General features: G+C 33.4%; 6 protein-coding genes and 1 pseudogene across 8 annotated transcripts; 1 reads left to right on the top strand and 6 right to left on the bottom strand.

Moving 5' to 3' along the window:
• Positions 1-17,094: 17,094 nt before the first annotated feature.
• On the bottom strand, positions 17,095-20,492 carry LOC111998876 (G-type lectin S-receptor-like serine/threonine-protein kinase At1g11300). The gene is made up of 7 exons (XM_024030995.2): positions 19,115-20,492; positions 18,815-18,925; positions 18,572-18,732; positions 18,288-18,498; positions 17,836-18,073; positions 17,601-17,751; positions 17,095-17,440 (listed from the first exon to the last, which is right to left on the bottom strand). Exons 1-7 carry the CDS (start codon positions 20,439-20,441, stop codon positions 17,141-17,143), a joined length of 2,499 nt encoding a protein of 832 aa, XP_023886763.2. The 5' UTR covers positions 20,442-20,492; the 3' UTR covers positions 17,095-17,140.
• A 1,167-nt stretch (positions 20,493-21,659) lies between these two features.
• Positions 21,660-27,246, bottom strand: LOC111998885 (small ribosomal subunit protein uS3y). The gene is made up of 6 exons (XM_065761856.1): positions 27,116-27,246; positions 26,864-27,011; positions 25,863-26,034; positions 22,501-22,555; positions 22,259-22,390; positions 21,660-22,133 (listed from the first exon to the last, which is right to left on the bottom strand). Exons 1-6 carry the CDS (start codon positions 27,143-27,145, stop codon positions 21,963-21,965), a joined length of 708 nt encoding a protein of 235 aa, XP_065617928.1. The 5' UTR covers positions 27,146-27,246; the 3' UTR covers positions 21,660-21,962.
• A 1,579-nt stretch (positions 27,247-28,825) lies between these two features.
• Positions 28,826-33,611, top strand: LOC111998920 (uncharacterized). 3 transcript variants are annotated; one of them, XM_065761865.1, is made up of 10 exons: positions 28,826-29,048; positions 29,869-29,952; positions 30,049-30,107; positions 30,466-30,561; positions 30,686-30,763; positions 31,646-31,708; positions 31,804-31,977; positions 32,934-33,029; positions 33,265-33,319; positions 33,522-33,572. In XM_065761865.1, the coding sequence occupies exons 1-9, from the start codon at positions 28,871-28,873 to the stop codon at positions 33,271-33,273; spliced, it is 837 nt and encodes a 278-aa protein (XP_065617937.1). In that variant the 5' UTR covers positions 28,826-28,870; the 3' UTR covers positions 33,274-33,319; positions 33,522-33,572. The 3 variants fall into 3 exon arrangements, with proteins under 3 accessions (XP_065617937.1, XP_065617936.1, XP_065617938.1); XM_065761864.1 differs by lacking the exon at positions 33,265-33,319 and having other exon boundaries at positions 33,522-33,611; XM_065761866.1 differs by lacking the exons at positions 30,466-30,561; positions 30,686-30,763; positions 33,265-33,319 and having other exon boundaries at positions 33,522-33,611.
• A 2,376-nt stretch (positions 33,612-35,987) lies between these two features.
• Positions 35,988-40,602, bottom strand: LOC111998901 (uncharacterized). The gene is given in 6 exon segments (XM_065761874.1): positions 35,988-36,393; positions 36,396-36,529; positions 38,058-38,156; positions 38,618-38,714; positions 38,717-39,023; positions 39,807-40,602. Coding segments are annotated over 6 exon segments (936 nt in total). The 5' UTR covers positions 40,029-40,602; the 3' UTR covers positions 35,988-36,316.
• A 2,100-nt stretch (positions 40,603-42,702) lies between these two features.
• On the bottom strand, positions 42,703-51,181 carry LOC111998900 (putative calcium-transporting ATPase 13, plasma membrane-type). Its single transcript, XM_065761855.1, has 2 exons — positions 51,069-51,181; positions 42,703-45,799 (listed from the first exon to the last, which is right to left on the bottom strand). Exons 1-2 carry the CDS (start codon positions 51,179-51,181, stop codon positions 42,703-42,705), a joined length of 3,210 nt encoding a protein of 1,069 aa, XP_065617927.1.
• A 2,558-nt stretch (positions 51,182-53,739) lies between these two features.
• Positions 53,740-65,522, bottom strand: LOC111984319 (putative calcium-transporting ATPase 13, plasma membrane-type; annotated as a pseudogene).
• Positions 65,523-67,767: 2,245 nt separating this feature from the next.
• LOC136062613 (putative calcium-transporting ATPase 13, plasma membrane-type) lies at positions 67,768-68,247 on the bottom strand. Its single transcript, XM_065761854.1, has one exon. It carries the CDS (start codon positions 68,245-68,247, stop codon positions 67,768-67,770), a length of 480 nt encoding a protein of 159 aa, XP_065617926.1.
• Positions 68,248-71,840: the final 3,593 nt, after the last annotated feature.

The raw sequence follows: 71,840 nt of genomic DNA, 5'->3' as shown, positions 1-71,840 counted from the left end.
AAACACAAATATTTATGTGGAAAACCATTTCTCTTTGAAGAGAAAAAAAAATTACGGGATAAACTTCGAATAATTTTACTATTATCAAATCAATTATAATAATTCTTGTGTATGTCTCACTGCTAAAGAAAAAAAAAACTCTCTTATTTTTCTTTGCTCTCACATACACAAATTATCTTTCGCAAAGGCCACAATCATTTTTCTCTATTATTCTTTTTTCACTATGCGTCACCCCTTTCTTTTTCTTATCACTATGCGGCACCTCATTTTTCTTCTTATTTGTGTTCTTCTTTTTAGCACACCTCTATGCGGCAACCGCTCCTTACTTTATATAACAAGTCTGCTGCCTCACATCTTTTCCTAGGAATTTTTGGATTCCTAATTGAACTAGGAGAGTTCAACTTCACGTGGCTTGAAAGTCACGTAGACATAAGCTCATTAAATGAGCACTACTTTGGTGTGGGACATTGTTGTCCACATGCACCCAACAATCTCCCCCTCTAGCCCATTGATGGGAGGAAATCTTCATTCTATCTCTTCAATTTAATTTCGTGCTAGTCAAGCTAACACAAGGCTTGACCTTTTTCATTATCTTCACAAATACTGAGAACATCTCATTAACATCAATCCCTTTCATTCCCAAATAATTAATCTCATCTTGGATTTCTTTAATCCAATCCCTTGGCTCCCCTTCATCAGTAGCCTAATTATCCTTGAACCTAACGTATGATGTTTTCTAGTAGTCCTCTTCTCAAGAGGCACCTCATTTTTCTTCTTGTTTGTGTTCTTCTTTTTAGCACACCTCTATGCGGCAACCGCTCCTTACTTTATATAACAAGTCTGCTGCTCACATCTTTTCCTAGAATTTTTGGATCACTCCCTCTTCTGAAGCACTATTAGGCAATGAGAATTTCACCCTTTTGGTTTCAACACCATTAATCCCAACACTCATCTTTGGAGTCTTCTCAAAATAGTTAATCTCATTGAACTTCTTCTTATAGGTCTTCACATGATTCCTGTACAAACCGCAACATGCATGTCCTCTTGCAACAACCAATGGCCCCTTAGTAAGTTTCCATCTTCCATTACCAAGGTAGTTACAATAACCTGCTCGATCCATAGCCAATGTAGAAAACACATTCATCCTTAAATCTGGAACATGTCGCATATCCTTCAACATCTTAGTGCTACCAACATTGGTTTCAATGCACACTTCACCAATTTCCACAATTTTTGAATTACTAGAATTACCCATCTTCATTGTATCAAAGTCTTCTGCTTTGTACGTGGTAACCACTTCGTAGGGATTATATGGTGGGGGGATGTAGAATCAACAACCCACTCAACATCATTATTAACAATATGCTCATACTTTTGCTCTTCAATAGAGAGCACCACAACATCCTCATCAATCACAGTAGCTGTAGTATTTTTCTCACTATCATTCTTTTCATATTTTCCTTTATTTTGTTCCTTATTCCATGCCAACAATCTCTTCTTAAATGACCATTTTTCCCACAATGGAAGCATTCTCTAGCGTCCTTGAACTGAGATCTATCTCTTGATTGTGACCTATTATTGAATTCCTGATCATTAGGTCCTCTGCTTCTACCTCTACTCTTGTTCTCTGTGACAAAAACTTGATCTTGTGCATTATCTATATTTGCATCTCTCTTGCGAACCTCTTCACTTAAAATTAAATCACAAATATCATCATATTTGAGTTTGCTTTTCCCTGCAGAATTACTCACCGCCATTCTCATAGCTTCTTAACTGTTTGGTAAAGAAGCCAAAAGTATCAATGCACAAACCTCATCATCAAATTCAATTCCCACCGTGGATAATTGATTTGTGATTGTATTGAACTCATTTAGATGCTACACTATAGGAGTGCCTTCTGCCTTCTTCAGATTAAATAACTTATTCATTAGATACATCTTGTTGTTAACCGACGGCTTTTCATACATGCTAGACAAAGCTTTCATTAAATCCACTGTAGTCTTTTCTTTCATAACATTGTGTGCAACTGATCTTGATAGAGTTAATTGAATAACTCCCAATACCTGTTTATCAAGAAGATTCCAGTCTTCATCTTTCATAGATTTAAGTTTCGTCCCCAAAAGAGGCAGATGCAATTTCTTCCTATAGAGATAGTCTTCAATCTAAATCCTCCAATACGTAAAGTTTGTTCCATCAAATTTCTCAATTCTTGAACCCTTGCCTTCTTCTCCGGCCATCACTTCCACTTTAACCTGGCTCTGATACCACTTGTTGGGTCCCAAATAATATTATCACAAATATTAGTAATCCAAAATAGCAATCATACACAAGAACGCAAATATTTATGTGGAAAACCTTTTCTTTTTGAAGGAAAAAAAACTACGGGACAAGCTTCAAATAATTTCACTATTATCAAATCACTTATAATAATTCTTGGGTATTCCTCACGACTAAAGAAAAAAAACATCTCTTATTTATTTTTTTTTGCTCTCATACACAAAAATTATATTTCTCAAAGCCGACAGTCATTTTTCTCTATTCTTCTTTTTGCACTATGCAACACCCCTTTCTTTTTCTTATCACTGTATGGCACCTCCTTTTTCTTCTTGTTTGCGTTCTTTTTTTTAGCACACCTCTATGTGGCACCCATTCCTTACTTTATATGATAAGTCTGCTGCCTCACATATTTTCCTAGGAATATTTGGATTCCTAATTGAACTAGGAGAGTTCAACTTCACGTGGCTTGAAAGTCACATAAACATAAGCTCATTAAATGAGCACTACTTCGGTGTGGGCTGGACATTGGTATCCACATGCACCCAACACTAAACCCAAGTAATGAAAGTTTTTATTTTATTATTATTATTATTATTTTTTTTTGACAATCGACAATATAACCCCACTTCATTCCACTCCGAGACCACTCAAATTTGGGTTCATAAACCCTTTAAAGCTTGAGAAAGTACCACCTCGCAGCAGTGGTGATGGAAGTTGAAACTTGAAACACACACTAGGGTTGCAAATCAATCTGTGTCCCCATATATAACTAACTAGTCAAGGGGTAGAATGCACAAACAGTGAGAGAGTTGGAGACCCCTCAACAACTCTAGCTTTAGTTTGGCAGACTGATTGAAGAATGTTGGTAATCAATATATATCATTACTTCCTGACGTAAAAAGATGCATGTCTTCTGCTTAAAAGGCTACTTTGTAGCCCCATCCATTTCCCACCACTCTCTCCTCAAACTGACAACACATCTTTAAGCCCCACCGTCTCCTCCGTTCCTTTTTTTTTCCGTACACCTAGTCATTCAGTCAAAAACCAAATAGTCTCAAACTATGTATTGGTTCAGTCCACAGACCTTTAAAACTTTTGTTCAAATAGTGAGAAAGGCCCTTTGTGATCGGACCACATTCACATCTAGAAAGGATTATAAATATTATTAGACTTGCACCAGTGGTTCAATTTCGATCGCAAATAAAGTTCTGTTCAAAATAATAAAGGGGTTGAGATCAAAATAATAATAATAATAAAAGGGTTATATAATATGTAATATCTGCAAAGCGAAATACCTTTGTAATTAGGCACCGCTGCAATGATTAAAAACAAAAGCAAAGGGCACTGTTGCAAGATTGATATAATTTTGTTTGTTTGTTTGTTTTTTTTTCTTTTTTTAATATTTTGTATAGAGTTTCAAATTATAGGGTCGTGATGATTGTTCTCTTTATTATCAGATTAAAACATCGAAATTTTTTATTCAATTGTTAAAGAGTTTATCAGTTGAGTTAACTGAAACCTATATATTTTTTTTTATGTATTTGTTTTCATAATTTTTTTGGGTAAAATATCATTTTCGTCCCTAAACTATCACAAAAGTTCGGTTTTCGTCCCTAAACTTTCAAAAGTTCTATTTTCGTCCCTAAACTTTCAAAAGTTCTATTTTCGTCTTTAAACTATCACAAAAGTTCGTTTTTCGTCCTTAAACTTTCAAAAGTTCTATTTTCGTCCATAAACTTTGCCAAACGTATTGATTTTCGTCCCTCCCACATCAGCAATCTGTCAAGCCACGTCAGCACTCCGTCAGAACTTTTTAAAGTTTAGGGACGAAAATAGAACTTTTGAAAGTTTAAGGACGAAAAACCAACTTTTGTGATAGTTTAGGGACGAAAATAGAACTTTTGAAAGTTTAGGGACGAAAAACGAACTTTTGTGATAGTTTAGGGACGAAAATGATATTTTACCCATTTTTTTTTTAAGCCTAACTAATTGAGATTGATATATAGATTAGAGAGTGGATTTTTTTATTATTTATAATGAAAATCTAGATTGTGACTTACCTAGACTCTTTTGTACAGTTGTTTAAATTTATAATGTCCTTTTGTAAAAAATAAATAAATAAATAAATAAATAAAGAAGAAGAAGAAGAAGAAGAAGAAGAAGAAGAAGAAGAAGAAGAAGAAGAGGAGGAAGAAGAAGAAGAAAGAATTGAAGAGAGTAGAATGAATAGAAAGAAAGGAAATAAAATCTATATTCCACGTTTTTTCCCTTATGAGAGAAGTAGTGGTTCTTTTAATTAATGGAATTAGGTGCAACATCAATCTAGAGAGTGTGGCTTTTTTATTATTCATAATGAAAATATAGATTGTGACTTACCTAGACTCTTTTGTGCACTTGTTTAAATTTATAACGTCCTTTTGCAATTAAAAAAAATAAAAAATAAATAAAAAGAAGAAAAAGAAGAAAGAATTGAAGAGAGTAGAATGAATAGAAAGAAAGGAAATAAAATCTATATTTCACGTTTTTTCCCCTTTTGGACATGAGAGAAGTAGTGGTTCTTTTAATTAATGGAATTAGGTGCAATATCAATTTATTCACTGATCCTTTTAATGTGGGGACAATTTTTACTTCAAGGCCAAGGATTAGATCATGTTGAAACCTTAGACAATTTTGTTGTTGCACATGGAAAAGAGCTCCTCCCTCTTCATGCCATATAAGGGATGAACCAATAGTGATAGAGAGAGGAGCTCTTTCCCATGTGGGACAACAAAATTGCCTAAGGTTCTAATATGGTCTAGCCCTTGGCTTTGAAGCAAAAATTGTCTCTACATTCACATTTTAGAAAATAGAATTAAAGTAAAAAACAAATATATATATATATATATATATGAATACTCTTCCATTATGTAATTCTTTTATAAATTCACAACACACAATAGATACCACATTCACTCTCATTCCATTTCATTATAATTCATAAACTTTATTTTATCAAGAACCTTATATCTCAATAATATTTTTTTACCTTCTTAACTTTACAAGAAGCATCAGGTTCAATTCTCCCCCACCCACTTGTTTTGATAATTGATTATATTAAAAAATTATATATTTCTTCTTTTTAATACTAAATTGCGAATTATGCTGTATAAATTTGATTAAATTTTTATTTTTACCTCTTAAGATTTTGAAATTTTAAAGAGAAAAATCAAAATTACTTCAAATTTTAAGGGTGTAAATTACTATTTAGTATTTTAATTTATTTACAAAGATAATAGTATGATTATCCTATGGTGATTGGTGAGTAATATATATCAACGAAATTTAAATACAAAAAACATGAGTTTTTCTTTTGAAAAAAAAAAAAAAAAACCCTTTATGTTACACTTTTTTTTTTTTGAATTTTTAGGGTTATAATTGAGTTAAGCAAACTGAATTTTTAATGTTTAAGATTGCTCATTTAAAAACACAAGAGTTTATTACCAAACTAGATTCCATGCTCAACCTTGATTCATTTTATTGTTGAATGAATTCGATCTTGTTTATGAACTACTTGATCAACTTATTCTTTTATTTTTCTTTGTTCATTATTCAAATTATCAAAAAATGTTTTTTTTTTTTTTTTTTGCTTTTTTATCTTTTTTTTTTTTTTCAACTTCAATTACCTCAATCAATATTACTCATTGAAGTATTGAACCACTGCATCTTTACTCTAAAAATTGAATATAATAGTGATATTTATCGTTTACATTTTACATTTAGCAGATGTGAAGCTAAAGAGAGTGCTGGTTCTGTATGACAATCAGAAGGAGATGTCAGCAATGCAGAAGAACAAGACGAAGATGATGAAAGAGACCAAGAAGGAGAAAGAGATTTCACCACAAGAAAATCCTTTGTTTTTTCCGTCGACAATCAGTTGACTCTGAAGGATTGGCATGAGCCCATGTCCTTTGGGCCGAAGGATCAGGCCCACCCAACCACATTTTGGACTTAAAAAAAAAGTAAATGTTAATTTTATATATTCTTGACAATTTGAATCACAGTGACTTAAATTTCAAGATTGGCACAAAATTGTAGTAAAAATAAGGGTAACATTGTGGAAGCTTTTTGTTTTAGTTTTTATTATTATTATTATTCATTTATATTATAACTAGCAAACCCCAAGTGATGCATGGAAAATGTAATGTAATTATATTTTTTGTAAGTTTTATGTAATGGAACATATAATGTATTTAACAATAGTGTGTGTATATATATATACATGAAAAAAAAAATTTAAAAAAATATTAAGATTACATAATTATAATATTGTTGGATATAAATGGAGGAGAAAAAAAAAGTACACCCTCGTTATAACATTAAGTTAAAATTTTATATATGTTTAAAATCTAACATATTTTTCCCTTTCCAAATATAAGTATAATACCTATATTATTTAAACTTGAATTTTAAGGTAATATTTTGAATATTTATCATTTTTATTGTTTCTTAAGGGCCTATATTTCTAATTTCTAATGTTTATTTTTTTTAATTTTTAACTCAAAACTAAAGAATTTGATCCAAATAGAATAAAATTTCATACTTTTCAAGCCAAAAATTAAGAAAAAAAAAAAAAGAATTTTTGCGCCCAAAATTGATAGTCAATTTACAAAAGAATGATTTAAAGCTCAATTAGACGAAATTGGATTAAACAGGACCAAATAAACTGAATTGGTGCAAATGCACCAAATGGACCGAAGTAGACTGCTTTAGCTTTTGGATATTTTATATATAGATATAGATGACCCGTGCTTCATTAAAAAACTATAAGGATAAAAAAGAAAAGGCTGCTATATACAATTAGAGTAACAAATATAACTCAAACAAAAGCCGAGTTGTTGGTTAAATCGTAAGCCAGTCCACATATAGGCTAGGGTTCAAACACTGGTGCTAATCTGTATTAACTTGGGTGAATGTAAACGGTTGGTTCTGATCAAACCAATAGCAGGTTCAATTTGGTGTTAAATGAAGTTTGATAAATTAAAATAGATCTAATGGGATAAACAGCATGAGTTTTAAACCATCCTATGATCTCACCAGAACATGGTTTTAACTTCTTATTGTTAACATTTATTTATAAAGTATTAAGTTGTCAACAACACAGATTCTTATCTGTTCATGAATATATATATATATATATATAGATGGGTTCAAGTTACACCCGGTGTAACTTGACAAGAGTTACACCATTTGTAGACCGTAGATTTGCAATTGATGTAATGGTTAAAAAAATAGCATTAAATGCTAATTGACTTATATCTTATTCACTTAATTAATAGCAATTTTGTTCCTCTCTTCTTATTTATTATTTAAAACCTTTTACATATATTCCTTTTTTTGCCAATGACTTTACAAATATATTTGCAATACTTTTTTGTTTTTGTTTTTTGTTGAGTTCATACTAGTCTTTTTTTTTTCCTTCTTTTAAGTCAGTCATACTCTTATAATCCTATCAATTATGAATATATATCCTGTCTCCTTAAAAATAAATAAATGGCTTTAGTGTTGTTTAATGAGGTTTTAAATAATAAGTTTCTCAAATAATAATTAACACATATATTTTTTTTTTTTTGAATGACTTTACAATTATACTTGCAATTCTCTTCTTCTTTTTTGGGTGTGCCTAAGTCTGTAATACTCATGTCATTTTCTTTGTTTGGTTTCTGGATCCCAAGTTTATTGTTTGATTATAGAAGCCAAATGCTTGAATAAATTGATTCGGTGTAAATTTATAATTGAATTAACAATTGGACCTGATCATATATATATATATATATATCCGATCAATTTTTTTTTTTTGTTTTTTTGAGAAGGATATATCCGATCAGTTGACAACGTTAACAATTAAAAATAGTAATAATCTATTTATTGCTATATGATCTTTGGATAATTCAAATCCTATGTATACGTGTTTTTTATTTTATTTTGAATTCATTCAATACCCAAAAAAAAGTAACATGATGGATATATATATATATATACACACACGGAATGGGCAAATATATTTGTAAAGTCATTGGCAAAAAAGGAAATATATGTACAAGGTTTTAAATAATAAATAAAGAGAGAGAAACAAAATTGCTATTAATTAAGTGAATGAGGTGTAAGTCAATTAGTATTTAATGCTATTTTTTTAACCATTAGATTAATCACAAATCTAGGGTCTACAAATAGTGTAACTCTTGTCAAGTTACACCAGGTGTAACTTGAACCCATCTCATATATATATAAAGGCATTTTTCTTTGGCTAGCTTTGATAACTTTTAAATTTATTTGCAGGGCAAGAAGGGCCTCAGGCCATTAGACTTGTAAATTTTGTTGAACCTGCAGTCATATATGGTAATTAAGGCCTAGAAGTATCACCTTGATTGGCTCATGGTTTTGGGAGACTTACTCTTGACTCTTGAGTACTCTTGTTGACACTATTATTTTTAAAATTAAAGATATAAAATTTGAACATAATTCTTTTCTCTATTTCTTTTTTCCAATATTAAGCAGTTCTCTATTGTTTAAAAATCTATCCATAATAGTGTTAGGTAGGGATGGAACAATAAGATCAGGTAAGGTTAGATCATGGGTGTCCATTCTTGTTTTGCTATCTTTCAAGATAGTAAAAAGATGTATGAATTATGAATGGGATAGATTGGGGAAGGGTAATGCAAAGAAATTTTGTCATTTCTAATGAGGTAATATGGGCACTAATAAGAGTAAGAGAGGCCATATTGTACGGGTAGGGTAGGAGAGAGAGAGAGAGAGACTTGTTTTTGGAGGTAGTAATTGGATATGAATAAAAAAAAATTAATTTTAGTATAAATAATTCCACTATAATTTTCATATAAAAATTAGGTATGTATGGGGAAATATCCTTGCGGGATGAGGAAGACGTTTTGCCATCCCTAGTGTTGTTTAGTAACTAGGGTGTTTCATTCTCTGTTTTTTTGAGATGTTTATTCTAGTACTTGGTTAGCATTCAATTTGGAATTTTGTTTGCTGCCTATTTTCTACTTTATCTTTGAAATGAAATTCACTTGTTCATAACAAAAAGTACTGCACCATCCAATAATTCTTGATTTATTTTCTCCTATAAGAATCCATTACATGTTGACATTGTTTGACATGAACCACAAATGTGACACACCTTTTGAATTAGTGTTTAGTGTAAATAAGATTATTTTAAATTAGTTCAACTTGCTTTAACACGATCAATAAATTGGCCAATTTTGTATTGACCTACTTAACCTACAATCAATATGAAATAGTTCGATTATTATTCATGTCTAGGCAAGTTGACTCATGTTGACCTAATACATTTAACACATATAAGTTAATGTCATTTTATCCAAAATAAATTTGAACTTTAAAAAAACATTGAGTAACTAAAATAATTGTAATGGTTATTCTGATAAATTTATTTATTTATTAAAATTAACTTTAACATCTTTAGTCATTTTCCTTATATTGTGTATTTCCTAAATTTGGATGGATATTTTTTTTGGGGGGTTGAAATAATAACTTTTAGATTATATGCTATTAATGTTTAAATTAATATTAGTGCGAATAAAAATTTGTATATAATTATTATAATTTATGTGATACAAGATATAATGATACCTAGATCATTTTGTATTCTAATTCTTTTTAAATAGATGAAACAAGTTGTGTCCATGTCAACCAAAGTATAACTTGTTTATTAAATAGTTTAAAATGGATTACGTATTTGTAAATTTGTTTATTAAGCATGTTATTTGTGTCACGTTGTGTTTACTTGCTTAATAAACAAATCATATTAGGGGTTTCAAAGATTTTGATACAATCATTAAATAGATCATGTTTGAGTTGACTAATTGAAAATTCCTACCTCAATGCGGCACAAACATGAACAAAAACTGTTGGATAACCTATCATGTCAGTGGGCTGTGGTGCAGCCCTCGTCCAATGGGTTTAGGTTCATTTATCAAACCCAACCAGAAGTCCAACAAGTTTTGAGCAGGCCTGCCTCGTTTTCAGTTTACACCAGGCCCAAATATGAACAATACAGTACTTCAAAATTCTCGATTTTCTTGAGAGCATAGTTACACACTTACGTATTTTAGGCACAGTCAAGTGTCAAGACACTTTTGGTTCAAACTTCAATCTAAAAATGTCATTTGCTTATCTTAGCTTAATTTGCTCTTTGATTTTTGTAAACGAAGACTTTTTTTTTTTTTTTTTTTTTTTTAAAAAAAAACTAGTAAAGACTCCCCATAAAAATGAAGAAAAAAAAAACTCATATTATCAAATAAGAGATCTGAGGTTATATTATATCCCCACTTACACAAAAAATCAATTGATGTCTTAATCAAATGATAAAAAAGCAATTATTAAAAGCAAATATTATTGAAACATAAAATAAAATAATAACTCTATTTATGATCATAGTTTTGAAAGTAAAGGTTCACTCACATTGGTTTTATTTTGCCATTAATTATTATGGAAACAATAAATATTGACACTACTATATGGGTAAGCACATGATTTTTTCTAAACCATTTGTGGGCAGAATGCTAATTTCTAAACTATAAGTTAAGTGTCAAGTTGGTAAAATGTTGAAGAGTAATAGTGTCATATTTTTCTCAAGCATGTGATGAATGTCCACATTTTGACAAGTTAAGGATGTGTTTGGATACCACTTATTTTACTGAAATTGAAAAACTATTGCTGAAAGTACTGTAGATAAATGTAAAAGTTAATTAAAATAGTAGAGTGGGGCCTATAAATAGTTCCAAAAAGTGCAGTGAGACTCATGAATAATAACAAAAATAAGCTAAATAATGAAATAATTTTAATTTTTCATTCTTATCCAAATGCACGCTAAGTGTCAAGTGTAATAGGGTCGAAGTCTATATTTTGACAACAAAGTTTGATGAACATCCACATCAGTAGGTCTCGCGTGGGTAAAATGTATTTTTGTCAAAATCACAATTAAATAAAGAAAAGTGTAGTTTCTCCTAATTTTTCATTCTTTCTATGAGTCACGTTTAATTATTTTATTTTATTTTATTTTTTTGATGGGTTATTTTATTTTATATTTTCTTTAATCCAATCATGATGTACCCAATGAAGTCTCACAGCAAATAGGAATCCACAAACCAAGGAACACAGTTGTGAGGCACCTATTGCATTCAACAAATGCATTAGATTCCTTATTATAATGATGGGGCATGGATAAGTAACTTACGTACTTTTTGTAGGAGAAAAAAAAATAATTGTAACTTATATGATGGTATGAAATAATAGTTTTTATAGCAAGAGTCTTGTTGTTCAATTAATATTTTTTGATGTTTCTAACAGAAATATTCAAGATTCAAATAATCTCTTCCCATTATTGTAACTATCATATTATGAAAAATAAAAAATAAATAAATTGTGGTTCAAATTAAATTAACATAAATCCTCAAAGTTTTTAAATTTAACTCATATATCCATTTGTTCAACCACAAAATTTTCTTGAATATGAATATGACATCATAAAGAGAGTACACTAAAATTATATTAACCAAAAATTAAAAAAAAAAAAATGTCACATGTCAATTGACATCAGTTCTACTTTATTGATTAAGATGATGGAAAAGTTGAAAGATAAAAAATGATAGATTTTTATTTTTTATTTTTCCACCATTTGTGTTTGGTAATAGTGATGGAAAAGCAAAAGGATAAACATTAAATTATTATTATTATAATTATGCACTTATTTTAGTTTGAAAACTAGAAAACAAGTACTACATATTAATAAAAGATTTGATTCAAAAATTTATTTTCCACGTTTACATCATTGTAGAGCATTTGATGATTCAAAAAAAAAAAAAAAAACCAATTATTGAGATTTTAAGGTGTCATTTGTCACCTTATTGTAATAGATTATAGCCTTATATCTAAGCACCCCCCAAACTACCCATATCAAGCACCCCCCCCCCAAAAAAAAAAAAAACTTATCGTTTGTGAGTTCATAATGGAATGATCATAAAGGAATGAAATGGACTTAAACTCCTAAACAAGCGAATGAATTTCATTGATTAAAACTCTCAAATAAGGGAAGAAAAAAAATTCTAAAATTATTATTTTTATTCATTTCCATTTCATTATTTTTTTTGCTTCCAAATGAGTTGTAAGTCATCAAAGCAACTGTAGGCTGAGAACTACTACTATAATAGTATGACAATCATGTGTAAACTGGCACCTTTTTTTGGATTCATATTGTGTAACCACAAAATTGTCACCAATTAACTGGATAATCAAATTATTCAAATCACATATATTATTAAAAAAAATAAATTACACCAATTTGTTTTCTACTACTTCTTAGTGTAAAAGAAGCAGCAGGAGCCTTATCTTATGGTGCACACCAACACATATTCTGTCTCTCTCCTTGGCGGCTTTCCTCTTAAAATCCACAATTGGAGCTTGCTAATGCTGACATCCTAACCAACATATTTTATATCTCATTTTCCATTTCAAAAAAAAAATTATGATGGGTGATAAGAATAGCCATTGTGGGATGTGATGACTGATTAGAAAGAATAAGGAAAAATAATTTTGATGGCCTTGTTTGAATAGGTAATCTAATTACTAACTGGGTGTTTTAATCTTTCAATTTTGTACAAACCGATTTGCAATCTGTGGTTGCATTGTAAACACCAACTCCAAATCTTCAACACCACAGCATAAACCAAGGAGTTGTGGGCGCATATATTAGAACCCTGACAACTAAAAATTAGGCAGTCAAACTTGAAAAGTAGATTAGTACCACCTATTTGGGATTAGATTGGTAAGTCATTTTATTGTTTATTTTTCTTATTATTTGCAAGTCTCACTTAAATTACTTACTTATTTTATTTATTTTTTGTTCATTTTTTCAACTATTTGCTAGTCCTAGACACACCTAGATAAGGGCGGAGGCACGTTGCCAAAATTTTTTAAAACCTCTATAATAGTAGGAAGAAATAGGTCTTACACCTCATTTAAGAGCTGGCCCTATGAGAAAAGCTTGGCCCTTCTCCAATACGTCAGCCATAAAAATTCTTCAACCCAAATCCCTACTTTCATCTTTTGACTTTTCCTTTTCCTCCTCTAAAACATGTCAGCCATATCTCACACTTTTTTCTTCTTGAGTGAGACCATATCCCATAGCTATTCAAGGACCTATGTTGTACTGGTGTGGGAATTATAATTAGAGATTAGAGAGATTGTGAGGGTACAATATTAGACTATTAGTAGGAACTAGTGCAAGGCAGCTAATTCGAGATAATTTTTGAGCTAATAGGCATCTTGTTGATGAAGTCCACACTCTCCTATCCATGTGCAGGTCTTGGAGTTTTAGTATAGTCCCTTGTTAAGTTTGTTAATAGGGTAGCCAAGCTATTAGCTTCTTATGCTAGGTAGGCAAGGAGGATAATATTAGATGGATAGAAGTAATTCCTTTGTTTTCAGCTACTCTAGATGTTGATGTACTTGTTACTTTGCCTCAAAAAAATTTCTAATTTTTCTTTTAAAAAAAACTTCATTGAATTGAATTTAATTTCCCTTAAAAATGATAATATTGTTTGCATTTTATTGGTCATTGAAAAATAATGTTTGAATTTAATTGGGGAATCCAATATACTACACTTAAAGCATTATACTTAAGTTTTACACTTTTCCAAAACTATTACAATATCTCCTTCCAGTTTATAGCCACCCAAAAAACTCTCCTCATCACTCGTTGCTCTCTCTTCAATTTCTCTTCAATAATTCTTCCTTAAGATGCTCTCACTTTAATCACATTTTAATTAGCTTCTCTCCCTTCCTTAAGAAAGAGTTTTCTTATTTAAAGCTTAGAAAATATTGAGAGGTACAAAATTCTTCTTCTTTCTTATTGATCTTTTAGTTTGATTCCTAATTATATATCTTATGATTTATGATCTTCTTCTCTAGTTCAATTTCTATTTAGTTGAGAGGTATGACATTGATTTTAAATTATTGTTGACCATAGCAGTCTAATTTGGTTGAATTTAATTGCTATTTATTTTATGGTTGCTTATAGTGACTTTGTTATATTTAATTTCTATGAATATTATTTCTTGTAAATGTATTCTAGTTTTTGTTAGATTTAATGTTTTTTTTTTCTTTTCAAAACTAACCTAGGAAGACATGTATCTATGTATATATATCATACTTTGTATTTTTCTTGAATTGCAAATAAATATGATAGTGTTGCCTTGGCTCCCTAGACAAATATTTCTGGTTACGCCCCTGGATAAATTGTTTCCAAACAGATACATAGGAACCATGATTGAAATAAGTTAAACAAGAGTTGGAAAGATATTGAAAGTTAGATGATTGACTACAATCAAGGGTTAACCAAGCTCTGTAAACTAACATAGTTCCGGGAGAAGTACCATATCTACATTCTTGATGGAGCACTCTTACTCTAGTTGAACCTTGTTATGAAGCTTCATTTCCATATGGTTGTGGCAGCACTGCTTAATTCTCAAACAGGTATTTAGTTTCTTGATGTAATTAATTCAATTAATTTATAAAAATCAAGTACGGTCTAATGATGCCTTCACATAGTTACAATCATTATTCATCAACAAATATTCCCCATAATTTACTCATTATTCTTATGTTATTAAGTTTTGCAGATAACTTGGTGTTGTTAACATTTTAATTGACATTTGGTATAGTGGATAAGAGGTTATATATAAGTGCAATGATAACTGCCTCTCCCTAAATGATGTGTCATGAGTTTAAGTTCCAAAATTGGAGAAAATACACCCTGTTCGGGTGTATGTTTCCTCCCATTTACAGCTAAATAGGTCCCAGCAGTGGGACCCACTCAGTTGTGAGTAGGAGGAAGCATACACCTGAATCAGGGTATACTTTATCCTCCAATTGAGAGTAAGGTTGTTTACTAATAACCTCTCGTAGACCTTGCAAAAACGGGAGAGTCTTATGCACTAGATACGACTTTTTATCTACACTTGGCCAAAATAAATAAATAAATAAGTAGTAAATTTGGGATTTCAATTTTCCAGTGATTCAATGTTATCATTCTTGTGGGAAATTGTTAGCCCTGAATTCCAAGATTTCTGTGTTTACCTACCTAAGTATGATGCATGGTCCCTTCATCCCTCCTTGGAGTTAAATTGAATAGGTTTATAACTATATTGAAGATTAGATCATCTAGGAATCCTGTGGGTCAACGGTCTTGCATAAGATCATCAAAGTGTGGAAGCCTGCCTTTCTACAAATTGATCTATAGGTCTCTGTTTGGTGCATTCTATTATGACTAAATGTATAGTTCTCACCTTTGACCAAAGGGATCCCTATGGAATTGAGTGGTGCTTGGTCTAGGGAATTATTAGCCACCATGCTCCAAGCATTGGCAAAACAAAGAACACTAGCTTCGGAAGATGGGGAACATTTTGGAGGATATTCATTACAATGTACAACACAACAACCTTAGAGTTGTAATTTTATCATTTCCTCATGTTGTTCTAGCTGACTATAAGAAGTTAGCCTATATGGCAGGGAAACATATACCAAAGTTTGTAAGATAATGCAATCTATCCATGAACTTTTCTTGCTTGGTATTTCAAAAAAAAAAAAAGGATACATATAGAGAAAAATTGGAGTAGATTATTTTTATTGTTGATGTGTCAAGTTGTGAATAAAGCTAGGTCCATTAGTGAACACTTTCATTAGCATTGATTACAACATACCACCTCAACAGTTATGAAACAACTGTGAAAGTTTTTGTGTCTTTAGACTTGTTTTTTGAGAATAAGTCTCTAGACTTGTTATATAATAACCTTTTATTAAATAATAAGTCTCTGGATTTCTTATTTGATAAAAGGTTATTCAAATTATTTTCTCATCAAAGTTTGAGGGAAGATCAACACGTTCCTAAGACTTATCACCAGGTAAGTGGCTCTTATTAGTAAAGTGTGGTCTCTATGTTACAAACCAAAAAATTTTGTCTCTAAAAGAAGAAATCCAAATGAGGCTTGCATTGGTTGGGTTATCTTTGAGTGTTCCTGACCCAATTCATAAGCAGTTTTTTCAATTTTTTTATAAATACTGTTTTAGATCTTGTTTGCTTTATTTTTATTTTAGTTTTTAGTTTTTACCGATGAAAGAAATGAGGTGAAAACAGCTGCATAACTGAGCTAACTTCGGGTGGGTTAAGTGACATTTTTCAAACATGAGTACGCAACGTTAAAAAAGCCTAACTGAAGATTTACAAAGTTTAATTATTTTTACATTATATAAATTGTATTTATCAAACATTAGCACTAAAATCCATGATAGGTATATATTTGGTTCTTTAAAGTCCCACTAGCATTAAAACATAAAGTATTTTCTTTTTTGTCATTCTTTTTAGAAAAAAAAAAAAAAATTGGAGGTTGTTGGTTAAGTCCTTGTATATGACAACGTAATGTTTTTTAGGTTGTACAGAATATATAAACTAATAATCAAACTTGGTTTGCTTATAGTTAAAATGTTCTCACACCCTCGATGATGTACATTTTATACGCATAATATCCATAGTTGCACACTTGATGTCCACATTTTTTTAATGACGTCCAAATTTAAAATTTTAAATAAGTGGGACGTAGGAACGATGTAAAGTAAGGAGTGTGCTAGAATCAATGCCCTAATTCAAGCCAACTTAGCATGGTTTCTTTTTCAAAAATAAGAAACATGCATGATAAAAAATATGATATAAATGAATTTGAGATTAAATACTCTTACTTCCTGAAGAAAATATTAATCAAATTAAGAGGAATTTATCTCAAAAAAAATATTTTTATCGACCACTAATTGTTGAAGAAGTGACATTACAAATGGAAAATCTTATTTGACCAAGCTCTATATTTGAAGCAATCTGCCTTTCCATGAAGGCAGGTTGCTTTGGAGTACGCAAATCCAAAATCTCACTCTTAAGCATTGAAATAACAGTAGACACATTCGGCCTATCTCTTGCCAATTCTTGCACACACAGCAATCCGACATGTATACATTTCGAAATTTCCATTTGAAAGCACGGATCCCATATTGCTGGGTCTACCAAAGCCTTAATGTTGTCATCGTTCCACAATTTCCATGCCTGAAAAATAACAAGTGTGAAAGACAAAAATTGAAATTGTTCAATCTTTTTGAAAGTAAACCATGTCAAAAATGAATAAATAAATTAAATAGATAAAGTAGCTTTTGATTAGAGTTTGACTAAATTTTCTGATATTGTGAATGTTATTAGTTAGATTTACCAATCCAGTGAGGCCCGAATATTGCTCCTCATTGCAAATGCTAGTGTTTCTTCTCCCACTAACAATCTCTAGTAATAACACGCCAAAGCTAAAAACATCTGATTTCTCTGAAAATAGCCCTCGCATTGCATATTCAGGAGACATATAACCACTGCATACAAACATTGAAACACATCCATATTATTTGAGTATAAGTGATGCCATTACCTAAATTTAATTACAACAAAGCTCTTACTATGTCCCGACGACCCTTTTAGTTTTTACTTGATCTTCATTGCCTCCAAATATTCTAGCCATACCAAAATCCGATATTTTTGGATTAAGCTCTTGGTCTAACAAAATGTTAGATGCCTTTAGATCTCTATGTATAATCTTTAGTCTAGAGTCCCTATGAAGGTAGAGCAACCCTCGACAAATTCCTTCAATAACGTTGAAACGTTTTCTCCAATTAAGGAGTTTTTGGTGGACTGGATCTAATCAATAGTAAGCCAAATAAATAATGTATGAGTATAAATTTGTATAGAGAAAAAAACATACGATTGAGAAAACAATTTGGGGTAGAGTTAGCAAAAAAGTATGCTTCAAGTGACTAAATTAGCACAATGAAACTTATTATTAAAATTCGTTTTGTTTTGTTTTATGTATTGACTTACTTGATATTCAAGATAAATAAGTGTATGAACTAACCAAAAAGAATTGCATCCAAACTTTTGTTTGGCATGTATTCATAGATTAACATCTTCTCTTCTCCCTCAATGCAGCAACCGAGTAGTCTAACAAGATTCCGATGTTGGAGTTTAGTAAGCAATGCCACCTCATTCATAAATTCTTCAAGTCCTTGTCCAGAGGCTCGACACAATCTCTTCACTGCTATTTCTTGTCCATTATGCAATTTACCCTATAAGAAAGTAAAGAATATTAGCACATATATTTTTGAGAGGAAAAATGAACTCTACATAAGAAACCATTACCCTATAGACTGGACCGAAGCCACCTTGTCCAAGCTTATTAGCCATATCAAAGCTGTTTGTTGCTGTTGCCAATTCTTCCAAATTAAAGATTGGTAGATCTTGGAGTTTCACATCGTTTAGGTAGTCAAACAGTAAACTCTCATTGCTTTTACTTTTCATTGCTGTTGCAAATTATATTATTTAGTAATCCATCTTGCAGTGCCTTCTCTCTGCAGCAAATTAATAGACAATTGGGCACATTACCTCTCTTTTTCTTAGCCATCCACCTCCAGAAGAAGAAAGCAGTGCTGGCTATAGCAAACACTCCAATAGTCACTGTAATTGTGATGCTTACTTTCAAATTTCTCTCCTCTTCTGTGTATAAGAAAAGTTTTAAACTAATTCAGTCAAAATTGAGTAAAGAAATTTAACATAAAAATATTAAAATCCTATTGCATTTGTTGTAAGTAACCAGTTAACCAAACAAGTGGTCCAACTGCTGGATGATCAGAAGCATAAGATTATACAAAACTGTGACTTAAAAGTTAAAACAAATCAACTTACTGAATTCTAAATTGGCCAAACGAATATATATATCTGATCCTCCAACAGGGAAATGTCGTAGGTCAATTAGGTTTCCACTCCATGACAAACAACCAATGCCAGTATAATATCCATAAGCTACACAAGAACAGTTCTCCAAACACTGCTTTCGACAATCTTCTTTGTTCACATTTGAACACTCTGCAAAGTCTGGCAATTTAATCATCTCCAGTTTCAAAAACCCATCTGCTTTTCCTTCTTCAATACTATTGTTCATTCTTTCACACTGCAATGGTGTCCTCCTGACACATCCACTAGTCCAATTTCCTCTATTCCATTCCTCAATAATCTTCGGCTCAAACCCTCTCAAACAACTGCAGATTGGTGAACTCAGCGAATCACAGCTTCCAAATGCATTACATGTGCCATAAACATGACACTCATCTACTGAAATTAACTGCACAACCTCCCAATCCTTTTTCCCATCATCCCAATTTGTCAGCACTACATTTCCTTGCGAACCCAAAACAAGTCTTGACAAATGTAAGACATCCGAATCAGTAAAAGTTCCAAAAACTGCCCCTTGTTTGTCATCAACCACAGTAAATGTAGAACGATATACAGGATTCACATTTGGCATTCCAAGAAAGACCTGACCATTCCATAGACCAGACCGCCAATATGGGTGACCCTCTTTCCAAACAAAAACTTCAGGAATGTTCAGTGCATCAAAGCCTAGAGAGAAGCTTCCAATAGATGGATCAGAAGGGCTTTTCCATGATGTCAGCTGTACTCTCTGATCTGTCCTTAAATTAGTACTAAGTTTCATCTTTGGCAAGAGGGAATCAGAAGGATGTTGAAAACTTTCCCACAGTACCAGTCCTGTAGTATCAACTTGCAACACAAGGTTTCCGAAATCCCCAAGAGTGGCACTAGAATTGGTTACAGGATTTGAAACATTCGATGACCAAAAAATCTCTGCCTGTCCATTTAGTACCACAAGATTTCCTTCCTCGGATATAGTAAGAATCCCAGAAGAATCTTTGAGTGGTTTCTGTCTATTGGCTACCCATATGACAGTGAATACAGAAATATTATTATACCAGATTCCGAGGTAGCGATTAGTCGAATTTGCAGGGCTGAAGAATCCTAGTCTGAAAGCACTCCCATTGGATATTATGTATTCAGTGTCGTTGATGGATTGAGAAGATCTAATGGTGTCTATGGCAACGGTTAAGTTTAAACAGAAGCAACAAAGGACAGACAACAAGTTTGTCTTGCTAAGAAGTCCCATTACTTGTTCTGAGTTGCTTGTGTGTGAGAATGCAGAACATGTAGCCATGTTCATCTATTACAAGTTATGATTTTGATTGGAAGTTTTCTTGGATAGACGTCAACTCAATACGTTCAAAAGTCTTGGATAGACGCCAACTTTGACACAAATAGTCAAAGTTTTCAAAATCAACTCACAAATCCACGTGTTCAACCACAAAGTTTTCTTCAATATGAATATGGCATCATAAAGAGAGTAGCATAAAATCATATTAAGTATAAAAAAATAAATAAATAAATAAATAAATAAAATAAAAGAATGTTACCTCTCAATTAACATTACTTCGGCTCTATTTGTTTGGGATGATAAAATGATAAAAAAAAAAAAAAAATTCAAGTAAAATACTATTTTAGTTCCTAAACTTTACTAGAAAGTTGTTTTTCATCCCTAAACTTTAAGAAGTTCATTTTTCGTTCATAAATTATTAAAAAGTTCATATTTCGACCTTAAACTATTGAAATTGTTTTATTTATGTCCTTAAATTTTACTAAAAGTTTGTTTTTTTATCTCTAAACTATTGAAAAAGTTCTTTTTTTCATCCTTATTTTTGTCTCTATACTATTCAAAAAATTCTTTATAAAGTTTAGAAATGAAAAAAAATAAATAAATAAGTTTATGGATGAAAAACAAACTTTTACTAAAATTTAGAGACCAAAATAGTATTTATCCTTTAATTTTTCACCATAAATATTTGGTAAATGATGGAAAAATTAGATGGAAATTATATTATTATTATTATGAAGGTTTTTTTATTTTTTATTTTTTTTGATGTGATTATTATGAAGTTATTATAGTTTGAAACAATGGGGTAATGAGAAGAATTTTTTAATTCCGTTGCTCAAGTCATTTCTCCCGAATTTGAAAGGAATAAAAATGATAGACTAGGTTGAAAATTCCACCCACCCTATTTTCTTCTCCCCATTTTCTCCCCTAATAAAAGATAGAAAATCATAGTTTCCTAGCCTTTCTCATATATCTGACTATAACTAAAACCATTTTTATTATTCACCAATGAATTTTTGCTGGCGTGTTTATTTCGAATGTTAAGTACGGTACAGAAAACCATGTTAGCACTTCATGTTAGCACGGGACTCAGCTTAGTAGCTTACACATCCTTGGAGCTTGACCAAATAGCTCAAAGTGAAAATTAAAAGCCTTTTCTACTTTCATAATAACACAATGAACTCTGGATCGGGCCATCCATGACCCTAGAATAGCAAGCTACACTGGGAATTCAAATGATGGATTCTGTCTATAATGAGATTTATTAAAGAAAGGAAACTTTTCAAGGATACTACATGATAGGACTCATGCATATGCATCAGCACAACAAAAAGCAACTAAGATACGTTAAACAAAGGCAAACACGGCCTACAAAAACAATCCTTCACAAGTCACCAACTCAACATAGAAGAACTAGATGGAACCATAACTTAAATCCTATTCCTTGCGAAAAATTTAACAACAGGCATCTTTAAGTTTCTGTTGTCCTAGACACTACAAAGTGAAAGCAAACTGGACAAGAGGGGACCTAGTTTAAACTGCTGCAATCTCTATGTTACTAGCTGCCAATGCAGGCGTGAAGTTGTATTCCTCTTCCTCCTTGGGTGAGTGTATGGTAACCAGATCAGGCAATGGTGTTATGGGGCCTACCTTGCCCTTAGGATCCCAATCGAGCATTATCTTCACCTTGATACCAAGAACACCCTGCAACAAATTTTAAACACAAAAACATTAATTAAAAGATAATTTTTCATACCAAAGCAGGTTGTCAATATGCTAATTGTATTTATCCAATTCTGAAATGAGTTTCAAAGAGTGACTAAGCTAACCTGTCTAAGAAGCACATGCCTCACAGCTGAGTCGATATATTCATTGACAGGCTGGCCAGAGGATATCATGTAACCATCCTTGAACTTCATAGCCTTGGCACGCTGAGCCCTGAGCTTACCACTAACTATAACCTGGATATAGTGACAAAAAGGACACTCTTATTTAAAGAGAAAACAGAACCAAAAAAAAAAATGCTCATTTATCACAGTCAATGGAGGCCAAAAGCTTCCTTTTTACATACCTCGCATCCTTTTGCTCCACTCTCCATAACAAATCTAAGAACACCATAGCAAGCCCTAAATAACAAGGAGGTTGAAGCCGATTCAATAGAAGTATAAAAACCGAAAGAAAAAAATACAGCATAAATCTACAACAAATATTAGTCCTAAGACATCTTTAAAAATTATCACTGGACATGAATAAAAATAAAGATGATAACAAACTGATTGGATGATTATATATACTTGTGCATGTGTGGATGGATCAATAATGTGGGCATGCATTTTGCCAAACATGAATGCAGAAACCATCATAAGCAGATTATCTTTTTCGCCAATCCTGATTTGTCCCAGTGATAGCTGTATAGAAGACTTCCCAGCTGGTTTTCTCACTATAAGTTTATGGTTTAATACTTCTGAGCTGTTTTCACCTTTTCCAACACTTCATTACGAATTCTATACATATAATAGGACACATGCATGTCTGTGTAACTGCCACACACACAGAGACAGAGAGAGAGAGAGTCACACTGATTCATGAAGAAATAGATGGCTTCAAATTCAGACAGACATTTTTTTTTTTTTTATCAGTTTGAATTCAGATTCACTAAAATTTAGGAGTTCCCGAACTCCAAGAACTAAAGAACAGTTCAGAAAGACTAACAAAACTCCAAATTTTAAATGTAAGCATTGTTGAGGGATCCTCTTAACCAATTAATTTTGGGAAAGGGAGTATATCAGTATAATCAATGCTAACCACAAGGGAGACATTAGGTGAAGCCTTGTTTGGCAAATCATAGTATTCTATAAGAAATATTCTATAAAATCTTGGAAATAAAGAAGCAAAATGGCAACTCAATGAACATGCTAAATTGATATTCAAAGTTTTAAATACCTCTTTTATTGTATTTTTTTTTACAACTTTCACCTAAACATTGGTGAGAACCCAATGCCCCGAAAACCCAAGGGCTCCTCCGCAAGATTTGATCTATGATTTATCATTCATGGACGTTGATATGATCACAAATATCTATGATCTAAAATACTATTTCTTCTCTATAAAGGACCAGAGATGCCTTGCTTACATATCATTGGGAAGTTCATTAACATAAATACGGCAGTAAGTAGAGGTAATACAAAAGTTTGTAAACTATAAAAATGAGTCAGGGTGGATTGTCCTACACTAGCACTTCTGCGCAATAACTCTACCAGAGGCAACCCTATTACAGGAATGAGAGAATGCAGGTGTACATGTCAGTGTGTGCGCGCGCGCAAGAGAGAGAGAGAGAGAGAGAGAGAGAGAGAGAGAGAGTCACACTAATTCACGAGGCAATACATACCCTGGAGTTCAGAGACAATACAATTTAGGAGTTCCCGAACTCCAAGAACTAATGAACAGTTCAAAGAGACTAACAAAACTCCAAATTTTAAATGTAAGCATTGTTGAGGGACCTCCTAGCCAATTATTTTTGGGAAGCGGGATAAAAGTATAATCAATGCTAACCGCAAGGGGATTAGGGGAACCTTTTTGCAACATGATTATTCTATAAGAAATATTCTATAAAATCTCAGAAACAAAGAAGCAAAATGGCAACTCAATGAACATGCTAAATTGATATTCAGTGGTTTAGATACAGCTGAGCAGTCTTGAGCTTTCTCAATACCTCTCTATTTTATTTTTTGACAAGTTTCACCCAACCAGAGAATGCAGGTGTACATAGTGTACGCGAGAGAGAGAGATAGAGAGAGAGAGAGATCACACTAGTTCATGAGGCAATAGATACCCTGAAGTTCAGAGAATACAATTTAGGAGTTCCCGAACTCCAAGAACTAAAGAAGAGTTCAAAGAGACTAACAAAACTCCCAATATTAAATGTAAGCATTGTTGAAGGATCCTCTAAACCCATTATTTTTGGGAAAGGGAGAAGTATATCAGTGTAATCAATGCTAACCACAAGGCAGACATTCTGTGAAGCATTGCTCAGCAGATCATAATTCTATTACAAGCATTCTATAAAATCTCAGAAACAAGCAAAATGGCAACTCAATAAACATGCTAAATTGCCATTCAAGGTTAAAATTACTTCTGCAAGTCTTGACCTTTCTCAATACTTCTATTTTGCAAGTTTTGCACCTAAAACATGAGAGCATGAAGTGTAAGAGGTGTGTGTGTGAGAGAGAGAGAGAGAGAGAGAGAGAGAGAGAGAAAGAAGAGAACGAGAGAGATTCATATTGGTTCATGAAGTAATTGAGGCACAAGGTTCCACAGATAATGACTGGAGTAGAAATGAAATATTGGAGCTCGCAAACTCCAAGCACTAAGTAACAGTTCAAGGATCTTACAAACTCCAAAATTCAATGTAAGCATTGTTGATGGTCCTCTAAACCCATAACTATCGGAGAAGGGAGAAGTATGGTCAATGCTTCTACATGAGACACATTGCAAAATAATGTTGGACAACATGGTTTCTCACAGGAAGGTTCTTACAAAACCATTTCAATCCCAATAAGTATGTCATGACCACAGCCATAAAGCAAATTAAAACGACACTAGTAGGTCAAAATAGCTAAACAATGGATATTGTATAGATCTACAAGAACAAACATGATTAGAAACGTCAACATAGATTTGGTCCCAAGACATTTATAAGATTTAGACAAGAATAAATAGAGAAGACAATAAATATACTGACATATGTATGTTTGTGCATTGTCAATAATGCAACAATATGTTTTTGTGTATTTTGCAAAGCAGTACATGCAAGCATAAACCATCATAACCCAATCCTTTTTTTTTTTTTGGCCAATCCCAATTTATCCTAGTGACAGCTGTAAAAGAACTCTTTTTTGATAAGTAGCTTAAAGAAGACTTCCCAGCAAGTTCTCACTATAAGTTCAGGATTAAATACTTCTGACCTGCTCTGACTTTTTTCAAAACTTCATATACATATAATAGGCAGGGCAGATGCAAGTTTGCCTATGGTGCCACAAAGAGAGAGGAGAGACAGATGGGGAGAGAGAGAGAGAGAGAGAGAGAGAGAGAGTTACACTGACCCAAGAGTCAATAGATACCCTCAAGTTCAGAGACTTTAAAATTTAGGAGTTCCCGAACTCCAAGAACTAAAGAACAGTTCAAAGAGACTAACAAAACTCCAAAAATTAAATGTAAGCATTGTTCAGGGACCCTCTTAACCCGTTATTTTTGGGAAATGAAGTAGTATATCAGTTTTATCAATGCTAACCACAAGGGAGACATTCCTATAGATAGTTTGCCAAATCATGATTCTTGTATTACAAATATTCTATAAAATCTCAAAAACAAAGAAGAACCAATATGACAACTCAATGAACATGCTAATGCAATTTCACTAAGTAGAAGATATACCTCCGGACAGCAAGCCCTCCTAGAAGCTTGTAACGCAGAGACTCTGCCTGAGCAATTGCACAAAGCCCTCTGTTGTTCACTTTCTCAGCATAAAGCTCAACACTGTTCTCGGGAAACTTGAAACGCTTCTGAACAACAGATGTGAGTTCCCTAATTCTTCTTCCCTTCTCACCTAAGCCCATCAATTAGAAGCATAATCAGAAAACCTAACTTCCAAACTTCTACCCAGATAGAAATCAACCCCATGTCTAAAGCTACACCAGGTACAATCTTTCCCTTCAAATTTCTTCACACACAGATGCAGCTTATGAGCACACAGAATTGTCATGTTTCTTGGAAACAAAGAACACAAGTCAATGAGCCGAAATTTCATAGTTCACCTAATTGAGTAAAACATAGTATTAGTTACATCGACCAAATAACTCTCATTACCACACAAAAAGTTGATTATTTTGCTTTCTACACATTTTCCCATCAAACAAACCACTGAACCAGGCTAGACCATTTTCATTATTCTTCCATTTCTTAAAATTGTATAGTCACCCATCAAAGCTGAACAATTACATTACACCAGACTCCTCATTCACCAACGTTTCCTGCATTAAGCTCATTGATTCCCACCTTTTTTCTAATTCTTTTAATATTCTCAGTGCTCACTCCTCAATAGCTAAAAATTTTTAAAAAATTTCAGCTTAAAAAAGAGACTAAAAATTACATCTTTGAAATCCGTAAATCTTTTCAAATGTTTCCTTACCAACCCACCAAACAGATCTATGACAATTTAACCTCAAGTTCCCAAGAAATGTTCAAAAAAACAAATTTCCTAATACTTGCCCACACAAACTAGTGAAACAAAACAAAACAGAACAAACAAAATCAGCTTTGAGATTCTAAGCAACCAAACAGATCTATAAGCTATGACAATTTAACCTCAACTAAAAAAATTTAATACTTGTACTTTCCCACACTTTCTCGGGAAACAAACAGGAACAGAAATTTACCGAGAACGTTCTGAGTACGAGTGGCTCTGATAATAATCTCGGTCCGCATGGGCGTAACCCTAACTTCGACGCCGGAGTAGCCATCCTCCGCCAGCTCTCTCGTCAACACCTCATTCAGCTCCGCGTAGAACACTCCATCAGCCACAAACTATCATAACAATTCAATCAAAAACCAATTAATAACAAAATAACAGTCTGTTTGGAAGCCAAGAAAACACAGGAAAAAAAAAAAAGATAGAAAATTTTTCGTACCTTTCGTTTTTTGCTCATTTGAGTCGCCATTTTTGTTGTTGTTGAGGGAAAATGGATCGAAAAAACGGTTCTTTGTGTTTTGTGGGTTTGGCCGTTTTGATTTTTTTTTTTTTTTTCTCCTCCAGAGAAAAGAAAAGAAAGAGAAGTGAGAGGGTTGTGTGGTTTTGTGTTGTATTAGTAGTGCTAAGGAATCATTATCGGACGGTCAGTGGCTGAGTGTTGACTCTTTTAACGGTTGCGATTAGAAGTCTTTTATTTTGCTATTTTCTTTAAAGAGCAGGCAACCTAGTTTGAAATCCTCATTAAAAAAAATTGAATTGTGCTCTTGAAATTGTGAAATGGAAAACAATTTTTTTTTTTTTAAGCTTAATGTAAAATCATTAATATTTTATTATAGAAAAATAGTATGTCTACAATATTTTACAATAAAATTTAAATAGAAGTTATTAATAATTGTTATTGAATATTGATAGATAAAAAAGTAATTTCAAGGATAAATTTTTTTTGAGTAAAGTAATACTTATTAGAACACCACGAAAATAATAATAGTATTTTAAACGAGTTTATAATACATTATATAATCAAAGAACAACTAAAAAGAGTCTAACTTAAATTAGAACTAAACAATACTTACCATATATAATTTGTAATGAAAGTAACATTAGACATAATACTTTCTTTTTTTATTTTTCTTTTTCTTATTNGCTATTTTCTTTAAAGAGCAGGCAACCTAGTTTGAAATCCTCATTAAAAAAAATTGAATTGTGCTCTTGAAATTGTGAAATGGAAAACAAATTTTTTTTTAAGCTTAATGTAAAATCATTAATATTTTATTATAGAAAAATAGTATGTCTACAATATTTTACAATAAAATTTAAATAGAAGTTATTAATGATTGTTATTGAATATTGATAGATAAAAAAGTAATTTCAAGGATAAATTTTTTTTGAGTAAAAGGTAATACTTATTAGAACACACACGAAAATAATAATAGTATTTTAAACCGAGTTTATAATACATTATATAATCAAAGAACAACTACAAAAGAGTCTAACTTAAATTAGAACTAACAATAACTTACCATATATGATTTGTAATGAAAGTAACATTAGACATAATACTTCATTTTTTTATTTTTCTTTTCTTATTTTTGATGTGAAATGCTTCTTTTTATTATAACTCTACATTTTTATTTTTATTATCATTATGTAGGGTAGGCAACATGCCTCGGGCATGGGTTTTAGTTCTTCCACTAGTACCATTTTACACTCCTTCTATCCTCTGAAGACCGTACACTTAGCTCATTAGAGACTAGCGATTGTGGTTTTTTCTTTTACCAAAAAAAAAAAAAACTTTCTTTTTTCTTATTTGATAATTTGATAGATAAAACAAAGATGAAAATTTTAAACCATAAATACTTCTGTTGAAAATATCAATAGATATTAGTTGAAATATAAATCTCTTGATAATATTTAAAAAAAAATTATTATATATATATATAAAAGATATAATGTCCTCTTTTATTTATTTTTACTTTTTTAAGAATGAAGGTTTACTGTCTTTTTTTTTTTAAAATAAAAAATTACATAATCTCTCTCTCTCATTAAAAAAATGGTATGATAAATAAGTAAAAAAGTTGTGGTGGCAGTGCCAAAAATGGAATTGACGCAAGTCTTATCTTTATTTATGTTATCTTTTCTTTTAGCGGGCGGGAATGAAAAACGGTTGGATGAGAGAAACATAAAGGTTCTATCAATGGCTGGTACTACTCCTCCTTCAACTCTCTTTCTCTCTCTATTTCCCCATTCTCAAACGCAATGCAAAACACCGCAGCACCCTTGTTTCAAATCGAACATCGAAAAGCGTGCTCACATTCTCTGCTCTGCCAAGAAGAAGCTCAGTTTTACTGACCAAATTCTTGACTATATAGAAGGTATTATGTACTCTGGATCATGCACCATGGTCTTAGTATTGTGTTGTGTTCTTTTTTTCCTTAAGTACTAAATACCCAATGACCCAACTAATCTTTTAAGCATGTATCCAAGTAACCCCATTTGGTTGATAATATGGTATTGTTGAACAATATGATATATATGTTGGTATGTTGTTGATTATGAATGAGTTTATTTATGCCTTTACCTATCTTTATGGACTTACTTTTGATGGGCATAATTTGGAGATTAGGAAAATAATTTTGGTTTGTGTGTATATTAAAATGGTGTCAATGCTTCATGAGTAGCGGACTGTACATGTTAAAATGATATTACTCTAATCACAACTTTCCACTTTTAACAAATTGTGAAAAATTTTCCATTCTAGCAATATGTTGGTGTGTTACTTGTCATTTTCCTTGAGTGCTGCTTTGGTTAGGAATGAGTTCCTTTTTGCCTTCATCTATCTTTGTGGACTTATTTTGGACGTGATTCTATAGTATTCTGAGACCTTTCTTTTCCCTTGCTCTTATCTTACTAGATTATTTTGTAAAGATTAGGATAGCATTTTAGTAACAATAATTTTTGCTCTATCAAAATATTTTTTTTTCCAACACTATGGTCGCACGTAGATAGGGTATTCCATGAACTGTTCTTCCTAATCATTTCTGTTCCCCCCCAAAAAAAATAAATGAGGCTTATAATTGGATATAAAATTGAGGTTACATTCTCAACATTTTCTTGTCTGCCTGCATGTTTGTATGTGGTGAAAAATTTGCTTAAATTCTCAACTTTAAATTGTCTACGTACGTGTTTGTATAGGAGGTCCCAAGTTAAGGAAATGGTATGGGGCACCTGATCCCTTCTCTAAAGATGAATCCACTGTTGAAGATGATGATCAATCAGGTAGTTCTATAAATAGCAATTCATGGGTGTTTATCTCTATATTGCTTTTAAATTTTGAAAGATTGCTGATTCATGAATTATCCATTTGAAACACAGAAGTAGAAGAAGTCAGGGACGCAGTTTTAGTAAGTGATGGAGATAGTGAGATAGGCCAGGTGTGTTTTGCCTTAATTTGAACCCAACTTCTTTTTGCTAACATATGAATGGCACAAAGAACCTTTTCTTTCTGTTGACAAGTAAATCAACTTGAGCAATATTTTATTGCTTGAAAACATGGTATTTTGATTACTTTATGAGTTTCAAAATGCCACTTGATAACTGCTATCTTTATACTACTAAATGCTTATTACTGTAACTTGCACCCATATCTAGGCAATTGGAGGCCTAGTCATATTTATATACTGATATACCTCACATAGTCTGTGATGAGTATAACTTTCTGTGTAGTGTGTAGACCTTTAGATTGGCTTACAGTGTATGAATTCTGAGCCTTGGTTTATCTAGCTTATGTAGATGGTAATATTGTCCTTGATTGTCAAAAGAACTCGAGTTAAAGCACTGGTAAAGGACAAGCAGACTGCACTTGAAGCCTTTGGAACTTATGTTGAGGTGGGTGGATTTCTACTTTTGGTAAAATTACTTCTAGGAGGTCATGTTTATCTTGACAGTCGCTTTCCCTAATCTTTCTTTTCATTTGAGAAAGATAGATTACGGTTTGTGGCGTTGTATGCAGTCAATGGTTGGAGATGCAAGTGACAAAAAATTCTTAAAGAAAGCGCTAAGAGGGGTTCGCACAATAATATGCCCAAATGTACGCATATCTGAATCTTTCTTATTGATTTATGAATTATATTTCATTGGATAGGCTATAATTACCATACAAAGTTGTATACTTCTGACTTTATGAGGTTATGTAGTTTGCCAAAGTGTACTCTTTCTGACCCTTTTAATGCTTAGATTTGAATCCTCCATCTTCTACTACCCCCCCCCACCCCTTTTTTGATAAGTAAGTTCTGGCTTCAAGGAAAGGGAAATGGGAGATTCAAACTAGTGACCTTAGCTTAATGAACCATCCCAACCAATTGTGCTATTTGGGGTTGATTCTTCCATCCTTATTATCTTTGTGATTCATGTTGTCCTAGTGCCCCTGGTCTTCTCATTTTAATAGCTTAAGTAAGCTTTCATATTGGAAAGCTAAAAGCTGACTTTAAAAAAAAAATCCTTTAGGTAATGAATCTGCCAAAACCAAAATCTTTATGAAGCTGGCATACACTAACACTAAAATGGCAGAAGTGTCAATGTTTGAAATGGATATGAGATATGGTGCCACACTGCCATAGACACAAAAGAGCATCCAATGTGCCACGAGTTTGTCTCCAAAACATTTACAATAAACTGGCATTTAGATATTGGCATTTCCATAACAGAAATTAGTCTCCTTGTTTCAGTGTTTTTGGTGAAACTCAAACCATACAAGCTTTAGCTGTCCATGCGAAAGTCATATACATATACATATACATATACATATACATATATATATATATATGTATGTATATTGGTTATATTTGCAACAGCTTAATTATGTAAAATTATTTATTCATAGATTAATTGCTTCTCTACCACTTCAGGGCATTCCTATTATTTAAGGTCATCTTGCCTGTCTACTTAAGTATTCTTTATAATGTTTTGTCAGGAAGGTTTCTTATCCAATGTTGAGGGCTTGAAAGGGGTGCAACATGTAGTTCTCTTATCTCAGGTATCTGTCTTCTTCTTAGGTGTGCTTGTCTAAACATGAAACATCATCAATTTAAGTAAATTCTTGTTTGTTATTGTGGTTTGATAAGGTTGCAGTTGTCTGCTTATAGAGGTTCTGGTGGCATTCAAGCTCTCATGAAAAGCAATGCAAGAAAATTGGCTGAGCAAGATGAATCGTTGCTGATGGCCTCAGGAATCCCTTACACTATCATCAGGGCTGGATTGTTACAAAGCACTCCAGGTGGACAACAAGGTTTTAGCTTTGAGGAGGTATTACTCTTCTCCTTTTACCATGAATAGGATAAAATTGAATCTATGGTGCTTGGTTTTCAGTTACTCGAATCAATTGTTTGGAAAAGAAAAAATATGTCAGATTCATGAGGAAATTTTGCATAATTGTCAACAGGCATTGCTGTGTTTTGTGCAGTCTCCTTACATACCCAACATTATTCACCGTGCTGTTTCTAGTTTTTTGGACTGCATTATATTTACTTCCTTTCTCTCTAACAGATGATTATTGAGAAGCATAAGAGCAACTACGATTTTCTATGTAGAAGATTCTTAAGGCTGTTTGCTCATAAGTCATCAAATAATGGAGCAAATTCTACCCACTATTAAAAAAGAATTTACTTATGAGACAGCTTTATGTGTTGGTCATTGCAATGTGTTTTAGGATTTTAGCAGTGACGTGATTGCTGTAGGAGACCTTTTTCATTGGTCATCAGGAAATTGCAGGGTAGTGAATTGTCCCATTTTGTTCTCTATAGCTTTAGGATGCCAGAACTTATTGTTTCCAAGGAGTCTTTCTAGAGCAAATATAGTCATCACAAAAACTGATTGTAGACATTGAAGTTATTTAGTTTCACTAAACAAAAGTGCTTTAGTTATTGTCTTTAAGCATTTAGGCAAAACATTTTAATGTTAGACTAAAGACAATCAATTATAGACCCTTCTCTTCATTTTCTAGCCAGAACATAGACCCCCTTTTGATGCACAGAAAAAAGGAAAAAAAAAAATCTTGTTTATTTGAAGATGATCATTCTATCAAACTTATTTGTTCAATCTGATCTCATGGGCCCTTGAAATTTTTATTCTAACTGAAAATTTTAGGGAACTGGCTAGCATCTGGTGGATATTAACAAAATTACCTTACAAGATAACAATAATGAGGTCTGTTCTATTGCTGTTGCTGAGTATCAAACTTCATTTAATGTTCTTCATAACAGGGTAGTGCTGCAAGAGGAAATCTTAGCAAGGAGGATGCTGCCTTTATTTGTGTGCAAGCACTCGATGCAGTCCCACAAATAGGATTTATATTTGAGGTTGGTAAACATATACTAAATCAAATTTATTGAATGAAACTGATTTGATTGGCCGTTGTTGTATAAATGTGACAGATGAAACTCTTTTAATGCATCAGCTATAGGCAACTGCTTAATGGTCACTTTTATTATCATGTTGAACCAGATGTTTCAATCCTGCCAGGCATGTTTCATTCATTGGACTGTCTAGTTCTAGGTTCATGTCTAACATCTGGTCATATGCACTTCTTTGAAGGTACACTAAAACAACAAAGATGGAGTCATAGCTATGAGAAGAAATCAACAAATTGGTATATACTAAAACAAGTTGTAAACTACAAAATAGTTTGAGAAAACGTAGTCGATCCATTTCAAAGACAATACTAGAGCAGTGAAATGATTTTCTTGTCTATGATAAACAACCCCTTATTGATTTATTTGAACCATGTTATTTTCTTCTTCATTTTCTTGAAAACTGGGTCATCATATGTTCTCTGCTTTTTGTGACAATAGGTCGTCAATGGAGATGAGAAGATTTCAGATTGGCAAGAGTGTATGGCAAGATTGATGGAGAAAGCTGGACAACAGCTTCAATAATAACACCCAAACATAAGCATTTAGGCAAAACATTTTAATGTTAGACTAAAGACAATCAATTATAGACCCTTCTCTTCATTTTCTAGCCAGAACATAGACCCCCTTTTGATGCACAGAAAAAAGGAAAAAAAATCTTGTTTCTTTGAAGATGATCGTTCTATCAAACTTATTTGTTCAATCTGATCTCATGGGCCCTTGAAATTTTGATTCTAACTGAAAATTTTTGGGAACTGGCTAGCATCTGGTGGATATTAACAAAATTACCTTACAAGATAACAATAATGAGGTCTGTTCTATTGCTGTTGCTGAGTATCAAACTTCATTTAATGTTCTTCATAACAGGGTAGTGCTGCAAGAGGAAATCTTAGCAAGGAGGATGCTGCCTTTATTTGTGTGCAAGCACTCGATGCAGCCCCACAAAGAGGATTTATATTTGAGGTTGGTAAACATATACTAAATCAAATTTATTGAATGAAACTGATTTGATTGGCCTTTGTTGTATAAATGTGACAGATGAAACTCCTTTAATGCATCAGCTATAGGCAACTGCTTAATGGTCACTTTTATTATCATGTTGAACCAGATGTTTCAATCCTGCCAGGCATGTTTCATTCATTGGACTGTCTAGTTCTAGGTTCAGGTCTAACATCTGGTCATATGCACTTCTTTGAAGGTACACTAAAACAACAAAGATGGAGTCATAGCTATGAGAAGAAATCAACAAATTGGTATATACTAAAACAAGTTGTAAACTACAAAATAGTTTGAGAAAACGTAGTCGATCCATTTCAAAGACAATACTAGAGCAGTGAAATGATTTTCTTGTCTATGATAAACAACCCCTTATTGATTTATTTGAACCATGTTATTTTCTTCTTCATTTTCTTGAAAACTGGGTCATCATATGTTCTCTGCTTTTTGTGACAATAGGTCGTCAATGGAGATGAGAAGATTTCAGATTGGCAAGAGTGTATGGCAAGATTGATGGAGAAAGCTGGACAACAGCTTCAATAATAACACCCAAACCATGCTAAAAAATGTGCCAATCATTTATGTTTATTTGTTTTTCTTTGTTGTTGGTGATGTTCTCGTGAAATGTTTTGCAAGAGAAAAGGGCATTACAAGTGAGTTTGTTTTACAGATGAACTGCATAACCATTAACCAGTAATGATTCAGAGAACATAAGTGTTAGTGCTAAATTTCTGATCTCAAGCAGTTGCCAAAGCCCGACACAGATAATCTAGTAGGCTACATCAACTTTTTTCCACTCCTGTTTTGATATGTCATGCATAACCATCTTTTAATATCTCTATTAGTGGCATATGACATCTTAGAAATGTTATTGCAAGATGTTTTCTCATGCAATTAAGGCATATGTAGTGTGGAGAATTCACAGAAGGTGTACTGGATCACAGTAATGTATGATTTTCTTCTTCTTCTATTTTGTGTGGAGATTTCAACAGTAGTTTTTTTTAAGCAATGTAACAACTTTTTTTTTTTTTGAAAAGCCAAATTAAGTACATTGAAAATGTACTGTAGTGGCAAAATATCAAAAGCCCAAATTACAATGATCAAATAAAAGAGGAAGGGAAAAAGAAGAACAAGATGGCAAAACTAGACTCTATACAAGGAGAGTAGGGAGGGAAAAAAACTTAATCTCGAGAATAAACTGCTCACAGTTCTTAAAGCATCCAGCATCCCATTCCCGTCATATACACCATAAAAAACAATGTGGCATTAGCGTGAGACCAATTGGGTGGAGGCCACATTGACACAAACTCTTTTTACTCTCCTAAATCCTAATAATCAACAATATGAAAGGAAACAGTAATATAGGAAAAATATTGTTGGTCTTTACATTCCTAGCTGTCTGATTCTCGACTTCATGTGGAAAGCAAGTCTTTTAAATCACACCTTTCCCATTTTTATCACAAGGTAGTGCGATTCCCTAGATTCATGTTACTGTCTTTTTCTTTTTTCTTTTCCAAATAAAATAGTGTCTTCTTTATTAGTTTTGTCCCACATTGTTAAAGTACAACAAATACTTGTAATACACTATAGTAGATGGTTAAACATAAATAATTGAAAGAGATGCCATTGCTAAGAGGCCATCTGTCGAAAATGCAACTAGCAATTTTTTTGTTTGGGTAATTTGATAGTTGGGGAGAGAGATTTGAACATTTGACATCTTTGTTAGAAACGCTTCAAGGTGCCAATTGAGTTACAACTTACAAGCCTTACAACAAAATGCAAGTAGCAAATTAAAAGCAATTTTTCTCTTCATATGAGATCTAATTTGTTCAACTTCAGAGGGTTCATTAACCAAAGCACATTCAATTAATTATCTAATATTCCAATTAAACTTTTTCTTGCGGTATTACAATGTTGGTCAGCCATCTAACTAATCTATTTAGTATTTAGTAACTCTTTAATTCGAAAAAATAATGTAAAGATAGTTAAGATTGGACAATACAGTTCTAAAGTGAATCATTAGTCATAACTTGTAACAATTCTTCCCCAGAAAAACAAAAATTAAGGAAAGAATCCTAGTCAACATTTCTAGTCACTCTGCCCAACAAAAACAATTTCTTGTCAGTTTGCAAGACATTAAACTGCATAAACTTCAAGAAACAACATCAGTCATGTTTCGCTAACTGGTAACACGCTAACATCAAATATGAAAACTGTTGTGCTGAAAGAAACTGAAGTTCCTAGCCTAATGTCCACATATAAACCTGGCCCGAATTTGTGGCTCCTGCAAGCATGCCAACATTGTAAGGGTGTGCATCAACCGGCTTGGAACTGCTGACATATGTGGACTTTGTAGCGTGAATATTGTTCCTTTCTGAGTTGGCGAGATAACATCAACTCCTCTCTCCATATTGCCAATGAAGATGTATGAATCATCCCAACCCCATATTGCTCTACTTCCACAAAAAAGAGATGGTTAATGTCAATCTTATTTTCTTGATTGCAACATATTTTATTTATTTGCACTCAGTAATTGGCCATACCTATAATGCCATCAGACCACAGTAAAACAACTTATCCAAACCACATTTTACCTTTTTCTGTGTTTTTGAAAGAGTGGTTTTTCAATTGGGGGGATTGGGTGACTACAGTATATCTATGATTGATATCATCCCTCCTGTCCAAAACACTGGTTAACGCAATGAGTCAAGCATACTTGATTAAAAGTTGGCATTTGCTTTTGCTGTAGTTGCATATAAATAGCAAATGCATAGAGTTGGGTGTGGAAGAGTAATGTTTCAATGCTAGAAATTCTAGTATTATCTCTAATGACCATTGGTGCTTATTCAAGTTAAAGTGCTACAGGTAAACTGGAAAGAGAGGGATTCTTTAATATGGACTGGATTGTTGCTAAATCTGGTAAATTCAATTGTACAGAAACCTGGGAAGCTATCAGATCAAGGCAGCCACTGTTGATTGGTGAAGGATGGTCTCCCATTCATCTACTATCCTAAGGTATGCATTACTTGTTGGTTGGCTTGGCTCTTTGAAATTGATTGACTACCCATGATAGACTTAAATTTTTTATATCAAGGTGACATCTTGCATGTATTTTGTATAGGGTGTAGAGAGACCGATTGAATTTTGAGTGCTCTTTTCCTATTAGAGTGGCATCAAATTCAGATGTTAAGGAGGTAGTGCTGCTTTAAAATCCTATAATGGGGCGTCAAGGCTTTGAAGGGAAGGGTCTCAAATCTGTGATTTGCAAGGTTGCTTGGCATCTGTTGTATATCACAATGACTGCAAAGAAATGCCAGTGTGTTTAATGGTCTCATCAAGTCTCAGGAGAACATAATTCAAGCAATCAACTGGGACGTGAAATCTAGTGTTGGTTGCTGCAAAGGTTTAAAGATTCCGGAAAACAGAAACCTCTGCAATCTCAGGGGTATCTCTTGTTCAGTGTTAACTGGTGGAAAGAAGAGATAATTGTTTAGGAGTCTGGGCTCTTGGTTAGTTTGTTTGTTGTATAAGTTGTTTGTAGTCTTAGCTGCTGGTTTGGTTTGATTTTTTGCAGATTTAGGTGCAGACTGTTGTGCTAAATACAGTTTGCTAGTTCTTATAATAAAAATTAAAAATAAAATAAAATAAATGAAATGCAAAATTAATATCAAAGGTCCATGTCATTCAATTGAATCCATTCCTTGGCATCAAATCATTTTAAAAAAAAAATTAAGCACCATTATTTTGAAAACAACAACACAGCAGTTTCTTCAATAATCATGTGTTCAAGAAAAATTTAGAGACCGGAAAAAGGTTGCTATTAAGGAACAAATTTTTTTTTTTTTTTTTGACAAGTGGTTGCTATTAAGGAACATTTACAAAGTTTAACACAGAATTGTCATATTTGCCATAGAACATCAAGCAGATGGTTCAACAAAAGAAAGACACATCAGCATTTGATGATCTGGAAAAATTTCTAACCTGAAAGAAGAAGTCCAATTGCGTGTCTGATTATTATGATTAATCATTGAGGTGTGCTCAAACTTAACACCAGTCACTATACCAACTGTGTCATCCATGCTACATGAAGACAATTGAAAATTAATTCCTGGAATTAAGATCATATACAGTTTATTCAAAATACCCATGTTAGATTATATACTTTGACTCATAACAAGATAACTAATATAATCAATATATGAAAATTAGGCAAAAAAACAAAAACAAGAATTTTAGTAGCTAGAAATCCCTAAAATCGCACAACAACTATAAAATAAAGGGATCAACTTGAATCTAGTTTTTTCAGCAAGTAGTTTATGAGGTAATGCACTCAATCAGCATTTAACTAGTATTGGAAAATAGCATACACAGTGAAAAGAGCCAACTTTATTTGTAAAAATTTTGAACTAATCATATAAACAAGCATAGATTATATTCTCTAAATTGTTGTCAAATAGTATGAAGCAAACTACCACATATATTTCTAACAGGTCATAAGATATTTAATTTGAAAATCAAAGGTATAATACAACACTACATACCTTGTGGTTACAAGGGAGCTTCCAGAGGGTGAGAAATAGGCAGACTGCACAGCCTTATCGTGGCCAACTTCCTCTAGAGGTCTGGGTTGATTACTTTAATACTTCTCAAATCCCATATGGTGACAGTTCCATCTGAGGAACTGGTAGCCATGATGTTATAGTTTTGTGAGTTAAAATCAATGGAGTTAATCCTATGTGCATGCAATTTTGATTGGGTTGAGCATTTCCTAACCCTCTCATCCCAGATATTCAAACGTCCACAGCCCTCGCTAAAATATAAGCACTTGACATCATCTGATCGTTGAGATAGAGAACATATAGGATCTTCACTTGAATACACCAGGTCAAAGATCTCCTTCTCAACATCCATCAATCGGATAGATCCCAAATCACAACTGGTAAAAATCTGCACTTAAATTCAACAATTATGAATCAGCTAACATCATTTGAATTTATGAAACTCAACAAGTGCCCAATATTTCTAGTGTACAAGCTTGTAACCGGAAAGACACGGCTAGATTTAAATGACATTTTACAAGAGCCAGCCCGAGCAAATAATATTGTACTGTCCAAAGTAGATGACTTAACATGAAGATACGGTTGTATAGACAAAAACCAAAGTCATGTGCATTCATTATTCCAATTCAAAGGAACCAAATTATCCTAGAACANTCTAAAACTTATTACAAAGTGTATATCGTGGGAACCTTCATTTTACACATACATGTGTATAATAAACAGTGCTCAAAGGATAAAAGCATTATTGCCTTATAATTCAACTATTGCCATTTGTGTACATATCTTATAAGAAATGGTTCTACTGCTCCAATTCACTTTTAATCAATCCATTGTACTGCATATGTAAATGAATAGTGGAAAATGCTGACGTAGAATCAATCAGTACCGTTACAGAAAATTCTTACGTTACTAGTAAAGATTCAGCATCTTCCTCAGGATACCAGTGTGACAGACAGTATGATTGTTGAATGTCAAAGTAGTAACAAGATGATACAATTTCAACCCACCACATCTGGGAGTATCTTAGTGACTTCATAACTTAAAACACACATTGAAGTTTCAAGGCAAACAAATGTAAATGTGGTTCATAATTTTTAGAACTATTTGACATGCCAACAATAGCAAAGCATGTAAGCACAATACAACCAATCTTTGAAACCATATTAATTACCTTTTCAAAGTAATGTTGATGCATTGAAATTCCTGAAATGGTACCGGCACGTGGGCGATACAAATAAAGCCTATCATCATCTTCAGAATCAACATCCCAAAAGCCAACATTCCCAAAATTGTTCCCAACCACAATCATTGTGGCATTGCTACAAGGCAAAAACCTCAAATCCATTATCCTCCGAGGCACAACTCGCGCAATATTCTTCGGATTCAGACTCATAGACCCCAATTCCAATCCCAAACACTCACCCTATATCGAATTCCCGCCACCAAATTCATCCTTTTCGTCAGAAGTTTTCGAAAAGACCTTCGGATTTCAATTGTGGTTTGTGTTTTGGGTCTCTTCTCCTCTGAACTCGCTTTGAACGATTTGGTTACAACTCTACCATTAAAAAAGAAAAAAGGAAATTTGAGAAATGGGTTTTGAAATTGAAGTGAAAATAATGAGGGGTTTTCGGTTTTTTGATGATTCAATTACAAAGATAGGTTTATTTTGATGAAGAGAGAGAGAGACCTTTGGCGCTTTGAAGAGGCGGCGGAGGAGAGCTCAGTGGCTTTGGAGTGGATTTTAAGGGCAGCCACAATTTCTTGGTTGCGGCGAATGTTGTCGAGGCACTTCTGCTCGTAGTCTGTGAGTTTCTGAGACGACACCATGGGAGAGCTTAAAGCCAAACGCTCACTCACAGAGAGTGAGAGAGAGAGCCCTCTGGGGTTGTATATTTGGCGGGAATAAAAACATTATAGGTTTAATCACCATTTACTCCTCAGTTCTTTTGTCTCATTCTCATGTTCCAAAATGGTACTCATTTTTCAAGTTCTTCTATTTATTTTTGTTTATTTCTTTTATAATAAATTAATAGTTGGAAAGTTAGAATAGAGACATAGGATTTTAATAATTTATTTATCTAGCAATTGTTAAATATGTTATGTTTTTAAACTTATTGACTTATCCTAGTTTCTCATGAACCTAAATTAACTCTCACGCTTATTTGGATTAAACCATTAAAAAATTAATTTTTTTTTCACAAGATGGTGGATAAGATTAAAAAAAAGGTCAAGGGTGATGTGTTGAAATTTCATTGGTACGATGTTATAACTTATAACAGTGTTATTTCACATGTACTTATGACATTGAGCATGAGGTGTCAAATTGCCATTTACAAATACAACCTTATTAGATTAGGTGCTTCCTCCCAGAATGGAACTTTGTAAGGACCCTACTTTGGAGACCAATTATTTTACGTCCTCATTTTTTCTAAAACTATGATATGATCAAATGTGATTGTTTATGTACTACTTTTTCTCTATCACTTACAATTTGAAGGAACTCTTTCAACCTATTACATGGCAATTAGTAAAACTATCCACGTGTATTAAATCACATGATTTATTAATTATTTACACACATCAAATTACTATTAAGTATGTCAATGACTTGATGATGTGTATTATGACTAGAGGATGGCTACACGCCCACACGCAATGTCATTCGAGACGTCAATAGAAGATTGGTATCTAGAGGATGGCATATGTGAAAAAGTTACTACCGATAGTGGTGATTGGTGTGACCTAAGGATGGCAATAACAAAGACCATAGGAGAATGACACATTTAGCTGAAAAACATCGGCAAAAGAAAGGATCATAGTGGTTGGAATACATCACATAAGATAGTGTTGTGGTGAGGTGCATGAACAAGTTAGCAATCTTTTAAGAACTAGATAAAAACCTAGCTCTAATACTACGTTAAATCCAAGGATATGTTACATTATTAAATAAACAACATGATAACCTATTAATGTAGAACAATAGTGCAATGTAAAGTACAATGAGCACAACAATGGGCTTGAGCTTGATGTTGTAATAGTAAAAGTGAGTTCAACCATAGACTTTTCTTCAATCCAAATGAACTATGTTAGGGGAAGTCCTTATATCTCTTTAATTTTTTAGGTAGCTAAGAAATGGCTTAAATTTTTTTTTTTTTCACAAGATGGTGGATAAGATTAAAAAAAAAGGTCAAGGGTGATGTGTTGAAATTTCATTTGTACAATTGTACTTATAACAGTGTTATTTCACATGTACTTATGACATTGAGCATGAGGTGTCAAATTGCCATTTACAAATACAACCTTATTAGATTAGGTGCTTCCTCCCAGAATGGAACTTTGTAAGGACCCCTACTTTGGAGACCAATTATTTTACGTCCTCATTTTTTCTAAAACTATGATATGATCAAATGTGATTGTTTACGTACTATTTTTTCTTTATCACTTATAATTTGAAGGAACTCTTTCAACCCATTACATGGTAATTAGTAAAACTATCCACGTGTATTAAATCACATGATTTATTAATTATTTACATACATCAAATTACTATTAAGTATGTCAATGACTTGATGATGTGTATTATGACTAGAGGATGGCTACACGCCCACACGCAATGTCATTCGAGACGTCAATAGAAGATTGGTATCTAGAGGATGGCATATGTGAAAAAGTTACTACCGATAGTGGTGATTGGTGTGACCTAAGGATGGCAATAACAAAGACCATAGGAGAATGACACATTTAGCTGAAAAACATCGGCAAAAGAAAGGATCATAGTGGTTGGAATACATCACATAAGATAGTGTTGTGGTGAGGTGCATGAACAAGTTAGCAATCTTTTAAGAACTAGATAAAAACCTAGCTCTAATACTACGTTAAATCCAAGGATATGTTACATTATTAAATAAACAACATGATAACCTATTAATGTAGAACAATAGTGCAATGTAAAGTACAATGAGCACAACAATGGGCTTGAGCTTGATGTTGTAATAGTAAAAGTGAGTTCAACCATAGACTTTTCTTCAATCCAAATGAACTATGTTAGGGGAAGTCCTTATATCTCTTTAATTTTTTAGGTAGCTAAGAAATGGCTTCTGCGGAATAGGTACCCTCTTGACAATCCAACCAACTAGCCAAGATACCATTGCCATTCCAATGCATGTAGCCCATTGCCACCAATTCAAACTTTCTGTATATTCAATCCACTTCAAATATTCTACCATGACCACCTGAAGGACTATGGTTATGGCAACGATACTCAAAAACAACTTGTTGCTATGGATTCCTTTGAAGATGTTCTCCTCAGTGAGCTTTCTTGCATTGAGTTGATTGAAGACTTGGCAAAGGACGAAAGTATTGAAGATCAAGGTATCCCTCACCTTCTCACACACATCAAATATTAATTGCCCTTTGAATTCTAAGGTCAGGATGACCACAATCTGATACAAAACTTGGGCTAAGAGGTTTCTCCACATATTGTTCGTAATAAGTGGCTTAGTCCAACCCATTAGTGGCTTTTCCATCAATGCCTTTTTAGGTTGCTCAGTTGCAAGAGCTAAAGCTCCCAAGTTATGCGTAATTAGGTTCACCCATAATAACTGGACCCCTGTTAATGGTCCTTTGTTAACGAAAATGATAGCCACAAAGTTAACAATAACAGCAACAACATTCACAATGAGTTGAAACTGAATAAACTTTTGGATGTTTTTGTGGACGCATCTTCCCCACCTTAAAACTTTGGCCACAGAAGCAAAGCCGTTTTCCAAAATGACGATATCTGAGCTCAACCTTGCCACCTCCGTGCCATGAATTCCTATAGAAAGTCCTATATCAGCTTCTTTCAATGCTGGTGCATCATTTATGCCACCTCCTGTGACTGCAACTATATGACCTTTTTGTTTCAAGCATTCTACCATTAGACTTTTGTCCTCAGGGGATGCTTTAGCCATAACATAAATTTTATCAACTTTCTCCATTCTCTCCTCTGGTGTGTAGTTTCTGAATTCCATGCCATCAATCACTACTCCATTGACCATATCCTGACCTATCCTGAGTATCCCACATTCAGTGGCAATAGCTCTTGCTGTGAAAACATTGTCTCCAGTGATCATTTTGATATTTACACCTGCATATTGGCAATCTTCCACGGCTTTCCTCACCTCTGGACAACATGGGTCCTTAAGTCCCACCAACCCTAATAGTGTCAAACCTTCTTCTATATTTTTATCTTTTGTATCATATTCTTGATCTTCTTCTGAAAGCTTCTTATGTGCAAAAGCAACGCACTGGAGGCTACTCGCTTCCATGCCCTGAATAATTCGCTCAAATTTCATCCTTTCATGATCATCTAGCTCTTTCACAATTCCAGAAGCATCATAGTAGCTCGAACACATTTTTAGTATTATTTCTGTAGCTCCTTTCCAATGTACATGGATTGTGCTGTCTACCATTCTCCTTAGTAGAACCCCACTTCGTTTCATGTGTGAATTGAATGCTTCAACAGAAAATAGTGTACAATTGTGCATCAATTGCTCCATTTCCATGTTTAACTCTAGAATAGCCCATGAAAGAATGGCTTTTTCTGTTGGATTGCTTAAGAAGTCAATTTCAAATCTTGAAGTAGGCTTGTAAGCAGTACTAGTTGCATTCATAGCAACTCCTTCCAGGACTAATTCAAGAAAATACGGAGCAATTGATGAATAAGTAGCTGCATCAAAAGATTCTTTCCCTAGCCAAAACTTTGTCACCTTCATTTGATTCAAGGTGAGACTGCCTGCTATGTCAGTACAAATGGTGGTGGCAAAGCCCATCGTCTCAAAAGCTGAAAGCTTTCGCACCATTGCCTGATCAACCATCATTTTTTTCATGGAATAAACGTGTGTACGCTTCACAGCCAAAGAAAACCCTTTGGGAATCACAAGTTCAACTATAGTAGTTGCAGTAGCTAAAATTTGCATAGCTCTCACCATGACACAAAACTTTTTCTTGTTGCCATGAAACTCTTCAATTATACATTCATCTTCTGTATTCCCCGTGAAGTATCGAACCAACAAGACTACAAGAGCTAGGAAAGCAATTGCCAAACCAACCTTACGAATTGATGAAGTTAGTTTGTTGAGCCGAACTTGTAAAGGTGTTTGTTCATTGGAATCATGATTGATTGAGCTCATCATATCGCCCCATGTTGTGTTCTTCCCAACTGAAATGACAAGCATTCGAGCATGGCCATCAACCACCTTAGTACCAGAAAACAAAAATGGATGATCGCAATTTACTTCTACATGATCACTATCGTCCTGTGTGATACTGGATTCCTCCACTTTTAAAGAGTGCCCTTCTAAGAATAGGCCATCTGCTGGAACTTGATCTCCAATCTCTAAGAAAATGACATCTCCAACAACGAGTTCAAAGATTGAGACCTTTTGATGTATCCTAGCTCTCACAACTTTAATTTGGATATTGTTGCTGAGTTCGGATAACTTATGGAATTGTTTGCTTTGCCAAAAGTTACTTATGGCAGAGATCACAACAAGAAGAAATAAAGCAGCAAGTATGCTTTCATCTTCATACCATCCTGCTAGTGTTTCATTGTGCATCATGTCAAACGCAAGACATGATACAACGCTAAGTAAGCTGATGATAATGGTAAGATCCTTGAACTCTTTTACTACAAAGTGGAAGAAGCTCTTTCTTTGTGGTCTTTTATACGTGTTTGAGCCAAAAGACTCACGTCGACGAGTAATGTCTTCAACATTGCCATGAATCCCAAATTCAACATTGGTTTCAAGTGTGGATGCTACTCCATCCACCCCTCCAATATTTTGGAGCTTGTCAGCATTTTTCTCTTTCACAAGCTTGGTGAGACTTGTTTGATCAATTTTGAACCTATTGTCTGCTGGTTTTATATCCAAAATGATGGAAGATGAATTTTGTGAAACCTTAGCTGTTTTCCTATCGGGTAGAGAATCTTTGAAAAATGATAGGAGGGCTCTAGAACAATAGATGGAAACAAAAGCTGAGCGCCATCTCTTGTTAGCTGCACTAGGGGTGTTGGGTACATGACATAAAGACTTGTTGCACTCCATGTTTTCTTTAATAATGGTAGACAGAATTTGGAAAGTACAAGAGGATCGAAAGTAATAGAAGTATAAATTAGATAATCTTTAAGAAAGCATGGAAGAAAGTGTAGGAAAAATAAAGGCTTTTAGGAATGATAAATGAAGCGAAGGAGAATGAAGGTTTGGTGTACTTGTAATGCTAAATGGATAAATTACTCATAAGAATTGGACTTGCAACTTGGGAATAAATTGGAGCCTCACCACTTATATATACATACGAAGTGTCTGGCTGTCTCTTTATCTTAAGTATTAATAATATTATAATAATAGTTTGTTTGGTATCAGTTTATAAGCTTAACTTTTAGAGTTCGTTTAGATACAACTTATTTTACTGAAAACTGAAAATATTGTAGCAAAATAATTTTTAATGTGTGAATAATGCCGTGAGACTCATTTTTAATTTTTTTTTATAATGTGGCTGTGGGTCCCGTGAATAGTATGTGAACAGTGCACTTTGTCTCTTGAAATAGTGAAACACGTGCATAAAAAAAAAAATTAAATAAATAAAGATAAAAAGAAAGAAGAAGAAGAAGAAAAACACAAAACGGCAGACTCAAGTATTTTATCTAGATCCAATCACATACTTAGTCTTTTGCTTTTTTCAACTTTTATGTATAATGTTTTAAAATCTCACTTTTTCTTGCATTTTCTCATTTTTCTCAAAAATTTTCAAGATACAAGTATACTTTAGCACACTTTTAGCAAAAAAATTTCAAAAAAAAGTTAGATAAGTTGTTTCCAAACGAACCTTAAGTAGATTAGCTTAAAGGTGAACTCTATTCTTATATATATATATATATAACACCCATAGTTTTATCATTGGATCGAACACATTATTTAAATGTGAGACTTTAAGCTTTATATTTTCATAAACCTACCCAAACAATTTCAAACAAAAATCAGCCTCACATATAAAATGCACATTTATAAAAGTTTGGGGTTGAAAATGTCTTCACTGATCAGGTTTTCTTTGTTCTTAATTTCCCAATAAGTGTCTAAATTAAGATGATCACTAAGGAGTCAGAAGACTAGAAAGCATTAGAAACGTAGAAAACCCTCCAAGCCGAAAAATATATAGTTCCTGGCAGCTGCAGCCGTAAAGAGAGGTAAAAAAAAAAGGTAGCATTCGCATTCTGTTTAAGTCCCTTATTGGCACTTCGTGTAATGAAAGAGAAATGGTGGAGTTGTTGTTGTAGTTGTATATGACTATATACAAACTACAAAGAAACTACTACACCAGGTGAGAAATGAAGGCAACAGTGTAGTGTGGAACATTGGCCGCAACACTTGAAGGCCATGGTGGTCACAGGTCCACCCTAACGTGAAAAAAAAAAATATATTAAATATAATAATTTAAAATTTTATGTTTGTCTATTTTTCAAAAAGAATTTGGAAACACCCTCAGTTTTTTTTTATGCTAATAAAATTAAACTTTGCTTCATAATTTATTATACTTAACAATATATTGGGGTTTTCATGCAAAAAGAAAAAGACCAAAAAAAAAATTTTGAACTAAAATCTGAAAAAAAAAAAAAAAATTAAAACATAGCAAGTCCAAAAAATTATAAAATGCACATTTATAAAAGTTTGGGGTTGAAAATGTCTTCACTGATCAGGTTTTCTTTGTTCTTAATTTCCCAATAAGTGTCTAAATTAAGATGATCACTAAGGAGTCAGAAGACTAGAAAGCATTAGATACGTAGAAGACCCTCCAAGCCGAAAAATATATAGTTCCTGGCAGCTGCAGCCGTAAAGAGAGGTAAAAAAAAAGGTAGCATTCGCATTCTGTTTAAGTCCCTTATTGGCACTTCGTGTAATGAAAGAGAAATGGTGGAGTTGTTGTTGTAGTTGTATACGACTATATACAAACTACAAAGAAACTACTACACCAGGTGAGAAATGAAGGCAACAGTGTAGTGTGGAACATTGGCCGCAACACGTCCACCCTAACGTGAAAAAAAAAATATATATAATAATTTAAAATTTTATGTTTGTCTATTTTTCAAAAAGAATTTGGAAACACCCTCAGTTTTTTTTATACTAATAAAATTAAACTTCGCTTCATAATTTATTATACTTAACAATATATTGGGGTTTTCATGCAAAAAGAAAAAGACCAAAAAAAAATTTTGAACTAAAATCTGAAAAAAAAAAAAAATTATAACATAGCAAGTCCAAAAAATTATAACATTGCTTGATTGTGTACATTGAAAGAGATGTGAGTTGTAGTATTGATGATGAGACTATTATGCAACGATTTCAAAATATAAAAACTCGTAAAAAAAAATTGTAAATTTTATGTATTTATGTGTTTTTTTTATTTTGTTATTGTCAATATATGAATTTTTTTTTTTATTAAATTGTGTAATTTATACTTTTTAAAAAATACCGTGAAAAAATTCCGAAACCGCCAGTAGTGTGGAAGGAACAACAGCCGCAAAGAGATTTATCCATCACGCGCATATGCATGTTTCATGCAACCTCTTTTGAATAGTATGATTTAAGATATGTCCCACAATGAAACTTTATAATAAAAAAATTGACCTACTTTGCCATTTATTGAAAAAAGAGAAGATTCTTTTTTCACCTGGTATTATTATTATTATTATTATTATTATTTAATACGTTGTGTATGTCAACTGTCAAGGCATATTATTATTTAATTTATCTAAAAGATTTTAATGTGTATTCTTTTATGTTTTCTAAAACTCCTATTATATTTTAATCGGTAATATTTAATTTCTTAAATTAAAATATTGATTTAAAATGTTTTAAAATGTGGGTTTTTGTTAACTTGATAGATCAATTTTTTTTTTTTTCATCAAATAAGAGGCTTGAATAGAGTCTCTTATCATTGAATAAAAGGTCTGGATACATCTAATCTACACACACAAAATGTATTTTGGAGTAATAACAAAAAGCACTTATTATGGAGTGATCACTATAAATTTCAAATCGTATATATCTATAAAAAAAATTGTTTGAAGGGAATTGATTGTGATTAATACAATTTAAAGATAATTACACATGACTGGATAAAATAATTTATATATCTTTGATTTTATATATATATATATATATATAAATTAGCCTCTGAGCACGTACTCGCACACGTGCTTAAAGGCCTTTTTTCTTTTTTGGTAAAGGTTAATAATTTGCACCTATTATAATTTAGAATTTTTTTTTATTCTTCAAACAAATAAAAATGATAAACTTTAAAGATAAACAGTAACTGTAATGAAGTATTTGAATACAGATAGATAACAAATAAAGATAGGAATTAGACAATTAAATACAAATGGGTGGCGAGAATAATGGTTTTTTTCCCCCCTTTTGTATGTGAGATAGTACGTATTACTCTTTTAACATTTTTTGGAAGAAGTAATTTATAAAGATAATTGAAGTATTTGAATTCAAATAGATAATAAATACATATAAGAATCATATATTTGAATACAAATATGTGGTGAGAATAAAGGGTTTTTTTTTTTTTCTTCCTCTTGTACATGAGATAGTATTACTGTTTTAACATTTTTTACTTTTTTGTGACAAAAAAAAAAAAAAAAACTAAAGGTTATGTTATTTCAAAATTTGTTTGAAAATATTTTAGTATGCCAAAAATTGAAGACAATGAAAAAGGGGATTCATCTTTTTTTATTTTTTTTTATTATTCCCGAATCATCTTATTAATAGTATAGATAAATCATGAAGTTGGAATTGCATTTTCATAATAGATGTAATTGTGCAAGGTTTCATTTGATTGGTAACATGTATTTAAAGTTTAAACCTGCCGTTTTTTAGTTCATATAAAAAAAAATGCCCTATTTTAAAGTATAACTTTTAAAATCTTTTTTTAAATTATAGATCTTTTTATAGTAATTTTTTTAATCTGAAAAAATAAATTGTTTTAAATGACCACTAAGTTGCGTTGTTTTATTGGAGTCCTTTTCCTGTTTTTTGTTATTATTATTATTATTATGCCTTTGTTGGTTCGCAACTTGACTCTTTTTTGGATTTAGACTAGAATTTATGTCATGAAGCACAAACATAAACACACAATTAAGAGTGCATGCATTTGGACAAAAAACCGCCAGTCTTAAGTCTTAAGTCTTAACACTAAAAGGATGATATCAAAGAAATCAAAGGAATTGACAATCAATGTCGTCAATTTGAAGAAAATATAACAAGACAAAGATTTGAAACCCACATTTTTTTTTTTACCTTTTTTTTTTTTTGGGCTACGTCAACCTGGCCGTAAATGTGGCTTACCTACCTACCCAAGAAAAATTGCCCACATTTTTCTTGGTAGCCAAAATGCCCACCTACACCAACAACTAATTAGTATTTTGGTCTGATGATAAAATTATTCAATTGTCCTTAATTATTGGTCTATTTTTATTTTTATGTTACTTGGAGTTGGAGAAGCCATAACTCTTAAGAAATAGAAGAAGAAGAAGAAGAAGAAAATAATAATAATAATTACTCTTAAGTAAGTTTCCTTTATTCTCTAGCCAAAAAAGAAAAAGACAAAAAAGAAGTAATTAAGTTTCCTTTATTCTACTATTTGGACTATTTTCCACAAATGCTAGGGTTAAGATTCTTAAGAATGCGTTAAAAAAGAGTAAGCTTCCTATATAAAAGAGTGTAAGGACCTGAATTGTGGCTCAGTCCAAGATGAGTGGAATTAGGCTCAAAAAGCCCAAAATAATGAATTTGTAGAGAGTGGGTCAAAGAACTAGGCCCTAATGAATTGGACAACAACTAATATGGAGTTGGATGGCAATCATGTACAAATAAGAAATACTAACATGAACGAACTTCTTGTCCGAGGAGGCAAGTGTTCATATAAATCCACTCAACATAGTACAAGTGCGATTTTTCTTGTTACCATCCCCTTTTTCATCCTTCCACATGTAGATTTGGATTGATAGTATTGATACTTGTCCCATCAGCCTCTCCCTAAAGTCTTTGGTAGTAGCTGTAAGGCTATAAAGCATTGCTTAATCAGCTGCAGAGCATTTAATGTGATGTTAGCAACTTTTTCTTAGATATTTCATAGCTCTCCTTTGTCCTTTTCCTTCTTGATACCTATCCTCTATGGCGGAATGGTCTGGAGCATTGTTCTTGATGGCAAACCATACCCTCTAGCCTCGACCTTGCCCAACCGAGGAGGGATTCTTCCTTGGGCACCCCCTTGGGTGGCTTTAATAGGAATTTTCTCTTCACTTACTAATGTAGATCCTTATGAAAGTGTTTTACCCGTCCTCGGATTGTTTGGCATCCTCGGGTTGGGCCTTTGGCCCAATATATACGTAGATATGGGCTTCTGGGCCATTCCCCCTACAATAGCCCCTCGAGATTCTTCTTTCTGACTCCTCGGGAAGAAAGGAGGATTTCGATATGGTGATAGTTCCTTTGCGCCCATTTTTCATCACCTTTGACTATATAGGTGTCTTTTTGATTGCCCAAAACACACTCTTGACGTTTACGAGGCGCGCCTTCATAAATTCTTGCGCCTCCATGTTCCCTATGTTCTACGATGTGATGCGGATCCAACGGCTAAAGATTTTGTTGGAAATAGAGCGGAATTTTTCCCGCTTATAACTCTCTCTTTGGACTTCGAGCGAGATAACTCCCAATGGACTTTGCTTTCTATATAAGGCACCCTGGGGGAATCATTCTTCTTCACTTTGCAAATCTTCTAGTTCTCCAGAAACTTCAAATTCTCAAACCTTCAGGGCTTCCAAAAGGATCCAGGCAAGATGGTGATCAAGGTCTAGGGGATGAGGTGGCCAAGGACAAAGGCAAGGGCAAGAAAACCAAGGATGTTGCCAAGGCCCAGGAGGATGCAGTCAAGGCGAAGAAGCAGAGCCAAAGATGCTCCTGTTTTTTAGTCGAGCAAGAAAGAAGACCCTTCTTCTCCAGCCAATGCCCAAGGCAAGTGTAGATCGCATCAAATTTTTGGTGCGACAAAGTTTAGGTTTCACCTGGCAACATGTGTCATGCGTGCACAAATGTAAAAACAAACCAAGATTGATCAAGCAAATTAACAAGAACAAGGGTAGATAGGTTTCCTATTTTTCAACCTTGATAGCAGAACATCTTGCAGCTAGGACAAAAAAAGATCTCAACGAGTGATTTTCTCTTTTTCTTCATCACCCTGGTCTTCCCCTTCTGTGGTGGAAGTTTGCTACTATGTATAATGTACCTTTCCTTTATTTAATAAAAAGGGCTGCATTTTTTCTTTTTACTTTATGAATCTTTCCTTCCTTTGCAAAACTATTTCATGGATGTTGGTGTTGTTATTTTTCCCTCCAATGGGACTTTAAACTGATGTTATTGATAGTAACGAAACATCGTCACCCTAACTCTATCAACGCCAACAGTGATGCATTGCTGCTAACTTAGATAAATTAACTATGCAAAAATAATAAAGAAAATGACCATATGCTTATACTGCGAACTATGCAATCAATGAAGAATAATGAACCCAAAGCAAGTGATCTGAGGAGATGGATATAATCTGGGACCTGTTTTAATACCTAGCAAAAACAAATAGAAAATGTCAAATCATCCAAGGCATGTGGTCCGAGGAGCTATACATAGCTTAGGTTCAGTTTAAGCAGTTATAAAAGATGTCACAGTGTTTTAACTTCCACTTAGTAAGGGTCATCAAATAGCCCATGGCCCACAGGTCGGCCTAAAAACCCGGCAGCCCATCGGGCTAAAGGCGGCCCAACCCGTTGTTATTGATCCCATGGGTAGCCCACTAGCCCAGTGGGTTAGGCCGTGGCTAGTTTTTATGCCCATGGGCACCCGGTGGCTAGCCCAGTAGCCCAGCCCGTTGGCCCAACCCGTTGCCCATTCCAATAACTTAGAATTTTTAACAAAAATATATAAGAAGTGTATGAAGGATTGATCTTGAGATTGTAATAAAATTTCTTAAGAAAAACTCTCCCAACCATTAAGATAATTAAAGTAATTGTGCTAAACTTAGTTTACTAAATATATTTTTCTAGTAGTCTAGCAAATTTGAATTAACCATTTGATTTTTTTTATTAAAGATAAAAATAAAAAACTATTTGAAGCCTTATTTTTAAAAAAATTAAATAGATTTGACAATAAAAAAAATTGTAATTAAGTATTAAATTCTTTGATTCTTTCCTTAAAAAAAACTAGATTGATTATTCCCTTATTAAAAATTGATTATTTATTTTAAAAATAAAATAATATACTAACACAATCTCATGGGTAGCCCATTAGGCCCAACTTAGTAACCTAGCCCATTAAAAACAAAATGGGCATTGCCCATGGGCAGGGTCATGGGCTGGGGTTTTCTCTTTCGGCCCAGCCGACCCGGCCCGTTAACTAGTTAATAGCCAATTATGCCTAGCCCATTGTGTCTTTGGCCAAGTAAAAATAGCCGGCCAGCCCGACCCGGCCATTGATGACCCTTACCACTTAGCATCTGGTCCAAGGACTTCAGGCCTGACTAAGTTTTGTTTTAACACTTTATTAAAAATATTAATTTGTATTAATTTCCCTATAGCATCTGGTCTGAGGACTCCAGGCATGACTTTGGTTCTATTTGAACACTTGTAATGACATTAATTTGTGTTAACTTCCGCAAGCATCTGGTCCAAGGACTTCAGACATGAGTTGGGTTCTATTTGAACACTTATAAAGATGTCATAGTGTTAGTTCCCCCGTGCATCTGGTCTGAGGACTTCAAGTATGACTTGAGTTCTTTGAACACTTTTAAAGATGTCATATTGTTAATTTCCCCCAAGCATTTGGTCCAAGGACTTCAAGCATGACTTGGGTTCTGTTTGAACACTTATAAAGATGTCATAGTGTTAATTTCTCCCAAGCTCTTGGGTTCTGTTTGAACACTTATAAAGATGTCATAGTGTTAATTTCCCCTAAGCACTTGGTCCGAGAACTTCATGCATGACTTGGGTTCTGTTTGAACACTTATAAAGATTAGGAGAAACCAGCACTAGCCCCACTCTGGAGCCCCTTTGATTTGTGATTTTCATCCATGCTTGGTGTTGCTGCCACTTCCTTTGACGAAGCTTCAGCGAGCTTGGCGCCAGTTTCGTGAGGAACTGGCCCTTGACAGAGGTACAAGGCATGCACTTAATGTCAAAAGCCCTTAGAACTGTGCCCCCTCAAGCAATCCTTCCCGTGTTTCCCTTAACCCGTTGATCAAACAAAGAATAAAAACCATCAAAACCCCAAAAATCATCAAAACCATCAAAGAAGGCAGCAGGTTTGAAGTTGAGGGAGTTGAGGATGTAGGAGACCATGAGGTCGACGGTTAGGGTGGTGAGCATAGCGGTTCTGCCGAGGTCGAGGAGGAAGGCGGCGCAGGGGATGAGGGTGATGGCGAAGGATGTTGCTCCAGCGCAGGGATCGAAGGATGTTGCTCGGCAGTTTCGCTGAGTTTTTGAGCATTGTAGGAGAAGGATTTGCTCCGGTGGCATCATTTTGGCTAGCCAGAATATCCAATCAAAGAAAAGGATTTGAGATTGAAGAGAAGGATCTAAGAGCAACAGAGAAAAGGAGAGGGACTGAGATAGAACGAGAAAACAAATCTTTGTTTTCTTTTTCTTAAAAATCTCTTTGGATTTTGGTGGCATAGCTCTATGATTCAACGTTAGGATTCTCCTTGTAATGAAAGTTGCGAAAATAGACAAGTAAATCACTTAAAGTAAGTCTTGGCTAAAATGATAACAAGCCCAACGAATTTGTGGTGGGGGAGATGGACTATTAGTTAGTGGAGTGGTTTTTCAGATTTTTTTTTTTTAAATTATAAAAAAAGAGCTTGTGATGGAAATTCCATTTGAGTTTTGGTGGCTGTCAATCTTTTGCTCACCCCTTCTCTCTCTCCGTCGTGTATTTGTTAAACAAATATCAGATTTGTTTTTAATCCAATCAATATGATTTTTTAATTTCATCTAATATGGAAACTATTTTTTTTAATTTTTAATTAAAAACATGCCACATCATTTAAAAAAATGTCAAGTCGTTATTCCGTTAGCCGCGTAACACGGTTAACAGCAATTAGTAAAAGGACCAATACAACTCAGTTTTAAAACTTAAGAGACTAATTGTGCTCGCTTCAAACTTGAGGGATCAATTGCGCACACAGGCTAAACTTTAAGGACCAATAGTGTAGTTTCGCCAAAGAAAAAGGCCAAGTCAAAAAAAAAAAAAGGACAAGAAACTCAAAAATCTAGTTGAAAAAAATAGAATGAATAAAAAAGAAAAACTCAAAATTTCCAATCATTTTCTTGATATCCAGACACACACAAAGAAAGAGAAATAGGCTTGCCAACATCGCATTAAAAAATGAAATGAATTAAAATCTCAACAATACTTCTACATGCATTAATACCCACACAATCCAGCACTGAAATGAAAAGAATTAAAAAAAAAAAAAAAAAGATCTTATTTTCTTTTGAATTGAAGATCTGTGAAAGACCCAGTGAGATTCCTGGTAGTTCTCCAGCAAGCAGATCCTCCCCACGTCAGACAGCACGATAGTCCTCACTGCCATACGTAGGGCAAGATCTTATTTTATAGAAATTTTTTATTTCTGTTTTCGGTAATGGGTTTTGTGTTTTGTTTTGTGTTTTTGGTAATGGGTTAGTGATTTTTTTTTTTTTAAAATTTATTTTTGTTTTCGGTAATGGGTTTAGTCATTTGTGTTTTGTTCTGTCTTTTGTGATTTTGGTGATAGAGGAAGGGGATCAAATATAAGATTCTACCATTCTGGGTTGGGTTTGGTTTTTAGTAACAGGGAAATGAGTTTTTATTTATTTATTTTTTATTATTTTTTATCTTAGAAAATCATCAATTTGATTCTTGTCTTACGTGGCTTCTTTTATTTGCTAAAATACCGAGTAGCTTTTTAAATATTATTTTATAAGCCATTTAAGATTCAAGTATGCCAACGGTGCAATCCATTAGCTATATAAACATTTTTTGTTAGTGAGTCACTAGTAGGGACTAATTTGATTGCAATTTGAAAATAACAGGGACTAAATTGACTACTACTAAAATGTAGGAATTAAATTCACTGTAACTTCAAAAATGTAGAAACCAAAATGGTATTTTTGCCTAATAATATTGTTGTGGCCTGTGGTTTTTTTATTTTTATTTTTATTTTTATTTTTTTTTATAAATTTTAAACTAAAGAAATAAATATCGGGAAAAAATAAAAAATATTAATTTTTATATAGGTTAAAGAATCTTAACTCTACAAGTCAAGAAATAATTTGAATCGTTACGTAGGATAAATTCCTAAATATTAATATTAGAATACATCCACAAATATGATATTATCATATGCATGCATGTTTTGGTTAGCTAAAACCAACATTGGCAAAACTTTTTTTCTTGTTATGCTTGCCCCCCAGGTTTAAATCCTGGTTCCATCTCTAATACTATTAAACCTGTTTGTTTTTTGGAACAATAGTTTTTAACATTTAAATTACAATAACACTTCTAACATGTATTTCTATAAGACTCAAATATATATTTCCACAACATTAAAAACTGAATAACAATACTTAAACACTATTGCCAAACATATATTTGTACAAAAAAGCATGTCAGTCTTAAGTCTTAACACTAAAAGGATGATATCTAAGAAATAAAGGGGATTGACAATGTCGTCAATGAGAAGACAATATAACAATAAAAAGATTTGAAACCCCACCAAAATTCTCATAATTCAAAACTGATATGTGAACTCTCCATTTCTGTCGGCAACTTAGAAATCAACATGAAATAGGCAGACAGACAAAAGTCCAAAGTCCAAGCACGTTCAAGGTTCAACCCATTAACCTTATCTTTAAGGTCTTTTTAGTGCAGCTAACCCTTTATGATTAGTTATTCCATTGTCCTTAATTATTTGTCTATTTTAATGTTACTTTGGAGTTGGAGAAGCCTTAACTCTTAAAAAATGTTCTCGATAGAAGAAGAAGAAGAAGAAAAAAAAAAATTACTCTTAAGTAAGTTTCTTTTATTCTCTCTCCAAAAAGCAACAAAAAAAAAAAGAAAAAAGAAAAGAAGTAATTAACTTTCCTTTATTCTACTATTTGGACTATTTTCCACAAATGCTGGGGTTAAGATTCTTAAAAAAAGAAAAAAAGAAAAAAAAGTAAGCTTCCTTTATAAAAGAGCAATGTCCAAACTCATGCAATGGTTCCTATTAATTGAAAGATATAATTTGAAACTAAAAAAAAATAAAAAAATAAAAAATAAAAATGCATAAAAATGAAATTTAAGAAAACAATAGTTTGATGAGATCGATGAAAAGGTCAAACTAATTAAGAAGATCGTGATGGAAGGAGATGAAATATTAAAGAAAATGAAATTTGATAAATAAAGGATCTGAAATAATGTTGATGACATGGTGCAATAAAAGTTTTGTAAAATTTATAACAATGCTTCTATAATTATATCTAGTATAAATAATATGATAAAGCAGATTCCAGATCAAAATTTATACATTTTTGTATGTAGGAATTTGAGTGAATAGCATTTTGTTTGTTGTCTATGGGTGGATGAAGTTGAGGATTAGGTTAGGAAAGATCAGTGCGCAGGAATGAAGAATGTGGCATGTCCAATGGACTTCTATGATATTATTGTTGGGAACATTCTGCGACAAGGGCCAAAAATGTAAGAATGGCCCAAATCTCCCCTTAATTCTTTATAAGTGATTATTTGTTAAAAGTCAAGTCCAAAATTTTAGATATATGATGAACAAAGTCTAATTGGTATCACTAATATAGCATAAATTTTGTCGAAGTCTAATTGCAGACGCAATTTTTTATTTTTTATTTTAAATCCAAGTGCCCCCAGAATGGTCCAAATGGCCACATACTACTATTTGGAAATATATATAATGTTTTACCACTGTATGAGAAATATTTTGTAATCTACCACCTTTTTGGAACTTAAGTTTCACAAACTTGAGTTTGACACATTACTCAAGTTTCTAGAACTCGAATTCTATTAAAAATAGCACCTAGAACTCGATTTTCATAAACTCAAGTTCCTTGTACATAAAGTTGCACACTCTAAAAAAATTTCCTATTTACACAGTTTTATTAGCATGCAAACCAACATTGACTAACTTTGTGATGTCATCCCTCTGCCCCATGTCCCGCACTACTGCCAGCTTTATTTGAATAATTTCCCTTTCCAATGCAAAAGAGTTAGAAAGGCATGCAAAGTACACCAATGTAACGTGTGATTGGAGATTTTAGTTGAAACTCGAGTTCCTTCAAATTTTCTGTTTACACAATTTTATTAGAACATCCTTATCAACGATTGTAAAAAATTTAACATTTACCATCTCAAAATCCAATTTTATAACATATAACACATCACTTTACAACATCCCTTCCATCAAAACTTCTATTTTTTTTAGCATTCCAATTAAATATTCTTTCTTTATCATTTTTTATTTTTCCTTCTCTCTCCTCTATCTCTCTCTTTCTCAACCCAATTATTCTCAACACCGCCGGCCACCGCATCCACCCACGCATACCACAACCACCACATCCACCCACCATCGCCAGCACCAACCACCAGCCAGATCCACCGCAACCACAAACAACAGCAATGAAAAAAAAAAGAAGAAAAACCTCCATATCCACCCACCACACCGAACACATCCACATCCACCGTTGGACCAAAAAATAAATCAATAGCAATCGGACCAAATCACCACCAACCACAGCAAGGAAAAAAGGAAAAAAACCCACAAACCATGGCCAAATTGGACCACAACCAACAGCTAAAAAAAACCCACAAACCAAATCAACCAAATCGGACCACGACTCCTTCGATCCGTGCTCCGACCCCTGCTCCATTGTTGACCACCAAGCTCCATCGCATGATTGAAGCCCAATCGGACCCAAGAAGAACCACGCAGAACCAAAAAAAAAAAAAACCCTCCATCGCTACCACCGGACCACAACCATCGGACCCATGATCCATGACCACAATCACCAGACCACAGCCATCGGCATCCCACAATCGCTGGAGCACAATCATCGGCGGAGCCCACTCATCGGTGAAGCACAAAGAGAGAGGAAAGAGAAAGATAGAGCAGAGAGAGAGAGAGAGCATTGAGTGAATAAAAAAAAAAAAATCGGCTTGGCTTGATACTCCAGCCTAGGTTTCATCGGAGAGGGAGAGAGAGCAGAGAACAGTGCGGTCTCATATCAATGCCAAAAATTATAGCATTTGAAACTCTTGATGGAGCAAGCTTTTAGGTCAAAAATGCTAAAAAAAAAAAGCATCTTGTAGCATTTAAAACCCTTAATGAGAATGCTCTTAGCATGCAAACCAACATTGACCGACTTTGTAATGTCATCCCTCTGCCCCATGTCTAGCATCACTGCTAGGTTTATTTGAATAATTTCCCTTTCCAATACGAAAGAGTTAGAAAGGCATGCAAAGTACATTAATGTAACGTGTGATAAGAGATTTTTTTTTTAAGTAAATAATGTGTGGCCATTTGAGTGCTGTGCGGAATTGTGTTTTTCTTACATGGTACTCGAGTTTCACAAAATCGAATTCTAAAAAAGTGATAGATTGCCAAATATTTCTCAAACAGCGGTAAAACACTACATATTTTTCCAAATAGTAATATTTGGCCATTTTGGCCCTCCTGGAATAATAGGGGAAAAATGAACAAAGTTGTTGCAAACGTGCAAGTGATGCGACAATAGTTTTTTTTTTTTTAGTCCAAGTGCTAGCACAATTCTTGAAAGAAAAAAAGTTGAATAAAAAAAAACTAATATAATATCTAATTTTTCACCGTCCCACAAATTTGAAGTCCTATAATTAAAAGACTTGTTTTTATTCTAATAGGGCCGGTTTCAAATTTCCAATAAATTTTAAAAGCTTAAATTGTCTCACATAATAACAGGTGACATAGCTAATTTAGTATACGTTCAGGATTTGGCATAGCCAATTTTGTAAAAGTCATTGCCATATCACTAAAATACTTTTTTTTTTTTTTTTAATTTACTTCTCTAGAAGGAATTTCATTATCTAATAATTAAAAGACTTCTTCAAAAATTTTACTTCTCTAAAAAAATGCAAACAAGTTCAGGCACCACCAAAATTCTTACAAAAAGAAAATAATTTTGAAGAATTAACACAAAAAAAAAAAAAAAAAAAAGTGTTGTTATATCTTACTAATATAATTTTATCATGAATTTTAGCTAATCCTATGACTTAAGGAGTTTTACATATTTTGAAAAAAATAATAAATTAAAATAAAATATAAATTTTTTTTTTTATATACCACTACAATTGACAAATTCGGTTACATACTAGTGTATTTGTAATAGAAAGATACATGGATGTATGATATTACAATTGTCAGACTGTGTTTACAATTGTCAAGAAGACGTATTTTCTGTTTGGACTTTAGCAGTATTTTTGTGTGTTAGGTTAGGCATAATAGAGATAGCAGTAATGGAATTGGTCATAGTTGGCATGTGAGATATGCCACTAGACATGGCAAAACAGGTCAAAATTTTCTGACCTGACTCGACTCAAAAAATGCTCGACCTGAACCCCTTTTTTTGACCAGAAGCAAAAACGGGTTGACCCGTGACCCAACCCGCATTTTTTGCAGGTCAAACTGACCCGACCCGAACTGAACCATTTTTTTAAAACTTTTTTTTTTGGGTAAAAAAATAGTAAAATTATGACAATATTGGTTTAATTGTTTATTGTGAGTTTTAAAGAAATAATTAATACATTTACATAACTGCATGCAAATTAATTGAAAGATAAATGCATGTAGTTGAGCATTCTATAATGAGTAAAGATTTTTAGATATCAAATAGCAAAGTACATGCTAAGATAATCTGTAGAGTTAAAAACATAGATTTAATATTGTAAATTGTAGACATATGTGAGAAACATTCACAAGTGTGAAAATAGTGAAGCCAAAGTATCAAATTAGCATAAATTATGAATTTTTAGACCTATTTTTTAACAATTTATATCCAAAATAAACGGTGTTTCAAAATAAATTATGATATTTCCTAGAGTATGTGTTGCTTAAAAATGATATGATATTCATAAAAAAGACCATGTATAAATAAGTAAGTAATCAAACTTTAATGTATATCCCAAATTGAAATAGAGTGTCAACTACAAATGATAATAGATTATAAAATTAATTTTCAAGATTGTAAATGTTTTATATATTTTTATTCTTTATCAAATGAGTTATTCAATAAGTCTTTTGTAATTTTGTTTTATGTTTTGAGATGTTGATATTATGTAGAAATAAAACTTGTATATTTGTTTTACTTATCTTTGTGCTATTTTGTTTTAGATAGCAATGTTAGGATTTGTATAATATTAAAATTATTGAATAAGTATTAATAAGTTTAACTAAGTTTATTCTTGATATAAGTGATGAATTCAAAATAATGTATTTTACATCAAATAATTTGTTGCATAATTTTCCAAATAACAAATATATGTAATTTTCTTTATAAATAAATAAATAAATTCATGTGAAAAATACCAATCAACCTGACCCAACCCGGTTGACCTGAACCCGTTTTAAACCTGTTTAAAATGACCCGTTTGACTCTCAAACCCGATTGACCCAACCCGAACCCAACCCGCCCGTTTTGCCATGTCTAGGTTTAAGATGTCACAATGGAGAAGTAATGTTGCTTCTAGGATTTATTACATACGTTAAGCGGAGCCTAAAGGCAGAGAGATTAGGCCAAGGAATGGATCTTTGTTGGCATCAGATAGGTAACTGTCAAAAGCAACGAAGAGGTGATAGTTTTGTATAGCTAATTTTAACTATTATTGGATGTGCAGCTTATTATATACTTTTAGAGGCATTGAAATTATAGGCCATGCACTTTTGATGAAGCTTCTAATAAACCATTGTCTGTCTGATCAATTAAGTTAAGACTAGTTATGGTACATAGAGTGGTTCTGTGCTAGTGAATACTAGGAATATTAAGAAGAATAAACTTGAGAATATATTTATTTAGTTGATCTATTGGTCTGACTCAACTAAATTGATAATTAAGTTCAGGATAATGATGCTTGGTTGCAACCCGTTCATGGTTTGATTTCTTCATATGTAACTCCTTACATAAATAACACAAGTTTCTAAGCATGCAATGTATGTTATTTATTATTCTTAACATAATTACATTCACAATATAGTTTTGGAAGCAAAGTGAAGTCTAGCATTTCTTGAGAGCTAATTGTTTGACTAGGTCGTGTTAGAGATTGCTCTCGCCTTTCGTTGTCAACCCACCTCGCTTTGAGTCGGATTTGCTCGGTACTTTGCCTCAAACTCATGGTAAAAGAAGGATGCATGGCAAAAAAATGCTTCTATCTCATCGGCCTTTTCTTTACTGCAGAACTGCCAGATGACAAAATTCAAGGAGTGAGCAATCTGTTTTTAGTATTACTAATGGATATAGCTTTAGCCCATATCATAATCTGGCAAGAACCACTACTTTGGAGACCAATTATTTTACATACATGTTTTTTCTAAAACTTTAATATTGTCGAATGTGATTGTTTACTTACTACTTTTTCTCTATCACTTACAATTTGAAGGAATTTTTAAAATCAATTAGAAGACAATTAATAAGACTATCTACGTGTGTTAAATCACATGATTTATTAATTATTTAAACATATCACATTACTATTAAGTAGGTCAATGACTTGGATTATGTGTATTATTATGAGAGGATGGCTACACACCTACACACAATGTCATTCGAGAAATCAATAGAAGATTGGTATCTAGAGGATGGCATATGTGAAAAAGTTGCTACCAATAGTGGCGACTGGTGTGACCTAAGGATGGCAACAACAAAGACCATAGGAGAATGACACCTCTAGCTGAAAAACATCGGCAAAAGAATGTATCATAGTGATTGGAATACGTCACATAAGATAGTGTTGTGGTGTGGTGCATGAACAAGTTAGCAATCTTTTAGGAACCAGACAAAAACCTAACTCTAATACTACATTAAATCCAAGAATATGTTACATAATTGAATGAACAACATTATAACCTATCAATGTAGAACAATAGTACAATGGAAAGTACAATAAGCCCAACTATGGGCTTGAGCTTGATGTTGAAATAGTAAAAGTGAGTTCAACCATAGACTTTTCTTCAATCCAAACGAACTATGTTAAGGGAAGTCCTTATATCTCTTTAATTTTTTAGGTAGCTAAGAAATGGCTTTTGTGGAATAGGTATCCTCTTGACAATCCAACTAACTAGCCAAGACACTATTGCCATTCCAATACATGCAGACCATTGCCACCAATTCAAACTTTTTGTACCTTCAATCCACTTCAAATATTCTACCATGACCACTTGAAGAACTATGGTTATGGCAATGATACTCAAAAATAACTTGTTGCTATGGATCCCTTTGAAGATGTTCTCCTCCATGAGCTTTCTTGCATCAAGTTGATTGAAGAATTGGCAAAGGACAAAAGTATCGAAGATCAAGGTATCCCTCACCTTCTCACACACATTGAATATTAATTGTCCTTTGAATTTTAAGGTTAGGATGACCACAATCTTATATAAAACTTGGGCTAAGAGGTTTCTCCACATATTGTTGGTAATAAGTGGCTTAGTCCAACCCATTCGTGGCTTTTCCATCAATGTCTTTGTAGGTTTCTCAGTTGCAAGAGCTAAAGCAACCAAGTTATGCATAATTAGGTTCACCCATAATAACTGAACCCCTGTTAATGGTCCTTCGTTAACAAAAATGATTGCCACAAAGTTAACAATAATAGCAGCAACATTCACAGTGAATTGAAACTGAATGAACTTCTTGATGTTTTTGTGGACACATCTTCCCCATCTTAAAACTTTGGCCATAGAAGCAAAGTTGTCATCCAAAATGATGATATCCGAGCTCAACCTCACCACCTCCGTGCCATGAGTTCCCATAGAAAGTCCTATATCAGCTTCTTTCAATGCTGGTGCATCATTTATGTCACCTCCAATAACTGCAACTATATAACCTTTTTGTTTCAAGCATTCCACCATTAGACTTTTGTCTATGGGGGATGCTTTAGCCATGATGCAAATTTTATCAACTTTCTCCTTTCTCTCCTCTGGTGTGTAGTTTCTGAATTCCATGCCTTCAATCACTACACCATTGAACATATCCTGACTTGGCCTGAGTATCCCACATTCAGTGGCAATAGCTTTTGCTGTGAAAACATTATCTCCAGTGATCATTTTGATATTTACACCTGCATATTGGCAATCTTCCACGGCATTCCTCACCACTGGACAACATGGGTCCTTAAGTCCCACCAACCCTAATAGTGTCAAACCTTCTTCTATTTTTTTATCTTTTGTACCATATTCTTGATCTTCTTCTGAGAGCTGCTTATGTGCAAAAAGTAACACATTGGAGGCTATTGGCTTCCATACCCTGAATAATTTGCTCAAATTTCATCCTTTCATGATCATCTAGCTCTTTCATAATTCCAGAAGAATCATAGTATCTTGAACACATTTTCAGTATTATTTCTGCAGCTCCTTTCCAATGTACATGGATTGTGCTATCTCTCATTCTCCTTAGTAGAACCCCACTTCGTTTCATGTGTAAATTGAATGCTTTAACAGAAATAATTTTACAATTATGCATCAATTGCTCCATTTCCATGTTTAACTCTACAATAGCCCATGAAAGAATGGATTTTTTTGTTGGATTGCTTAAGAACTCAATTTCGAATCTTGAAGTAGGCTTGTAAGCAGTACCAGTTGTGTTCATAGCAACTCCTTCTAGGACTAATTCAAGAAAATATGGAGCAATTGATGAATAAGCAGCTGCATCAAAAGATTCTTTCCCTAGCCAAAACTTTGTCACCTTCATTTGATTCAAGCTGAGACTGCCTGCTATGTCAGTACAAATGGTGGTGGCAAAACCCATGGTTTCAAAGGCAGAAAGCTTCTGTACCATTGCCTGATTAACCATCATTTTTTTCGTGGCATAAACGTGTGTACGCTTCACAGCCAAAGAAAACCCTTTTGGAATCACAAGTTCAACTATAGTAGTTGCAGTAGCTAAAATTCGCATAGCTTTCACCATGACACAAAAATTTTTCTTCCTGCCATGAAATTCTTCAATTACACATTCATTTGCTGTATTCCCTGTGAAGTATCGAACCAACAAGACTACAAGAGCTAGGAGAGCAATTGCCAAACCAACCTTACGAATTGATGAAGTTAGCTTGTTGAGCTGAACTTGTAAAGGTGTTTGTAATTCATTGGTATCATGAATGATTGAGCTCATCACCTCGCCCCATGTTGTGTTCTTCCCAACCGAAGTGACAAGCATTCGAGCATAGCCATCAACCACCTTAGTACCAGAAAACAAAAATGGATGATGGCAATTTACTTCTACATGATCACTTTCGTCCTGTGTGATACTAGATTCCTCCACTTTTAAAGAGTGCCCTTCTAAGAATAGACCATCTACTGGAACTTGATCTCCAATCTTTAAGCAAACGACATCTCCAACGACAAGTTCTAAGATTGAGACCTTTTGATGCAGCCTAGCTCTCACTACTTTAATTTGGATATTGTTGCAGAGTTCAAATAACTTCTGGAATTGTTTGTTTAGCCAAAAGTTACTTATGGCAGAAATCACAAAAAGAAATAAAGCAGCAATTAGGCTTTCATCTTCATCCCTTCACCAACTACACACAATAAATCACCATTTGAGCTTCTCTATGGTCAGACCCCCGACTACTCTTTTCTTCGGGTTTTTTGTTGTGCTTGCTTTGTCTCTCTTCCTCCTCATGAACGAACAAAGCTCCAACCTTGTGCTCGTCTCTGTTGTTTCCTTGGTTATGGTGTATCTCAAAAGGGGTTTCGCTGCTATGATCCCATTTCTCACCGTCTTCGTGTCTCCCGTCATGTTGAGTTTTGGGAACATCGTCCTTTCACGAGTCTTCAGCAGTTTTCTACATCCTCTTCCTCTGAGTCTCCCATTTTTACTGATCTTTTCCTCCCTCTCTATCCTGAACTTGTGGAGGATTCTTCAACATCGGCTGCCTCTCCAGATGACTCATCTCCGGTTCTGTCCCCGGCATATGACCCGCCTGTCTTGGATCCTGTGGCACCACCCTCTCCTGAGTCTCCTGATGGTCCTGAACTTCGTCGTTCCACTCGGGTAAGCATTCCTCCCCCTTATCTCTCTGATTATCACTGCTCTTTTGCCCTTGCCACCCTCTATGAACCTCACACCTATCGTGAGGCCCATACTGACCCTCTTTGGCAGCAAGCTATGAATGATGAACTAGATGCCCTTCATAAAAATCACACTTGGGATATGGTTGATTTGCCTCCTGGTCAGTCTGTAGTAGGTTGTAGGTGGGTTTACAAGATCAAGACCAAGGCTGATGGATCTGTTGAACGATACAAGGCTCGCCTAGTTGCCAAGGGCTTTACCCAAGAGTATGGCATTGACTATGAGGAAACATTTGCTCCTGTTGCTCGCCTTACATCTGTCAGATGTCTCATTGCTGTGGCTGCTGTTCGCCGTTGGCCTCTTTATCAAATGGATGTGAAGAATGCTTTCCTCAATGGAGACCTTCAAGAAGAAGTGTACATGCAACCACCCCCTGGCTATCCACATTCAGGCAGTCAAGTTTGTCGCCTTCGCCGTGCTCTTTATGGCCTCAAGCAGGCTCCTCGAGCTTGGTTTGAAAAGTTTAGCTCAGTTGTTGCTCAGCAGGGTTTCACTTCGAGTCCTCATGACACTGCTCTCTTCGTCCGAAGATCCTCTGCTGGTATCACTCTTATTCTTCTCTATGTTGATGATATGATTATTACTGGAGATGATTCTGCAGGTATCCGCTCTCTCCAGCACTTCCTTAGTCAGCATTTTGAGATGAAAGATTTGGGCACTCTCAGCTATTTTCTTGGGCTTGAGGTTACCTCATCCTCTGATGGATACTATCTTTCCCAAGCTAAATATGCTTCTGATCTTCTCTCCAAAGCCGGTATCACTGACAACAAGACTGTTTCCACTCCTTTGGAATACAATGCCAAGCTCACACCCTTGGATGGTGAACCTATATCTGATGCTACTCGCTATCGTCAGTTGGTTGGTAGTCTGATCTATCTCACTGTTACTCGTCCAGATATTTCACATGCCGTGGGTATGGTTAGTAAATTCATGGATGCCCCTCGTTCTGTCCACTATGCTGCTGTTCTTCGGATTCTCCGATATGTCAAGGGTACACTTTATCATGGTCTACACTACTCCTCTCGGTCTTCTCTTGAGCTTCATGCTTATTCAGATGCGGACTGGGCCGGTGATCCGACTGATCGATGCTCTATCACAGGTTTCTGTTTCCTGTTGGGTACTTCTCTTGTCTCATGGCGTAGCAAAAAGCAGGATGTTGTTTCCCGTTCCAGTACTGAGGCTGAGTATCGTGCCCTTGCCGACACCACCTGCGAGCTTGTCTGGCTTCGCTGGCTCTTGGCTGACATGGATGCTCCACAGCCCACTGCTACTCCTCTTTATTGTGACAATCGTAGTGCTATCTACATTGCTCATAATGATGTCTTCCACGAACGCACCAAGCACATTGAGATCGACTGCCACATTACTCGCCAGCATCTCAAGAAAGGCAATCTCAAGTTGTTCTCCATCTCGTCTGCTGACCAGCCTGCTGATATCTTCACCAAGTCTCACCCACCTGGTCGTCTTCGAGATCTTATATCCAAACTCCAGTTGGCTTCCTCCTTGCCACCTCGAGTTTGAGGGGGGATGTTAGTGTATAGATTAGCCCATTGGGCTTAGCCTAGTATATTACTTGTACTATATTTCTATTACTTGTATTGCACACATACCTAGCCTATATAAAGGCTATCTTTTGTACATTGTTTCACACATAATATTATACTGACTATTCAGTCATTCTCTCTCACCTTATATTGTTAACAAGATCCTTGAACTCTTTTACTACAAGGTGGAAGAAGCTCTTTCTTTGTGGTCTTTTATACGTGTTTGAGCCAAAAGACTCACGTCGGCGAGTAATGTCTTCAACATTGCCATGAATCCCAAATTCAACGTTGGTTTCAAGTATGGATGCTACTCCATCAACCCCTCCAATATTTTGGAGCTTGTCAGCATTTTTCTCTTTCACAAGCTCGGTGAGGCTTGTTTGATCAATTTTGAAGCTATCGTCTGCTGGTTTTATATCGAAAATGATAGAAGATGAATTTTGTGGAACCTTAGCTGTTTTATTATCGTGTAGAGAATCTTTGAAAAATGATAGGAGGGCTCTAGAACAATAGATGGAAACAAAAGCTGAGCGCCATCTCTTGTTAGCTGCACTAGGGGTGTTAGGTACATGACATAAAGACTTGTTGCACTCTATGTTTTCTTGGATAATGGTAGACATAGTTTGGAAAGTACAAGAGGATCAAAAGTAATAGTAGAAATTAGATAATCTTTAAGAAAGCGTGGAAGAAAGTGTAGGAAAAAAAGGCTCTTAGGAATGATAAATGAAGCGAAGGAGAATGAAGGTTTGGTGTACTTGTAATGCTAAATGAATAGATTAGTCATAAGAATTGGACTTGCAACTTGGAATAAATTGGAGCCTCCCCACTTATGTATACATATGAAATGTCTGACTGTCTATCTTAAGTATTGATAATATTATAATAAGAGCTTGTTTGACATCAGCTTATAAACACAACTTTTAATCTTTAGTTTTTTTTAGTTTTTATGTACAACTTTTTAAAATCTCACTTTTTCTTACATTTTCTTAGTTTTTCAAAAATTTTCAAAGAACAAGTACACTTTAACATATTTTCAACAAAAAAATTTCAGAAAAAAGTTAGATAAGCTGTTACCAAATAAATCCTAAGCAGTCCTTTAGACGTGGTTCTTTTATATATATATATATATATTAAGATGATCATTAAGTAGTCAGAACACTAGAAAAACATTAGGAACGTAGAAGGCCCTCCAAGCCGTAAAGGGAAAGGAAAAATAAAGGTTGCATTCACATTCTGTTTAAGTCCCTTTTTGGCCCTTCGTGTAATGAGAGAGAAATGGTGGAGTTGTTGATGTAGTTGTATATAACTATATATGCCAATCGTTAAGGAGTCAGAAGACTAGAAAAACATAAGGAACGTAGAAGACCCTCCAAACCGTAAAGGGAAAGGAAAAAGAAAGGTAGCATTCGCATTCTGTTTAAGTCCCTTTTGGGCACTTCGTGTAATGAAAGAGAAATGGTGGAGTTGTTGATGTAATTGTATATAACTATATATGCCAATTAAGCTTACCTGATGAAGTTGCTAAACAAGCAAAACTACATCAGGTGAGAGATAAAGGCAACAGTGTAGTGTGGAAGGAAGAACATTCTTGCTTCCATTCCACTCATATGCATGTTTCATGCAACCTTTATTGAATACAATGATTAAAGATATGTCCCACAATGAAAGTTCATAAAAATATTTGACCTAGCGTGGGTTTGGACTCTGGATTGGGCGTTTTGCCCAATCCTGTGTCCTGCGTTTTGTCCGTGGGTTCTATGAGTATAACTGAACCACAAAAGTCATTCAAGTACATATTCAAACAAAATTTGGGCTCTCATGACATTATTTACACATTTAAAAATTATTTTGCTATAATGTTTTCAGTAATAAGTTTTTAGTTTTCAGCAAATAAGCTCTATCCAAACACCCCTACTTTACCATTTATAGAAAAAAAAAAGATTCTTTTTTTCATTTGGTATTGTCATTATTATTATTATTATTATTATTATACATTGTATATGTCAAGGCATATTATTATTTAATTTATCTAAAATTTATTAATGTGTATTCTTTTATGTTTTCTAAAACTCCTATTATATTTTAATCGGTAATATTTAATTAATTTATTTAAAATATTAATTTAAAATGTTTTAAAATATGGGTTTTTGTTAACTTGGTAGATCAAGTTTTTTTATCATCAAATAAGGGGCTTGAATAGAGTCTCTTATCATTGAATAAAATGCCTAGATACATCTTAATCTACAAAAAAGTATTTTGTACCAAATGATACCACATCATTCGTATCAAAAGCCAATAATAAGAGACATGTATGAAAAATTAACTACCCACTAACACATGTTTTTCAATTGTTAATGGATCAGTTTTTTGCTGACATGTCTCACATTTATTGGATTTTGATGTCGTTGACATAATATCATTTGATACCAAATACCTTCTCTAATCTACACACACACAAAAATATATTTTGGAGTAATAATAAAAAGCAATTATTATGGAGTGATCACTATGAATTTCAAATCATATTATATCTATAAAAAAAAATTGTTTGAAACTTTGAAGGATATTGATTGTGATTAATACATTTAAAATAAATTACACATGACTGGATAAAATAATTTATATATCTTGGATTATATAAATATATATTCAAGAAAATAATATATATAATAAATTAATTATGTTAAAACACGCTTTAAGAGTATTATTTATATAGACACTAGTCTCATCATACGCGCTTTGCGTATGTGATGAGTCTATTTTTTAGAGCCAAAAAAAAAAAAAAAAAACCCTGTTTTTATTTTTTATTTTATATATATTTTTATTTTGAAAATCTAATATATAAGTGGATAAAGTAATTTGAAAATCAACAGGGGAGTGGCCTTATTTTTAGGCAATGTTTTAGTTGGAATTAGATTTGTATTTTTACGGGATTATCTTTTAGTTTTATCTATACTTAAACATAGGGATGTAAGGGCATTTTAGAACCATGAAAATGAAGAATCCCAACGGAGAAGCCCTTAAATAGTAGTATAAATGTTTATTATTTGGTGGTTTAAAATATATTCTTCAATTTAACTTGGCTTCTCTTGAGATATAATAGAGGCTCTGTCACTAGGGTTATGAATTAATTTGAAAAGTCATGACATCTTAAAATCACTAATTCAAATGAAGAGTTATATCTCTTTATTGTACACAAGACTCATCACACGAGTTTTGCGCGTGCAATAATACTTTTTTTTTTTTTTTTTGGTTTAGTGTTATAACTAATTTTAAAGTAATATATAAATAACCATGTGCATTTTCTTTTTTTTTTTGTTGGTAAGAAAGCGGTAAAGTAATGTGGAATAATATTTAAAAATGAGATAGAGAATTGTAAGAATTTGAAACACAACAGGAATTTTGAATTTATTGATTAGGATAAAAATTGGATAAGTAAAAAAATTTAAGATTTAAACAAAAGAAGATGATATATGTTAGTGTGGTTGGATGGGGGATTTGTGATAACTGTATAGAATTTGGATAACAAAAATTGTAGAATGTTTTAAGAATAAAAAAAAAGAAAAAAGAAAAAAAAAACATAGAAATTTCAGAAAAGAATGAATAGTTTTTACGTGAGGTAGTAGTTTTTTTTTTTTTTTTTTTTTTTTTTTTTTTTGAAAAAAAAATTTGAAATTTTTTAAAAAAAAATTGAATAAGAATTTTTTTTTTTTTTTTTTTTTTTTTTTTGAGAAGTAATTTTGAATTTTTTTTAATAAAGATAATTGAAGTATTTGAATACAAATAGATAACAAATAAAGATAGGAATTAGACAATTAAATACAAATGGGTGGTGAGAATAATGGTTTTTTTTCCCCTTTTGTATGTGAGATAGTACGTATTACTCTTTTAACATTTTTTGGAAGAAGTAATTTATAAAGATAATTGAAGTATTTGAATTCAAATAGATAATAAATACAAATAAGAATCATATATTTTGTTAGGTTCTAAAGGTTTAGGAATTTATGAATTTAGAACTCTAATTTGTAATATTGGCAAACCATGATCAAAACAATATGTTATGTCTTGTTAAAGTATGCTCAAAGTTGATTAATTATTGTAAAGTTAGAATCGAGAGACTGTAGTTGCATTGGGGCATTTCAGTCTGGCTCGATCGATCGAAAAATAGATTCGATCGATCGAAAGTCGACCAGATTGCGTTTTCTGCAGTTTT

The sequence above is a fragment of the Quercus suber genome, unplaced genomic scaffold (genome assembly GCF_002906115.3).
Source record: "Quercus suber isolate HL8 unplaced genomic scaffold, Cork oak 2.0 scaffold_432, whole genome shotgun sequence".
Classification (NCBI taxonomy): Eukaryota; Viridiplantae; Streptophyta; class Magnoliopsida; order Fagales; family Fagaceae; genus Quercus; species Quercus suber.
The sequence above is the reverse complement of the archived record's forward strand: the minus strand, read 5'-3'. Positions and strand labels throughout refer to the sequence as shown.

What these genes read in the sequence shown, in the direction of transcription:
- LOC111998876 (XM_024030995.2), bottom strand. Translation starts at nt 20,441, where the DNA reads ATGAACATGGCTACATGTTCTGCATTCTCACACACAAGCAACTCAGAA. An exon ending in TTTGGATGCAATTCTTTTTG is followed by an intron (nt 18,074 to 18,287) that starts GTTAGTTCATAC and finishes ACTATTGATTAG; the next exon opens with ATCCAGTCCACCAAAAACTC. An exon ending in ATTCGGGCCTCACTGGATTG is followed by an intron (nt 17,441 to 17,600) that starts GTAAATCTAACT and finishes GTTATTTTTCAG; the next exon opens with GCATGGAAATTGTGGAACGA.
- LOC111998885 (XM_065761856.1), bottom strand. Translation starts at nt 27,145, where the DNA reads ATGGCGACTCAAATGAGCAAAAAACGAAAG. An exon ending in GGAGGGCTTGCTGTCCGGAG is followed by an intron (nt 22,556 to 25,862) that starts GTATATCTTCTA and finishes CTTGTTATTTAG; the next exon opens with GGCTTGCTATGGTGTTCTTA. An exon ending in GTGGAGCAAAAGGATGCGAG is followed by an intron (nt 22,391 to 22,500) that starts GTATGTAAAAAG and finishes CACTATATCCAG; the next exon opens with GTTATAGTTAGTGGTAAGCT.
- LOC111998920 (XM_065761864.1), top strand. Translation starts at nt 28,871, where the DNA reads ATGGCTGGTACTACTCCTCCTTCAACTCTCTTTCTCTCTCTATTTCCC. An exon ending in GAGATAGTGAGATAGGCCAG is followed by an intron (nt 30,108 to 30,465) that starts GTGTGTTTTGCC and finishes TAGCTTATGTAG; the next exon opens with ATGGTAATATTGTCCTTGAT. An exon ending in CCTTTGGAACTTATGTTGAG is followed by an intron (nt 30,562 to 30,685) that starts GTGGGTGGATTT and finishes CGTTGTATGCAG; the next exon opens with TCAATGGTTGGAGATGCAAG.
- LOC111998900 (XM_065761855.1), bottom strand. Translation starts at nt 51,181, where the DNA reads ATGGGCGCAAAGGAACTATCACCATATCGAAATCCTCCTTTCTTCCCG. An exon ending in GCCCAGAAGCCCATATCTAC is followed by an intron (nt 45,800 to 51,068) that starts GTATATATTGGG and finishes GCTTTCTTAAAG; the next exon opens with ATTATCTAATTTATACTTCT.
- LOC136062613 (XM_065761854.1), bottom strand. Translation starts at nt 68,247, where the DNA reads ATGTCTACCATTATCCAAGAAAACATAGAGTGCAACAAGTCTTTATGT.